At 39.4% G+C, this 69,503-nt stretch overlaps 1 protein-coding gene across 1 annotated transcript; it reads left to right on the forward strand.

Annotated features, from left to right (window-relative positions):
• Nucleotides 1-23,462: 23,462 nt before the first annotated feature.
• LOC110287734 (vomeronasal type-2 receptor 116-like) lies at nt 23,463-54,743 on the forward strand. The gene is made up of 6 exons (XM_085841836.1): nt 23,463-23,699; nt 37,911-38,202; nt 38,529-39,335; nt 41,189-41,416; nt 42,622-42,745; nt 53,618-54,743. Exons 1-6 carry the CDS (start codon nt 23,491-23,493, stop codon nt 54,544-54,546), a joined length of 2,589 nt encoding a protein of 862 aa, XP_085697962.1. The 5' UTR covers nt 23,463-23,490; the 3' UTR covers nt 54,547-54,743.
• Nucleotides 54,744-69,503: the final 14,760 nt, after the last annotated feature.

Genomic DNA, 69,503 nt, shown 5'->3' on the forward strand with positions numbered 1-69,503 from the left:
ATTTTAACCTAAAACAAAAGGATACACCTTCTTCTCAACACCTCACGGGAACTTCTCCAAAATTGACCACATAATTGGTCACAAAACAAGCCTCAACATATACAAAAGTATTGAAAATTTCCCATGCATTCTATCAGATCACCATGGACTAAGGCTGATCTTCAATAATAAAATAAAAAATAGAAAGCCAATATTCACTTGAAAACTGAACAACACTCTTCTCAATGATACCTTGGTCAAGGAAGGAATAAAGAAAGAAATGAAAGACTTTTTAGAGTTTAATGAAATTGAAGCCACAACATACCCAAACTTATGGGACACAATGAAAGCATTTCTAAGAGGAAATCTCATAGCTCTGAGTGCCTCCAAAAAGAAATTAGACAGAGCACACATTAGCAGCTTGACAACACACCTAAAAGCTCTAGAAGAAAAGGAAGCAAATTCACCCAAGAGGAGTAGACGGCAGGAAATAATCAAACTCAGGGGCAAAATCAACCAAGTGGAAACAAGAAGAACTATTTGAAGAATCAACAATCGAGGAGCTGGTTCTTTGCAAAATCAACAAGATAGATAAACACTTAGCCAGACTCACTAGAGGGCACAGGGAAAGCATCCTAATTAACAAAATCAGAAATGAAAAGGGAGACATAACAACAGATCCTGAAGAAATCCAAAACACCATCAGATCCTTCTACAAAAGGCTATACTCAACAAAACTGGAGAACCTGGATGAAATGGACAAGTTTCTAGACAGATACCAGGTACCAAAGTTAAATCAAGATCAGGTTAATGATCTAAACAGTCCTATATCCCCTAAAGAAACAGAAGCAGTCATTAATAGTCTCGAAGCCAAAAAAAGCCCAGGACCAGATGGTTTTAGTGCAGAGTTCTACCAGACCTTCAAAGAAGATCTAAACCCAGTTTTTCACAAAATATTCCACAAAATAGAAGTAGAAGGTATTCTACCCACCTATTCTATCAAGCCATAATAACTCTGATATGTCAACCACAAATCGGCCCAATAAAGATATAGAACTTCAGACCAATTTCCCTTATGAATGTCGATGCAAAAATCCTCAATAATGTTCTCGCTAACCGAATCCAAGAACGCATCAAAAAAATCATCCATCCTGACCAAGTAGTTTACATCCCAGGGATGCAGGGATGATTTAATATACAGAAATCCATCAACATAATCCAGTATATAAACAAACTCAAAGACAAAAACCACATGATCATCTCGTTAGATGCAGAAATAACATTTGACAAAATCCAACACCCATTCATGATAAAAGTCTTGGAAAGATCAGGAATTCAAGGCCCATACCTAAACATGATAAAAGCAATCTACAGGAAGCCAGTAGCCAACATCAAAGTAAATGGTGATAAGCTGGAAGTAATCCCACTAAAATCAGGGACTAGACAAGGCTGCCCACTTTCTCCCTACCTATTCAACATAGTACTTGAAGTCCTAGCCAGAGCAATTCGACAACAAAAGGTAATCAAGGGGATACAAATTGGAAAAGATGAAGTCAAAATATCATTTTTGCAGATGATATGTTAGTATATATAAGTGACCCTAAAAATTCCACCAGAGAACTCCTAAACCTGATAAACAGCTTCAGTGAAGTAGCTGGATATAAAATTAACTCAAACAAGTCACTGGCCTTTCTCTACACAAAGATTAAACAGCCCTCTCGGTGGGACCAGCACCTGGGTAGCTAGGGCTCAGAGTTGGCTGACACCTGCCAGCTACCCACAACACCCGCCACGGGATCTTAAGACTTCTGGTGAGGGGAACACAGCGTCTGCTCCAATCCAGTCGTGCGGGACCTGAGACTGCATTAGTTAGGGAAGCAGAAAACCCAGCCTGAGTAGGGGCACAAGTCCCTTCCAGTCCGACCAGCACCGGGTAGCTAGGGCGCAGAGTCGGCTGACACCTGCCACCTACTCACAACACCAGCCACGGGATCTTAAGACTTCAGGTGATCCGGCCACTCTCCCAGCTAGAGGACAGGTCTCTGCCCGACCCGAGAGCCCTTTGCCTCAGGATCAGCGGAAGCCTTCTTGGTTCCAGGACTCTGCTGAACTTAGTCTGCACAGGTGAGAGTGTGCACCACAAAAGCTGACAACTTCGGGGATAGGCGGGAGCCACAGAGCCTCTGAGGCAGCGCCCTTTTCTGGTTCCAGACATCCGGCCACCCTCCCGATCACAGGACATGTGTCTGCCTGGCCCTGGAGCCCTTTGCCTCAGGATCGGTGGGAGACATCTTGGTTCCAGGACTCCGCCGAACTTAGGAACTTAGTCTGCACAGGTGAGAGTGTGCACCACAGAAGCTGACAGCTTCTGGGACAGGCAGGAGCCACAGAGCCTCTGAGGCAGCACCCTTTCAGGCTCAAGACATCCAGCCACCCTCCTGGCCAGAGGACAGATGTCTGCCCGGCCCAGGAGCCCTTTGCCTCAGGATCGGTGGGAGACATCTTGGTTCCGGGACTTTGCTGAACTTAGTCTGCACAGGTGAGAGTGTGCACCAAAAAAGCTGACAGCTTCTGGGACAGGCGGGAGCCACAGAGCTACTGAGGCAGCACCCTTATCGGGCCCCAGACATCGGCCACCTTCCTGGCCAGAGGACAGGTGTCCACCCAGCCTGGGAGGCTTTTGCCTCTAGATTTGTGGTACCGTCATGGTTCCGGGACTCCAGCGAACATAGTCTGCACAGGTGAGAGTGTACACCACACATGCTGACAGCTTCTGTGACCTACCAAAGCAACACAGCTTCTGGAAAAGGTCCTGTTTTGGGCCTTCATCTTCGGCCAGGAGGAGGTCCAAACACCAGATATCTGTGCACCTTCCCTGTAAGAGGAGAGCTTGCCTGCACAGAGTGCTCTGACCACTGAAACTCAGAGGAGAGATCCTGTCTCCCAGGTCTGCTGATAGAGGCTAACAGAATCACCAGAAGAACAATCTCTAAACAGAGACAACTATAACAAATAACTCTAGAGATTACGAGATGGCGAAAGGTAAACGTAAGAATCTTACTAACAGAAACCAGGACCACTCACCATCATTAGAACCCACCACTCCCACTTCGCCCAGTCCAGGGCACCCCAACATACCGGAAAAGCTAGACCCAGATCTCAAAGCATATCTCATGATGAGGGTAGAGGACATCAAGAGGGACTTTAATAACACACTTAAAGAAATACAGGAGAACACTGCTAAACAGGTAGAAGACATTAAAAAGACAGCACAAAAATCCTTAAAGACTTGCAGGAGAACACTGCTAAACAGGTAGAAGATATTAAAGAGGAAGCACAAAAATCCCTTAAAGAATTGCAGGAAAACCAGACCAAACAGGTGATGGAATTTAATAAAACCATCCAAGACCTAAAAAAGGAAGTAGACACAATAAAGAAAACCCAAAGTGAGGCAACACTGGAGATAGAAACCCTAGGAAAGAAATCCGGAACCATAGAAGCGAGCATCAGCAACAGAATACAAGAGATGGAAGAGAGAATCTCAGGTGCAGAAGACTCCATAGAGAACATCGGCACAACAATCAAAGAAAATACAAAATACAAAAATATCCTAACTCAAAACATCCAGGAAATCCAGGACACAATGAGAAGACCAAACCTACGAATAATAGGAGTACATGAGAATGAAGATTTTCAACTCAAAGAACCGGCAAATATCTTCAACAAAATTATAGAAGAAAACTTCCCAACCCTAAAGAAATAGATGCCCATGAACATACAAGAAGCCTACAGAGCTCAAATAGACTGGACCAGAAAAGAAATTCCTCCCGACACATAATAATGAGAACAGCAAATGCACTAAATAAAGACAGAATACTAAAAGCAGTAAGGGAAAAAGGTCAAGTAACATATAAAGGCAAGCCTATCAGAATTACACCAGATTTTTCACCAGAGACCATGAAAGACAGGAGAGCCTGGAGAGATGTTACACAAACACAAAGGGAACACGAATTCCAGCCCAGGCTACTATACCCAGCCAAACTCTCAATTGCCATAGATGGAGAAGCCAATGTATTCCACGACAAAACCAAATTCACACATTATATTTCCACGAATCCAGCCCTCCAAAGGATAATAACAGAAACAAACCAATGCAAGGACTGAAACCAAGTCCTAGAAAAAGCAAGAAGGTAATCCCTCAGCAAACCTAAAAGAAGACAGCCACAGGAACAGAATGCCAACTCTAACAACAACAAAAAAAGGAAGCGACAATTACTTTTCCTTAATATCTGTTCATATCAATGGAATCAACTCCCCAATAAAAAGACATAGACTAACAGGCTGGCTACAGAAACAGGACCCAACATTTTGGTGCTTACAGGAAACTAATCTCAGAGAAAAAGATAGATACTACCTCAGAATGAAAGGCTGGAAAACAATATTCCAAGCAAATGGTAGGAAGAAACAAGCTGAAGTAGCCATCTTAATATCTAATAAAATCGACTTCTAACCCAAAGTCATCAAAAAAGACAAGGAAGAGCACTTCATACTCATCAAAGGTAAAATCCTCCAAGAGGAACTATCAATTCTGAATATCTATGCTCCAAATACAAGGGCAGCCACATTCATTAAAGATAGTGTAGTAAAGCTCAAAGCACACATTGCACCTCACACAATAATAGTGGGAGACTTCAACACACCACTTTCACCAATGGACAGATCATGGAAACAGAAACTAAACAGGGACACAGTGAAACTAACAGAAGTTATGAAACAAATGAATCTGACAGATATCTACAGAACATTTTATCCTAAAACAAAAGGATATACCTTCTTCTCAGCACCTCACGGTACCTTCTCCAAAAATGACCACATAATTGGTCACAAAACTAGCCTCAACATATACAAAAATATTGAAAGAGTCCCATGCATCCAATCAGATCACCATGGACTAAGGCTAATCTTCAATAAGAAAATAAATAATAGAAAGACAACACACATGTGGAAACTAAACAACACTCTTCTCAATGATACCTTGGTCAAGGAAGGAATAAAGAAAGAAAATAAGGACTTTTTGGATTTTAAGGAAAATGAAGCCACATCATATTGAAACTTATGGGACACAATGAAAGCATTTCTAAGAGGAAAACTCATAGCTCTGAATGCCTCCAAAAAGAAACTAGAGAGAGCACACATTAGCAGCTTGACAACACACCTAAAAGCTCTAGAAGAAAAGGAAGCAAATTCACCCAAGAGGAGTAGACGGCAAGAAATAATCAAACTCAGGGACGAAATCAACCAAGTGGAAACAAGAACTATTTGAAAAATCAACCAATCAAGGAGCTGGTTCTTTGAGAAAATCAACAAGATAGATAAAACCCTTAGCCAGACTCACTAGAGGGCAGAGGAAAAATATTCTAATTAACAAAATCAGAAATGGAAAGGGAGACATGACAACAGATCCTGAAGAAATCCAAAACACCATCAGATCCTTCTACAAAAGGCTATACTCAAAAAACTGGAGAACCTGGATGAAATGGACAAGTTTCTAGACAAATACCAGATACCAAAGTTAAATCAAGATCATGTTAATGATCTAAACAGTCCTATATCCCCTAAAGAAATAGAAGAAGTCATTAATAGTCTCCCAACCAAAAAAGGGCCCAGGACCAGATGGTTTTAGTGCAGAGTTCTACCAGACCTTCAAAGAAGATCTAATCCCAGTTCTTCACAAACTATTCCACAAAATAGAAACAGAAGGTACTCAACCCAACTCATTCTATGAAGCCACAATTACTCTGATACCTAAACCACAAAAAGACCCAACAAAGATAGAGAACTTCAGACCAATTTCCCTTATGAATATCCATGCAAAAATCCTATATAAATTTCTCGCTGACCAAATCCAAGAACACATCAAAACAATCATCCATCCTGACCAAGTGTTTCATCCCAGGGATGCAAGGATGGTTCAATATATGGAAATCCATCAACGTAATCCAGTATATAAACAAACTCAAAGACAAAACCCACGTGATCATCTCGTTAGATGCAGAAAAAGCATTTGACAAAATCCAACACCCATTCATGATAAAAGTCTTGGAAAGATCAGGAATTCAAGGCCCATACCTAAACATGATAAAAGTAATCGACAGCAAACCAATAGCCAACATCGAAATAAACGGTGAGAAGCTGGAAGAAATCCCACTAAAATCAGGGACTAGACAAGGCTGTCCACTCTCTCCCGACCTATTCAACATTGTACTTGAAGTCCTAGCCAGAGCAATTCGACAACAAAAGGAGATCAAGTGGATACAAATTGAAAAAGAAGAAGTCAAAATATCACTTTTTGCAAATGATATGATAGTATATATATGTGACCCTAAAAATTCCACCAGAGAACTCAGCCTGATAAACCACTTCAGTGAAATAGCTGGATATAATATTAACTCAAGCAAGTCAATGGCCTTTCTGTACACAAAGGATAAACAGGCTGAGAAAGAAATTAGGGAAACAACACCCTTCTCAATAGTCACAAACAATATAAAATACATTTGCCTGACTCTAACTAAGGAAGTGAAAGATCTGTATGACAAGAACTTCAAGTCTCTGAAGAAAGAAATTATCAAAGATCTCAGAAGATGGAAATATCTCCCATGCTCATGGATTGGCAGGATCAACATTGTAAAAATGGCTATCTTGCCAAAAGCAATCTACAGATTCAATGCAATCCCCATCAAAATTCCAAATCAATTCTTCAACGAATTAGAAAGGGCAATCTGCAAATTCATCTGGTACAACAAAAAACCTAGGATAGCAAAAACTCTTCTCAAGGACAAAAGAACCTCTGGTGGAATCACCATGCCTGACCTAAAGCAGTACTACAGAGCAATTGTGATAAAAACTGCATATTACTGGTATAATGACAGACAAGTAGACCAATGGGACAGAATTGAAGACCCTGAGATTAACCCACACACCTATGATCACTTGATCTTTGACAAGGGAGCAAACACCATCCAGTGGTAAAAAGACAGCATTTTCAACAAATGGTGCTGGCACAACTGGCGGTTATCATGTAGAAGAATGCGAATTGTTGCATTCCTATCTCCTTGTACTAAGGTCAAATCTAAGTGGATTAAGGAACTCCACATAAAACCAGAGACAGTGAAACTTATTGAGTAGAAAGTAGGGAAAAACCACGAAGATATGGGTACAGGGGAAATTTTCCTGAATAGAACAGTAATGGCTTGTGCTGTAAGATCGAGAATCTACAAATGGGACCTAATAAAATTGCAAAGCTTCTGCAAGGCAAAAGAAACCGTCAATAAGACAAAAAGGCCACCAACAGATTGGGAAAGGATCTTTACCTATCCTAAATCAGATAGGGGACTAATATCCAATATATATAAAGAACTCAAGAAGGTGGACTCCAGAAAATCAAATAACCCCATTAAAAAATGGGGCTCAGAGCTAAACAAAGAATTTTCACCTGAGGAATACCGAATGGCTGAGAAGCACCTGAAAAAATGTTCAACATCCTTAATTATAAGCAAAATGCAAATCAAAACAACCCTGAGATTCCACCTCACACCAGTCAGAATGACTAAGATGAAAAATTCAGGTGACAGCAGATGCTGGCAAGTATGTGGAGAAAGAGGAACACTCCTCCATTGTTGGTGGGATTGCAAACTTGTACAACCACTCTGGAAATCAGTCTGGTGGCTCCTTAGAAAACTGGATATAGTACTACCGGAGGATCCTGCAATACCTCTCCTTTGCATATATCCAGAAGATGTTCCAACTGGTAAAAAGTACACATGCTCCACTATGTTCATAGCAGCCTTATTTATACTATCCAGAAGCTGGAAAGAACCAAGATGCCCCTCAACAGAGGAATGGATACAGAAAATGTGGTACATTTACACAATGGAGTACTACTCAGCTATTAAAAAGAATGAATTTATGAAATTCCTAGGCAAATCGATGGACCTGGAAGGTATCATCCTGAGTGAATTAACCCAATCACAAAGGAACTCACACAATATGTACTCACTCGTAACTGCATATTAGCCTAGAAACTTAGGATACCCAATATATAAGATACAATTTGCTAAACGCATGAAACTCAAGAAGCACGAAGACCAAAGTGTGGACACTATGCCCCTTCTTAGAATTAGGAACAAAAAACCCATGGAAAGAGTTACAGAGACAAAGTTTGGAGCTGTGTCAAAAGGATTGACCATCTAAGAGCCTGCCATATCCAGGGTTCCATCCCATAATCAGCTTCGAAACGCTGACATCATTGCATATACTAGCAAGATTTTGCTGAAAGGACCCAGATATAGCTGTCTCTTGTGAGGCTATGCCGGGGCCTAGCAAACACAGAAGTGGATGCTCACAGTCAGCTATTGGATGGATCACAGGGCCCCCAATGGAAGAGCTAGGGAAAGTACTCAAGGAGCTGAAGGGATCTGCAATCCTATAGGTGGAACAACAGTGTGAACTAACCAATACCCCCTTGCCCTCCCCCCGGAGCTCGTGTCTCTAGCTGCATATGAATCAGAAGATGGCTAGACTTCAATAACAACAAAAACAACAGAAAACCCACATACTCATGGAATCTGAACAACTCTCTATTCAATGATAGTTTGGTCAAGGAAAAAATAAAGGAATTAAAGACTTCCTAATTCAATGAAAAGGGGGCACAGCATACCCAAACTTATGGGAAACAATGAAAGCACAACTAAGAAGAAAATTCATAGCACTGAGTGCCCTTATAAAGAAATTGGGGAGATGCTACTAGCATCTTAAGAGCACAACTAAAAGCTCAAGAACAAAAAGAAGCAAACACACCCAAGAAGAGTAGAGGGAAGGACCTTTCTGGTTTCTGTGTGTTCTGGGAGCTGATCCCGTGCCACAATGCCCTGAGCTGATCCTGTACTAAAGCTCTCCATAGTCAAGAAAGCTGGTCTCCCAAGAGTACCAACACACCTGTAAGCACAGGTAAGACCTCTATTTCTGCTAAAATTCCTAGCCCAAGAGGGAACCTCCCAGAGCCATCAGGAAAAAGAAACCAAGGAACAGCCAGGCACAAGATCTTTCGGTTTCAGTCTGCACTGAACCTGTACCACAGCTCTCCATACTCAAATTCTTCTAAGACATAACCGGTCTCCAATGGGTAGTGATCCATAGGCTTTCAGAAGGAACAAGCCACAGTCAGAGACAGCAACACTAGATAACACCAGAGATAACCAGATGGCAAGAGGCAAGGACAAAAACATTAACAACAGAAACCAAGGTTACTTGGTATCATCAGAACCCAGTTCTCCTACCAAAGTGAGCCCTGAATATTCCAACACACCAGAAAAGCAAGACCCTGATTTAAAATCATATCTCATAGTGATGATAGAGTACTTTAAGGAGGACATAAATAACTCCCTTAAACAAATATAGGAGACACAGGTAAACAGGTAGAAGTCCTTCAAGAGGAAACACAAAAATCCAATACAGAATTAAAGGAAAACACAACCAAACAGGTGTAGGACTTGAAAAAAAATATTAAGGACCTAAAAATAGAAATAGAAGCAATAAAGAAATCAAAAATGGAGACATTCCTGGTGATAGGAAACCTAGGAAAGAGATCAGGAGTTATAGATGCAAGCATCACCAACAGAAAATAAGACATAGAAAAGAGAATCTTAGGTGCAGAAGATACCATAGAAAACATTGACACAACTGTCAAAAAATGCAAAATGCAAAAACAACCTAACCTAGAATATTCAGCAAATCCAGGACACAATGAGAAGACCAAACCTCGGAATAATAGGAATAGAAATGAGTGAAGATTCTGAACATAAAGGGCCAGTAAATATCTTCAACAAAATTATAGATGACAACTTCCCTAAAATAAAGAGGTGCCCATAAACATACTAGAAGCCTACAGAACACAAAATAGATGGACCAGAAGAGAAATATCTCCTGTCACATAATAATCACAACACCAAATGCACAGAACAAAAGAAGATTGTATAAATTCTTCCATTGTGGGATATCTGGGTCATTTCCAGCTTCTGGCAATCACAAATAATGCTGCTATGAACATAGTGAAATATTCACCACCTACAATGACTATGGGGTATAGAACTAAATGCAGAACTCTCAGTAGAGGAATCTTGAATGTTTGAGTGTGGGCCTAGGTAACAGGTTTTCCATGGAGATCTCTGTCCAGGCCTGGTGCTAGGGTTCTGCCGAAGGGAAGCAAGTGCAGGCAGGGAGGCAAAGTCTCTGCTGCTCCTTTCAGGTCACTCCGTAACTCCAAGATGTTCTGAACTGTGTCGGACTGGGCCAACAAGAAGCCGACTATCCAGTGAGGAGTGCGGCAGGACCTCAGGTGGCTCTTCAAGAGAGAAGAACTCTTCTCAAGTGTTACATACAGCTCTTGGAACAAAAGACTCAGATAAAGTAATTCTCGTGCACCTTTAATTCCCTGGATGAATTTATATACAGTTTTGGGAGTGATTCAGGGTTTGACAGCAGATACCTCCCATTGGCTTAGACAGAGAGTTTGGGGACAACCATATTTGCATGTGGGAAGGCTTGGTGCAGATTCTAAGTGACTGATACCTGTGGGGGATTGGGCTATGCACAGACAATCTGGTCTCCAGTTGAGCTGGGGTGGGGTTAGAGTAGCAAGGGGTAGAAGTGTTGGGAGTATAGTCTGCCCAGAGGTTACCCCAGAGTTCTTTGAGCATTTGTACATCTTGTTCTACTAGCCCAGATTCATTGACATACAAGCATCATTTCTCCCCCAGCAAAACACAAGTCCCTCCCTTTTCAGCAGTCAGTAAGTCCAGGACTCTCCAGTTTTGGAGAGCAACTCCTGTTAAGGTTATCTGGCGTTAAAGAGACTCAAGGCTCTCTGTAGTGGACGCCATTGCCTGAACAAGCTTGTCTTGGAAGTCGCTGGCCAGATGTTGTGTTTGGATGAGGGCTGCTCCAGCAGTTCCTGTTGCACCCAGTGAGACAGCAAGACCTAGTCCAATGAGCAGAGGGATGAAGATCTCTCTCTTCATTCTGCTTTCTCTCATCTGCAAGGCAAGTTCTTCAGGTTCATAGAGATAACCTCAGGATGATTATCATTGGGGTGAAGGAGCCTTGAAAAGGGGGGTTAATACAGGCATTTGTAGTGCCTTTGCACCAGAGGAGAGCAGGAGAGTTAACACATACTGATTTGGTGATGGTGATGTCATGGACACATGTAAGATTGGGTTTTGAGGCGTGTCCTACAAGGCAAAGAGGGGTGGGTAGGTCAAAGAGAGGAATGTCCTGTGCTTTCCTCATGGGTAGGGTTCCATGGAGGTCATGGGGGAAATGTTAATGGGAACAACTGCTATTAATGGCAGGAGAGAGGAGCACAGAAAAAGCATTGGGAGGAGTTAGGGTGGGTTGTTAAGGGAAGTAGGTCAGCTGTATATTGGATGTACTATAGTCAGGAGAGGGTAGCTTGAAGCTCCTTCTGAGACTGATTTTCCTGTTGGATAATATTAGCACATGTAAAGGCTGAATTGGAGGCAGGAACAATCTCACGGAAGATGTGCAGGTCAGAAACTGGATATTTGGCATAGCCATTGGGGTAAAGTTTACCCATGACTCTGGTCTGCCAATGTTCATCCCAAGTAATGCTGATGGAAAGTTAAAATGAGTTTTAAGGTTGGTGAGCATTGTGCCACCATGACTGGTGGGTTCCACTCTGCATCTCCAGTATCTGTAACCTCCATATGTGCAGACGTCCTGGAGACATTCACCTGTGTTTTGGTAAGGAAAGCAGAGAAAAGGCCTGAGCATAGTGGAGATGGAATCTGGGTGTAGAGGGATCTCAATTCTGGTTCGACATCCTTTTAGTGGGCAGTCCTGGGTCCCTATAACTTTGTGTGTCCATTGTAGGTTTCCCTACCATAGAATCTCCAATGGTAGGTGTTAGGAAGCCTAAGGAGAGGCTGGGCAGCAGCAGAGTTAGCAAGAAGAACAACAAAAACAGCCAAGAAAATAGACAAAATGGGGGCTTGTGGAGGGTACATGGCCAGGGCAGCAGTCACCAGGTCATGGATGTCCTTCTAGGAGATCTTGTTGTTCTTCTGGGTGTGGCATTTCCTCTGACTCCTCCTTCTCTTCTTCTGCCCTTGATCTGCCAGTGAGAGGCAGGACATCTTCTTGGTCATGGGAGTGGTGTAGGACATTTCTGGAAGGAACCCAGATAGGCTTGAGCTGGTCCTGTGGAAAGACACAAGCAAAACCCCTCCCGGTTGTAAGGAGGGGTTCTGGTCACTTCCAAATTCCATCCAAAGTATCTTGCCATCGTAGTAGGATGGGGGAGGAGTAATTTTGGTGTGTTCCAATGGAGGGAGATAGGAGAATGTTTGGAGTTTTTGTAGATGTTAAATATGTTTAGGGAAGTCAGTCATCAGTAATTGTACATTATGAGGATAGGTGGCTGACTTTTATTTTAGGAGTTGGGCTTTTAGGGTTTGATGTGTTCTTTCTATTACTCCTTGGCCCTGGGGGTCGTGGGGAATTCCCGAATGATGAGCAATTTCCCAGTGTGTGCAGATGGTTCTGAATTGAGACCTACCGAAGGCCAGGTCATTATCAGTTTTTATCTGTTGAGGAATGCCTGTGATGGCAAAGGTGGATAGCATATGATCTACCCACCCCTGCCTTCTTATGTCTCAGAGGAAACACTAAATAAGTCATCTGCTCCTCTGGCCCCTCCCTCTCCCACTCAAAGGCAAGGCTCCATTAAAAAATAAAAAAAAACAAAGGAGCTACCACCTTCACCTCCTCCCATCCAATCAGAGAGAGGTATCTCTTCTCCAAGCCATAAAAACCGAATACCTTCAAAACTCATAAATGAAGCCCTGTCTAACTCCATAGTCCCATGTAGCTGGAAATGACATCCTACCGGGTCCCACCGGGGTTCAAGACCTATGCTCAACTGGAGACCAGTGTGTCTGTGCACAGCCCATTGCCCCACATATGAGAAGCACTTAAAGAAAATTTCAACATCCCCAGTCATCAGAGAAATGCAACTCAAAATAACCCTGAGACTCCACCTCACACAAGTCAGAATAGCTATGATCAAAAACTCAAGTGACAATTCTTCACAGAGTTAGAAAGGGCAATTTGCAAATTCATCTGGAATAACAAAAAAACTAGAATAGCATAAACTATTCTCAACAATAAAAGAACTTCTGGTAGAATCACCATGACTGATCTCAAGCTGAACTACAGAGCAATTGTGATAAAAACTGCATGGTACTGGTAGAGTGACAGGTAAATCAATGGACTAGAATTGAAGACCCAGAAATGAACCCAAACACCTATGTTCATTTGATCTTTCACAAAGTAGCTAAAACCATACACTGGAAAAAAAAAAGGTAGCCCTTTCAACAAATGGTAATGGCCCAAATGGTGGTTAGGATGTAGAAGAATGTAAATTGATCCATTCTTAGCTGCTTGTACAATGCTCAAGTCTAAGTAGATCATGGAGCTCCACATAAAACCAGACACTGAGACTTATACAGGAGAAAGTGAGAAAGAGCTTTGAAGATAGAGGCACAGGGGGAAATTTTCCTGAATAGAACAGTACTGGCCTGTGCTGAAAGATCAAGAATCGCCAAGTGGGATCTGATAAAATTGTGAAGCTTCTGTAAGGCAAAGGACACTGTCAATAAGACAAAACAGCAAGCAACAGATTGGGAAAAGATCTTTACCAATCCTAAATTCAATAGAAGGCTAATATCAAATATACACAAAGATCTCAAGAAGTTAGATTCCAGAGAAATACATAACCCTATTAAAAATGGGGTACATCTGAGAGAGGAGCTTGAAACTGTAAGATAAAGACTCGGCCCTGGCCAAGCTCTGCATAATAAATCCCTGGATAGTAGCTGGTAAACAGCCTTCGCCTAGGACAGAGCATGGTGTAGAAACAAACTATGTGGTGGTCTGTGTACAAGCAACATGGTGGACAGATGCAGTAGCTGCCTAATCTGACATGTATAGACTATGTATAAGGATAATAAATCATCTAGAGAGTAGTCAATAAAAGATATATGTTCTTATTATAAAAAAAAATGGGGTACAGAGTTAAACAAAGAATTCTCAACTAAGGAATAGTGAATGACTGTGAAAAAAACACAAAAAAATGATCCTTGGTCATCAGGGAAATGCAAATGAAAACAACCCTGAGGTTCCACTTCACACAAGTCAGAATGGCTAAGAACAAAAACTCAGGTGACAGCTGATGCTGGTGAAGATGTGGAGATAGAGGAATACCCCCCCATTGCTGGTTTGATTGCAAGATGGTGCAACCAGTCTGGAAATCAGTTTGTCAGTTCCTCAGAAAATTGGACATAGTTCTACTAGAAGATCCAGCAATACCACTCTTGGGCATATACCCAGAAGATTCTCCAACATGTAATAAGGACACAAGCTCCCCTATGTTCATATCAGCCTTATTTATAATAGTCAGAAGCTGGAAAGAACCCAGATGTCCCTCAACAGGTGGATGGATACAGAAAATGTGGTAGATTTACACAGTGGTGTACTACACAGCCATTAAAAAGAATGAAATTATGAAATTCTTAGACTACGTGATGGATCTGGAGGGTATCATCCTGAGTGAAGTAACCCAATCACAAAAGAACATACATGATATATATCCATTGATAAGTGTATATTAGCCTAGGAGCCTGGAATACCCAAGATACAATTCTTAAAACATGTAAAAATCAAGAAGAAGGAATGCCAGTGTGCATACTTCAATCCTTCTTAGAAGGGGGAACAAAACACCCATGGAAGGAGTTACAGAGACAAAGTGTGAAGCAGAGACTGAAGGAATAACCATCCAGAGACTTCCCTACCTGGGTATCGATCCTATATCCAACCACCAAACCCAGACTATACTGTGAATGCCAATGTGATTTTGCTGACTGGAGCCTGATACAGCTATCTCCTTAGAGGATTTGCCAGTTCTTGACAAATACATAAGCTGATGATCACAGCCATTTATTGGATAATGCACAGGGTCCACAACGAAGGAGCTAGAGAAAGTCCCAAGGAGCTGAAGGGGTTTGCAGTCCCCTAGGAGGAACAACAATATGAACTAACCAGTAAGCCCAGAGCTCCCTGAGACTAAACCACTAACCAAAGAAAACACATGGTAGGACTCATGGCTCTAGCTGCATTTGTAACAGAGGTGGCCTATTTGGTCATCCATGTGAGCACAGGCCCTTGGTCCTGTGAATTATCTATGCTCCAGTATAGGGGAATGCCAGGGCCAGGAATTGGGAGTGGGTGGGTTGGTGAGCATCGAGAAGGGGGAAGGGATCGGGGGTTTTCAGAGAGAAAACAATAAAAGGGTTTAACTTTTGAAATGTAAATAAAGAAAATATCTAATAAAAATAAATTAAAAATGAAATTTTTAGGCAAATGGATGGAACTAGAAAGTATCATCGTGAGTGAGGTAACCCAATCACAAAAGAACACACATTGTATGACCTAACTGATAAGTGGATATTAGCCTAGAAGCTCAGAACCCAAGATACAATTCACGAATCACATGAAACTCAAGCAGATGGAAGGTCAAAGTGTGGATACTTCCATCCTTCTTAGAAGTGGTAACAAATTACCCATGGAAGGAGTTACAAAGAGAAAGTATGGAGCAGAAACTAAAGGTATGAACATCCAGAGACTGCCCCACCTTGGGATCCATGCCATATGCGGTCACTACACTTGGACATGGTTGTGAATGTAAACTCGAGCTTGTTGACAGAAGCCTGTTATAGCTGTCTCCTGAGAGTCTCTACCAGTGCCTGACAAATATAGAGTTTGATGCTCACTGTCAACCATTGGACTTCATACAGGGTCCCTAATGGAGGAGCTAGAGAAAGTACCCAAGGAGCTGAAGAGGTTTGCAGCCCCATGCAAGGAACAACAATATCAACTAACCAGTGCCTCTAGAACTCCCAGGAACTAAACCACCAAAAAAGAGTACACATGGTGGGACTCGTGGCTCCAGTTGCATATGTAGTAGGGGATGGAGTTGTTCACCATCTATCAGAGGAGGGGCCCTTGATCCTGTGCAGGCTCTATGCCCCAGTGTAGGGAAATGCTAGGGCCAGGAATTGGGAGTGGGTGGGTTGGTGAGCAGGGGGAGGAGGGAAGGGATAGGTGGGTTTTGGAGGGGAAACCAGGAAAGGGGATAACACTTGAAATGTAAAGTATATCTAATATTAATATAAATATATATATGTATATATATATTTAAAAAAAATAAAAGTTTCTTGCTTCAAACTTAACCAGAACATCCTAATAAGGAAGTTAATTATTGAGCTCCTACTATCTCTGTTCTTGTCTTAAATCATGGGGCCCATGTCTAGAGAAGATACAAAACATATTTCCAACATGTTTTTAAGCAGAACATGGAGCCTGATATGAAAACCTAAGGAAGAATAGAGTTCCAGAACTCTCACTGGCAGTGTAGAAATGTCAGGAAGAACTCAGGATAAGTAGTATGACAGCTGAACTCATTAGCCAGTTTTAAGCATTTGTGATCACAAACTCTTAGACTCAATATATACCTCCTGGTGTCACAGATCTGTATTCATCAGTGTTATGGATGATCATGTGCATGCATTAATAGAACATTATTGATTTTTATCTTTGGGCTTCTTTATATACCCAATCTCTGTGTGTTCCTTTACTGACAATGACTCCTATGTAATTATCAAGAAATATTTTTGCCATGAAGGAGATGTGATGATTGATATGTTTTTCCTTCTTCATATTTTCTATGCATGGAACAAAATACCTAACTTGAAGAATTCATACTATTTCCAGGATATTCACATGCAGTAAAAATTATTATTCATTCTAAGAGTTCAGAATTTTAGTGACTTGGTGAACTTATGGATTAAAACTTCCTTAGATATTTCAAAATCACTCTTTACATTATCAAATTTTTAAAGGCTATTTTCATGTGATTCCTCTTTTGAAGGAAAAGTGATCATTTTGCTGTTATTCATTTTGCTTTACTACATGATTTTAGATCATCATGTTGTTCCACTTTCATGTGTAAAATGTGTCCTGATGGGTATGGAATTTAGGCAGAAGTGGTGGTCTTACCCGTGCTCACAGGTGTGTCAGCACTCATGGGAGACCAGCTCTCTCTGGTCATTATTTGGGTCTGGGGCATTGTGGCACAGGTTCAGCTCGCCCACGCAGATGAAAACCAGAAAGATCCTTTCCCAGGCTGCTCCTGTGTTCCCGTGTCCTGAGGTCTCTAGTCGGGTCCCTCTGATCAGCAGTGGTGGTCTTACTCAAGCTCACAGGCATGTCTGCACTCCTGGGAAACCAGTGTCTCCTGGCAGAATTTGGGTATGGAGTACTTTGGCACAAGATCAGCTTCAGGCACCTGAAAATTTATTTATGTGCTTCTCAGGCATTCGAGATACTTCTGTTGTAAATACTCTGTTTAGTTCTATACAATGTTTTTTGATTGGGTTGTTTGGCTTTTAGGGTGGTTAGCTTCTTGAGTTCTTTATATATTTTGTATATTAGCCCTCTATGAGATGTGGGGTTTATGAAGATTCTTTCAAAATATGTAGGTTGCTGATTTGTCCTATTAACTATGTCCTTTGCCTTGCAGAGTGTTTCCAGTTTCATGAGGTCCCATTTATCAATTCTTGAACTTACAGCTTGAGTGAAAGGAGTTCAGTTTAGGAAATCTCCCACTGTGCCAATAAATTCAAGACTCATTCCCATATTTTTTTCTATTAGATTCCATGCTTTTATGTTGAGATCCTTGATCCAATTGGACTTGAACTTCGTGCAATTTCACATCATTTTTTCAAAGATCATATGGCTATAGAAGTGTGATTTTGTGTGTGGGTCCTCAGTTCTCATTCATTTGTTAGTGAGCTCATTTTTAAGACAGTACCATACAGTTTTTAATACTATAAATCTTGAATTTAACATAGAACATGTAATTGAGATGCCTTCAGCTATATTTTTTTAGATTTTATATTGGCTAATTTATTTATTTTCATTTCAAATATTATTCCCCTTCCCACTCTTCCCTATGCAAAAGCCTGATCCAACCCCTCCTCCCTGCTTCTATGAGGGCGTTCCCCCACTCACACATCAACACCTGCCTCACTACCCTAGAATTACCCTACATTGGGCCATCAAGTCTCCACAGGACCAAGGCCCTCCCCTCCCATTAATGTCAGATAGGAAACCCTCTACTAAATATGCAGCTGGAGCAATGGACCTCCATGTGTACTCTTTGGTTGGAGGTTTAATCACTTGGAGCTTTAAGGGGTGTGGCTGTTGTTCTTCCTATTGTATTGCAAACTCCTTCAGCTTCTTCAGTCCTTCCTCTAACTCTTCCTTTGCATTATGTGAGCTCAGTAGTATGGTTGACTGCAAGCATCCTCACCTGTATTGGTCAGTCTCTGGCAGTGCCTCTCAGACTATTTTGAATTCTGTGTGATTACTTCCAACTATTCTCCTTCTGTCATTTCCTTATGATTTTAAATTTTTGGAAGTGAATTTTTAGTTTAGTTTTTAGTTTTAGTCTTCAAATTTTGTTATTTTCAGTTAAAACATAGTGATATCATTTCTGCATTGGAATTTATACACATTGAGGTAGGGTTTTTTGTGGGGTAAATTTTTTCCCATATCACCTTTGATCTTTCATCAGAAGAATTTACATTGTTCAGAATGGGACAACTCTAAACAGTCTTGGGAAGATTTAAGCAATTTACTATTTTTATTTTCTGGCATTGGCATTATGTGCACATTTAAGTTTGTGAAATTCATGCAAGCCTGTGGTCTTTAAAGACCAGAAATAGGCTTTTGATTCCCTCTAACTAGAGATACCACTAGTTGTCAACTACAATTTCACTGCTGGAAATAGATCCCAAGACTTCTGAAAGAGCAGCTAGTAGCTTTAAGTGCTGAGGCACATCTTCATCAATAGTGTTGAGGCCTTGATTTATTGTGTCTTGTATTTAAGGATACCACCTGAATTCAGATCTTCTTTTTCATCTTAAGCCTCTTCCTTTCAATAGATAGAAAAAAGAATCTTTATAATTAAAATTCCATATACCACAAAGCTCCATTTCCAAGCAAGCAGGTCAGTCTGCTCACTTGAATTTAGTCAAATATTTGAATGCTCCTTAGAAAATAATATGTACTCACAACTGTGATGCACATCACCCTTCAATAGAAGACATGAAAGAAGACCGGAATTTGAGGCAATTACATTAGTGGTCAACCTGGTCACTTGACCAACTGAACTATATTAAAAACGTTATTACTCTCCTTTGCCTCTTCATCCTGTCCCAGCTGACATGTCATTGCTGTTTACACATAGTTGCACAAAATGCCATTATTGTTCGTGATCAATTTGCCTTTCTTTTGTATGATATATACATATCAGTCAATTGAGAGTGGGTTTGGTAATGGCATTTGTCTGAAGACTACAAACACACACACACACACATATGAACACACACACCACAGAACTAGTTTGGAGTTTCTTATCATGTTTTCCATTCATTATTCACATTTTTCTTCACTGATCATTTCTCACCTGAAGTACCAAAATTCCACTCTTCAAAAAGTCATTCTATTTGCCTCACAGCATGGATTTCTGCAACACAGATCCTAAAAAGCTGAAGACATTTTTAGATCCTATTGTAACTAGGATTTTGCATGGAACTTAAGGGACTGTCAAACAGATCATTTAGTCTAAGATTTGAAAATAACAAAACAAGTAATCTGATTTGCTTGACATGTACAGGAAACTACATTTGGGTCTGTTTTTTTGTATACTGTTAGGTTTTAATGGAAGGATAGGAGGGTTTGCAAGATCGCTGCTGGATTGGTCATCCTTGTCTCTCCAATCTCCTTATATTTCCTCTGGTATGCAGCCAAATTTTCTTTGGTACTCTAGGTTCTGTGAATTACCTAATATCCTGTGCGTTGGTCTGTTGTCTGTTGCAAATTCCTTAAGATCACACACTGAGTTTTAACAAAAAGAGAGATTTGAGTTTATGATTCCAGAATTCCAAGGTTGAATGTCCACATGTAGTGTCACAAGTAAAAATAAGATTAAATGCAAATACAAAATTGCTGTAAGTAATCCATTAAATCAATCACTATGAATGTACATTTATATTTGTTATGTGTGCTTTTTTACCCCACCCCCTGTTATGTGTGCTTTTTTATATAAAATTACTATAAGTGTCACAAGATATTTTAATTAAAGTTTCCACATATTATTTTTTTAATCTTTTAGTCTTGACACCTACATTTCTCAAATTATGTTACTACATAGAAGTAAAATGTTATAAAATTATTTTCCATGGGAAGAATATATTTTCTATAAAATACTTTCTCATTCAATAGCTTTTCCCCATATCTACAAGAAACTGTAAGGAAAAAATTATTTCATCCATAGTATATGTGTGTATGTGTATCATTAGTTATGTTTCTATTTCTGTGATAAAAAGTTACAGCCAAGACAATTTATAAAAGAACATAATTAATTCCTCTTACAGTTGTAAAGGGTTAGAGTTCATGATAGTCAAGCAAAAGGCATGGTGGCAAGAAAAGTTGGGATCAATCAGAAGGTAGATACTACTCAGGGATGTTGGAAAGCATTTGAAACCTCAAAGCCTGCCCCTGTGACACATCTCCATCAACAATGGGAAACTTTGTAATTCTTCCCAAACAGTTTTATCAACTAGGGACCAAACAGTCAAATATATAAGCATATGGGACCCATTCTTATTCAAATCAGCATATTATTAAAATTAAAACAAAATAGGTAGACTGTAGATGCATGGATAGATAGATAGATAGATAGATAGATAGATAGATAGATAGATAGACTAATATGAACAGATAGTTAGATGCAGGTGATGCAGATAATGCAGGTGCAGCCAATCTTGGGTGGAGCCTATGATTGCACAGTTATAGTGAGTTCCAGGTGGTGATCACTGCTGCTGTTCCCCAGAATGCACTTTAAGTCACAAGGCTAATAAATGATGCTTTATTGGTTATGATGTCATTTTTTTTTGCTTTGATATGTTTTATAGAGCTAGTAAAGGAACCATCTTTAGCACTTTGATGCTAACCCTAAACGGAAAGAAAGAAAGAAAGAAAGAAAGAGAGAGAGAGAGAGAGAGAGAGAGAGAGAGAGAGAGAGAGGGAGGGAGGGAGGGAGGGAGGGAGGGAGGGAGGGAGGGAGGAAGGAAGGAAGGAAGGAAGGAAGGAAGGGAGAGAGAGAGAGAGAGAGAGAGAGAGAGAGAGAGAGAGAGAGAGAGAGAGAGAGAGAGAAATAAAGAAAGAAAGAAAGAAAGAAAGAAAGAAAGAAAGAAAGAAAGAAAGAAAGAAAGAAAGAAAGAAAGGGAAAAGAAAAAAGAAAAAGAAAAAGAAAAAGAAAAAGAAAAAGAAAAAGAAAAAGAAAAAGAAAAAGAAAAAAGAACCGTCAAAATATTTTCCCTGGTAGTTAGAAGTAGTTCTGGGTATCAAATGTGGATGAACAGCAAAAGAATGCTAGTTCGGCATCTTGCATCTGTCTCTGACTCTGTCATATATGGTGCCTACAGATTCCCTAGACATGCTGGTTGGAATATCTACAAGGTGTGTCATTTTATGCAGTTTTAAATGTGATCCAGAGGAATACAGGTTTAGAGGAAGTATAAATTTAAAATGTTAAATTTACTTTCACAACTCATAAATTAATATATATGAGAGAAAGCAAGGTAAGAAGAAACTATGTTCTTGCTAGAGATGAGGATATGAGTATCAAGGCTGCACCATTGCACCTTAGAAGTTAGGACATGGCCACATTCTTCATAGGTAATCTCATCTGCTTACAAACTCATTCTTCTCTAATGTTTATCCTTTACTACTTGAGAAAACAGTTTTTTATTCTTCTTGGATTATGATGTCTATGTCAGTAATGATGAGATTACATTTAAATAGTCACTCATTTCAGATATTGCAACAAGGGTTTTGTCAGAACATGTCAAGTTAAAAAATATTTTATAGATGTTCAGTCCTGTGACCAGGACAATTCCTCAACCACATGTGTTTAAGTATTATGGTTAACCTCCATTAAAGAATCTTGTTGAAGAATTCATCCTATTATACAGGTTAAGACCTGAGTTACAAAGGGAGGAGAATATTTGAATTTAGTGATACAAAGGCTTGCTCTATTGCCCATGATTGCCTGTTCATTGCCTTCAGTGTTATAATAGACAGGTCCTGTCTACTATTTACTCATTGTATATTGTTAACCTAAAGCAAAGACAATCACAACAAGCCACAGTTTGACCAGTTTACATTTCTTATGGTAGTGCTTTTCATTTTTGCTTCATTTGGGATTTTGTTCACTCTATTCTCCCATTATTGTGTAGACAAGTCAACTTATTGGGGAAGCATACTTTCATTACAATATCAAAATATATACTACATTCACTGTCCTAAACTCCTGGTGGCTAAATATAAAACCCCACTCAAGATCATTTCCCTTAGTATCTTAGGTGAAAGGACACACAGTGGTGCCTTTAAATTTACATTTTATATAGATGAAAAAATGCCTTATTGTTTTCAAAGCATAGTAAGCAGTGGGTGATCATACTGCTCTAGAAGAAGGGAGTGATCACAATGACATCTCTACTCAAAGATTAATCTTGGATTGAAGAAAAGAGTAAGAGTAGAGAAGTTCAAATCAGAAAATAAACAGGAGACTTGATTTTTCTTTTTCATTGAAATTAAGTAGATAATTTGGAAATAAAAAATGCAGCAGGACTATTGGCTTTTCCAAAGTAAGAAAGAAACGGCTTGTGTTGGGTTGAGATATCATATGTTTCTGCAAATAAAAATATACCATAGAAGAAAATTCTGAGACAAGAAAAAGTAAATAGGAGTAGTAAAAACTAAAGCTGTCATTTGATTGTGATAGCATGGCCCACTGATTTATCCTGTGTTTGATGAGCATGGACATTTTCAGGCTTTCTTCCAATTCAATCTATTGCAATCTCTGAGGTAGAATGATTTCATCAGCCAAAATTCTTTACTAAAATTTTAAACTTAGTCAAACAATCCAGTCAGGAAGTTGATACTTTAGCTCCTGCTGTCTTTTGGTGCCTCTGGCTAGAGGAGAAGATCCAAAATATATTTTTCACTTGTTTTTAAGCAGAATACAGGGCCTCAGATGCAGAGCCTTAGGGAAGAGAGTTCCAAAACTCTCATTGACAGTGGAGGAAATGTCCTGAAAAAAACGTGTGGGTAATTAATGTGACAGCTGCACTCACTAACAATCAGAAGCACAAAATGTTCACAAACATGTGAACTAAATATATACCTACTGGGCATCATTGAAGATGTCTCCATCTGTCTTTTGGATGGACAAACATACATCTTAATAGGATGTTCTGGATTTTTACCTTTGGGCTCCTATATATTCCCATTTTTGTGTGTGCCTTTACTGACAATGAATGCTATGTAACATGCAGTGATTATTTTTACCATGAAGGAGATGTGACAATTGGTGCATTTTTCCCTCTTCATATTTATTATTCAGGAAACAAAGTTCCTGATAAATATATGGCATACAATTTCCAAGACTATCGAGTACAGTAAGTACAATTATTTATTCTAAGAATTCAGAATTCTTATGACTTATTAGGTATAGGGAATAAAACTTGCTTTAGTTGTTCAAAATCCTACATTTCCATTCAAAAATCCCTTCAAGTATATTTTCTTCGGTACTTCTTTTCCTCCTGAATAGGAAAAGAAGTAATTTTGATATTATAGATTTTGTTTTCCTGGTTGTTATTCAATATACATGATCTTTTATAATGTGTGGGTCACCAGATAATTTGAATATTTTCAGTGTTATGATTTCAGAGTATGGATATGTTAATCTAAGAATTACCTTGAATTTCTTGACATCTAGATATACTTGAGGGAAGAGAAGATGTAACTGAGTTAAGAGACACCTAGGTGCCTAGAATGTTGCTAGAATGACAAATACTGACTTTTTACACAGCTGACTTCAAAGAGGACACTCACCATTAAAATTTCTGAGCACTATCTCATCTAGACATGACTTTTTCTAATTTTTCTTTTCTTTTTTTTCATTTAATTATTTTGGTTTTGTTGTTTTGTCCTAAAGTTTTTAATTCTCAGACAGATGCAAAATGTTTATCTGCTTCCCATATGTTTCTAGTGCTTTTCCTCCTTTCTGTGTACGTGTTTCCAAAATACATTATCTTGGAGGACAGCCACTTAAGAGCATTTTTAAATTTTCTGTAATCTGCAGTATGAAAAAATAGCAACAGAGAAGTCTGATTTCCTAGGGAACTAATGACAAGAATTAGATTATTTCTAATTATAGAGGAGATAGACTGTGCTTATCTAAAGTATATATCCGGAATCTCTATGGATCAATGGTAAAAGACCATGAAGTAGAAAAATAGACCTTGTAAATGTCTGTGAACATATGAGAAAATAAGTAGGAAGAAAACAGAAAAAAAGGAAGAAAAAAAGACATACTTATGAATGTGAATTGTGTTCAGTGTCACATCACTGTATAATTATTAAATCCTTGGCGTGGTGCTTAGTAAAAAAAAATCAAAGACAGTAGACAAAGAAATATGTTCAGAAGGAAAAACTCATTCATTTTGTAGTCTAAATTTTTATACTCAAAAGGAAAATCAGAGAAGTTCATTACTGGCAAGATGTATTTTCAATATAAAACATTAACAATCTTGTCTTATAAAATTCACAGACATATTTTTCTGCATGCACTTATATTGGTGTTATATTTTCCTTAGTAAGAGAGTAGAAAAATGGAGCTGCTGCAAATTTTCTAAGACATTTCTCTGGTGTCTATAAGTGATCCAAGATGGCTTTGTCAATTTTATCCTTCTGTGTTTTAACAGTGAAAATAGTTCTACACCTAAATATATCTTTATCCGGAGTACATTTCTCCACTCTTGCCTGTGGCCTCATAATTAAGGTCTCTGTTTCCATCAATTGCAGCCCTGTAAACTTTCCTTCCTACACAGTCACAATGGTCATTAAGTATACTCTAAATCTTTTTATGGAGGTCTATCATGTATTGGGGCTGTGTTCATTTTTTTGGAAGTAAAACTGTGGTGTCCATTTTATTGTATTCAGTGATATTTTGTCATCTCAACTTTATTCTTTAACTGGCACTTGGGTTGTGTTTTCTAGCTTCCTTTTTCTCTGGATAATTAATAACCAAGCTTTGACATACAAAGGTAATTTCCAGCATAGCTGCAAACACAAACACAAACAGCACTTCAAGTGTGTACCACTCTTTCTGATTTGAAAGATTTTATCATAGTTTGCTTACGTGTTGATAGACGTCATTGAAAACACTGTGGAAATTTTTCTACCATTTAACTCAAACTATCACTTGCAGAAATAGATAAAGATTACAGAAATATGTTTAGAAAATATATAGACCTTTGCATGTAATTTTACTTTTAATTAACAGATTAAGAAATTATTAAACTGTATGATGTTTCAAATTTATCTGACTCTAATTGAATAAGTAAATAATTCATGAAGTATTCTCTAATTTTCAATGAAAGTTATCTGATGTGGTATACATATAGAAATAATACAAGAAATTTCTCAAAATTCTGAACTTTTCTGCAGATTTTTCTGCATGTTCTGTTAGTATCATTATCTAATAAGAATCTTGTAAATAACCACTCATTCAGATTTTTTTACGTATTCATTAGCTTATACCTTTTTTTTTTAGGTACTTTCTTCATTCACATCTCAAGTGCTATCCCAAAAGTCCCCCACACCCTCCACTCCCCCACCCACCCACTCCCACTTCCCGGCCCTGGCATTCCCCTACACTGAGGGATATAAAGTCTGCATGACCAATGGGCCTCTCTTTTAACTGATGGCCGACCAGGCCATCCTCTGATACATATGCAGCTAGAGACACGAGCTATTAAACTATTATTACCAATTTCTTTTTTATTTTTTATTGGATATTTTCTTTATTTATATTTCAAAAGTTATCCCCTTTATTGATGTATACCCTCTTGTAAAGACCCTGTTCTATCCTCTCTCCCCCTGCTTCTATGAGAGTGTTCCTCAACTCACATACACACTCCAAATTCCCCACTTTTAATTACCCTACACTAGGGCATCTATTGAGTATTTTTAGGACCAAGGACATCTCCTCCCATTGATGCCTTACAAGGCCATCATCTGCTACATATGTAGCTAGAGCCATGTGTATTCTTTGGTTAAAGACTTAATCCCTGAGTGTTCTAGAGGATTGGTTTTTCTTCCTATGGGGATGCAAAGCCCTTAAATTCCTGAGGTCCTTTCTCTAAGTCCTCTATTGGGGACCCCATGCTTAGTCCAGTGGTTGGCTGTGCGCATCTGTCTCTGTATTTGTAAGGATCTGGCAGGGCCTCTCACTAGACTACTATATTAGGCTCCTGTCAGCATGCACTTCCTGTAATCCACAATAGTGTCTGGGTTTGGTAACTGTATATGGGATCAATCCCCTGGTGAGACAGTCTCTGGATGACCTTTTGTTCAGTCTCTGCTCTACACTTTATCTCCATACTTGCTCCTGTGAGTATTTTGTTTTACTTCTAAGAAAGACCAAAGCATCCACACTTTGGTCTTCCTACTTCTTGGGCTTCATATAGTCCGCGAATTGTATCTTGAGTGTTTGGAGCTTTGGGGCTAATATCCACTTATCAGTGAATACATACCATGTGTGTTCTTTTGTGATTCAGTGACCTCACTCAGGATGATATTTTCTAGTTCCATCCATTTGCTTAAGAATTTCACAAATTCTTCATTTTTAATAGCTGAGTAGAACTCAATTGTTGAAATGTACCACATTTCTGTATCCACTCCTATGTTGAAGAATATCTGGGTTATTTCCCATTTCTAGCTATTATAAATAAAGCTGCAATGAACATAGTGGAGCATGTGTCCTTATTACATGTTGAAGCATATTCTTGGTATATGCCCAGGAATGGTATAGCTGGGTGCACAGGTAGTATTAAGACCAAATTACTGAGGAAACTGCAAAACTGATTTCCAGAGTGGTTGAACCTGCTTTCAATCATACCAGCAAAGGAGGAGTGTTTCTCTTTATCCACATCCTTGCCAGCACCTGCTGTCACCTCAGTTTTTAATCTTAGCCATTCCAAATGGTGTGAGGTGGAATCTCAGTGATGTTTTGATTTGCATTGCCCTGATGATTAAGGATTTTGAACATTTCTTTAGGTACTTTTCAGCCATTCGATATTCCTCAGTTGAAAATTCTTTGTTTACTATTTTGATCCATTTTTTAATTTGGTTATTTGAATCTCAGGAGTCTACCTTGTTGTGTTCTTTTTATATATTGGATGTTTGCCCTCTACCTGCTGTAGGATTGGGAAAGATATTTTCTCAATCTGTTGGTTGCTGTTTTGTCATATTGACAGTGTCCTTTGCTTTATAGAAGCTTTGCAATTTTATGAGGTCAGATTTATCATTTCTTGATCTTCAAGCAAAACAATTGGTGTTTTGTTCAGGAAAAGTTCCCCTGTGCCTATGTGTTCAAGGCACTTTGGGCTCTTTCTTCTATACTTTTCAGTGTATCTGGTTTTATTTTCATATTCGCTAAAACAGTTGTAGAATCATATTTCTTGGTGCGGTGTTTAGTTTTATGTCAACTTGACACAACCTATAGTCATTGTAGAGAAGGAAGACTCTATTGAGTAGCTGCCTCAATGAGATCAGGGAATAGGCAGTCTTGTAGGGTATTTTCTTAATCATTCATTGATGTGGGAGTGTCCATTCTATTGTTGGTTGAGTGCCACTTCTGCAGCTGTGTTTTTGGTTTCCATAAGAAAGGAGACTGAACAGTGAACAAACCAAAAAATAGCATTGCTCCATGACCAGTGGATCATCTCCTGTGTGAAGAATCCTGACATACTTGAGTACCTGCCATGACTTCCTCCAATAATGATCAGCAATGAAGAAGTATAAGCTAAATGTGCTGCAATGTTTTGTACCAACTTGAGAAATGCTAAAATCATCTGAAAGTGGGAGCATCAGTTAAGAAAATATCCACTTTTGTTTTAGGATAAAATGTTCTGTAGATATCTGTTCAATCCATTTCTTTCATAATTTTGATTAGTTTCAGTGTGTCCCTGTTTAGTTTCTGTTTCCAAGATCTGTCATTGATGAAAGTGGTGTGGTGAAGTCTCCCACTATTATTGTTTGAGGTTCAATGTGTGCTTTGAGCTTTACTAAAGTTTCTTGAATGAATGTGGCTGCCCTTGCATTTGGAGCATAGATATTCAGAATTGAGAGTTCCTCTTGGAAGGTTTTGCCATTGATGAGTATGAAGTGCCCCTCCTTGTCTTTTTCGATAACTTTGGGTTGGAAGTCGATTTTATTCGATGTTGGAATGGCTTCTCCAGTTTGTTTCTTAGGACCATCTGCTTGGAAATTTGTTTTACAGCCTTTCACTCTGAGGTACGTTCTGTCTTTTTCACTGAGATGGGTTTGCTGTAAGCAGCAAAATGTTGGGTCCAGTTTGTGTAGAGAGTCTGTTAGTCTATGTCTTTTTATTGGAGAATTGATATTAAGAGATATTAAGGGCTCTTCCGGTCAGAAAAGCACCGGGTAGCTAGGGCGCAGGGTCGGCTGACACTCGCCGGTCAGAAAAGCACCGGGTAGCTAGGGCGCAGGGTCGGCTGACACTCGCCAGCTACCCACAACACCCGCCACAGGATCTTAAGACTTCTGGTGAGTGGAACACAGCTTCTGCTCCAATCCAATTGAGCGCGGGACCTGAGACTACATTAGTTAGGGAAGAAGAAACCGGCCTGAGTAGGGCCACAGGCCTCATCCGGCCGGACCAGCACAGGGTAGCTAGAGCACAGGGTTGGCTGACACCCGCCAGCTACCCACGACCCCCGCCACAGGATTTTGAGACTGCTGGTGAGTGGAACACAGCTTCTGATCCAATCCAATCACGCGGGACCTGAGACTGCTTTGGTTGGGGAGGCAGAAATCCGGCCTACATAGGGCCACAAGCCTCTTCCAGTCAGAAAAGCACGTGGGTAGCTAGGCCGCAGGGTCGGCTGACACTCGCCAGCTACCCACAACACCCACCACAGGATCTTAAGACTTCCAGTGAGTGGAACACAGCTTCTGCTCCCAACCAATTGCACGCTGGACCTGAGACTGCATTAGTTAGGGAAACAGAAACCGGCCTGAGTAGGGCCACAAGCCTCATCCGGCCGGACCAGCACCTAGGTAGCTAGAGCACAGGGTCGGCTGACACCCGCCAGCTACCCACGACCCCCACCACAGGATTTTGAGACTGCTGGTGAGTGGAACACAGCTTCTGCTCCAGTCCAATCACGCAGGACCTGAGACTGCTTTGGTTGGGGAGGCAGAAATCCGGCCTACGTAGGGCCACAAGCCTCTTCCGGTCAGAAAAGCACCGGGGTAGCTAGGGCGCAGGGTCGGCTCACACTTGCCAGCTACCCACAACACCCACCACAGAATCTTAAGAATTCTGGTGAGTGGAACACAGTTTCTGCTCCAAACCAATTGCGTGCGGGACCTTAGACTGCATTGGTTAAGGAAGCAGAAAACCGGCCTGAGTAGGACCACAGGCCTCTTCCGGCTGGACCAGCACCGGGGTACCGCCAGCTACCCACGACCCCCGCCACAGGATTTTGAGACTGCTGGTGAGTGGAACACAGCTTCTGCTCCAATTTTTAAACAGTGACAACGACAACAACTAACCCCAGAGATTACCAGATGGCGAAAGGTAAACGTAATAATCTTACTAACAGAAACCAAGACCACTCACTATCATCAGAACCCAGCACTCCCACTTTGCCCAGTCCAGGGCACCCCAACACACCGGAAAAGCTAGACACGGATCTAAAAGCATATCTCCTGATGATGGTAGAGGACTTCAAGAAGGACTTTAATAACACACTTAAAGAAATACAAAGGAACACTGGTAAACAGGTAGAAGACAGTAAAGAGGAAGCACAAAAATCCCTTAAAGAATTGCAGGAGAACACTGCTAAAGAGTTACAAATCCTTAAAGAAAAACAGGATAACATAATCAAACAGGTAGAAGTCCTTAATGAAAAACAGGAAAACACATCCAAACAGATGATGGAAATGAACAAAACCATACTTGACCTAAAAAGGGATGTAGACACAATAAAGAAAACCCAAAATGAGGCAACACTGGAGATAGAAACCCTAGGAAAGAAATCTGGAACCATAGATACCAGCATCAGCAACAGAATACAAGAGATGGAAGAGAGAATCTCAGGTGCAGAAGATTCCATAGAGAACATCGGCACAACAATCAAGGAAAATGTAAAATGCAAAAAGATCCTAACTCAAAACATCCAAGAAATACAGGACACAATGAGAAGACCAAACCTACGGATAATAGGAGTGGATGAGAATGAAGATTTTCAACTCAAAGGACCAGCAAACATCTTCAACAAAATTATAGAAGAAAACTTCCCAAATCTAAAGAAAGAGATGCCCATGAACATACAAGAAGCCTACAGAACCCCAAATAGACTGGACCAGAAAAGAAATACCTCCCGACACATAATAATCAGAACAACAAATGCTCTAAATAAAGATAGAATACTAAAAGCAGTAAGAGAAAAAGGCCAAGTAACATATAAAGGCAAGCCTATCAGAATTACACCAGATTTTTCACCAGAGACTATGAAAGCCAGAAGATCCTGGACGGATGTTATACAGACACTAAAAGAACACAAATTCCAGCCCAGGCCACTATACGCAGCCAAACTCTCAATTAACATAGATGGAGAAACCAAAGTATTCCACGACAAAACCAAATTCACACATTATCTCTCCACGAATCCAGCCCTTCAAAGGATAATAACAGAAAAAAAAACAATACAAGGACAGGAACCATGCCCTAGAAACAACAAGAAGGTAATCCCTCAACAAACCTAAAAGAAGACAGCCACAAGAACAGAATGTCAACTTTAACAACAAAAATAACAGGAAACAACAATTACTTTTCCTTAATATCTCTTAATATCAATGGACTCAACTCCCCGATAAAAAGACATAGACTAACAAACTGGCTACACAAACAAGACCCAACATTTTGCTGCTTACAGGAAACTCATCTCAGAGAAAAAGATAGACACTACCTCAGAATGAAAGGCTGGAAAACAATTTTGCAAGCAAATGGTACGAAGAAACAAGCTGGAGTAGCCATTCTAATATCTGATAAGATTGACTTCCAATCCAAAGTCATTAAAAAAGACAGGGAGGGACACTTCATACTCATCAAAGGTAAAATCCTCCAAGAGGAACTATCAATCCTGAATATCTATGCTCCAAATACAAAGGCAGCCACATTCATTAAAGAAACTTTAGTAAATCTCAAAGCACACATTGCACGTCATACAATAATAGTGGGAGACTTCAACACACCACTTTCACCAATGGACAGATCATGGAAACAGAAACTAAACAGGGACACAGAGAAACTAAGAGAAATTATGAATCAAATGGATCTGGCAGATATCTACAGTACATTCTATCCTAAAACAAAAGGATATACCTTCTTCTCAGCACCTCATGGTACCTTCTCCAAAATTGACCACATAATTGGTCACAAAACAGGCCTCAACAGATACAAAAATATTGAAATTGTCCCATGCATCCTATCAGATCACCATGCACTAAGGCTGATCTTCAATAACAAAATAAATAATAGAAAGCCAACCTTCACGTGGAAACTGAACAACACTCTTCTCAATGATACCTTGGTCAAGGAAGGAATAAAGAAATTAAGGACTTTTTAGAGTTCAATGAAAATGAAGCCACAACATACCCAAACTTATGGGACTCAATGAAAGCATTTCTAAGAGGAAAACTCATGGCTCTGAGTGCCTCCAAAAGGAAACTAGAGAGAGCACACATTAGCAGCTTGACAACATACCTAAAAGCACTAGAACAAAAGGAAGCAAATTCACCCAAGAGGAGTAGACGGCAGGAAATAATCAAACTCAGGGGCGAAATCAACCAAGTGGAAACAAGAAGAACTATTCAAAGAATCAACCAATCAAGGAGCTGGTTCTTTGAGAAAATCAACAAGATAGATAAACCCTTAGCCAGACTCACTAGAGGGCACAGGGAAAGCATCCTAATTAACAAAATCAGAAATGAAAAAGGAGACATAACAACAGATCCTGAAGACATCCAAAACACCATCAGATCCTTCTACCAAGGCTATACTCAACAAAACTGGAGAACCTGGATGAAATGGAGAAGTTCCTAGACAGATACCAGGTACCAAAGTTGAATCAAGATCAGGTTAATGATCTAAACAGCCCTATATCCCCCAAAGAAATAGAAGCAGTCATTAAGTGTCTCCCAACTAAAAAAAAGCCCAGGACCAGATGGGTTTAGTGCAGAGTTCTATCAGAGCTTCAAAGAAGATCTAATCCCAGTTCTTCACAAACTATTCCACAAAATAGAAACAGAAGGTACTCTACCCAACTCATTCTATGAAGCCACAATTACTCTGATACCTAAACCACAAAAAGACCCAACAAAGATAGAAAACTTCAGACCAATATCCCTTATGAATATTGATGCAAAAATCCTCAATAAAGTTCTTGCTAACCGAATCCAAGAACACATCAAAACAATCATCCATCCTGACCAAGTAGGTTTCATCCCAGGGATGCAGGGATGGTTCAATATATGGAAATCCATCAACTTAATCCAGTATATAAATAAACTCAAAGACAAAAACCACATGGTCATCTCGTTAGATGCGGAAAAAGCATTTGACAAGATCCAACACCCATTCATGATAAAAGTCTTGGAAAGATCAGGAATTCAAGGCCCATACCTAAACATGATAAAAGCAATCTACAGCAAACCAGTAGCCAACATCAAAGTAAATGGTGAGAAGCTTGAAGCAATCCCTCTAAAATCAGGTACTAGACAAGGCTGTCCACTTTCTCCATACCTATTCAACATAGTACTTGAAGTCCTAGCCAGAGCAATTCGACAACAAAAGGAGATCAAAGGGATACAAATTGGAAAAGATGAAGTCAAAATATCACTTTTTGCAGATGATATGATAGTATATATAAGTGACCCTAAAAATTCCACCAGAGAACTCCTAAGCCTGATAAACAGCTTCGGCGAAGTAGCTGGATATAAAATTAACTCAAACAAATCAATGGCCTTTCTCTACACAAAGAATAAACAGGCTGAGAAAGAAATTAGGGAAACAACACCCTTCTCAATAGTCACAAATAATATAAAATATCTTGGCGTGACTCTAACTAAGGAAGTGAAAGATCTGTATAATAAAAACTTCAAGTCTCTGAAGAAAGAAATTATAGAAGATCTCAGAAGATGGAAAGATCTCCCATGCTCATGGATTGGCAGGATCAACATTGTAAAAATGGCTATCTTGCCAAAAGCAATCTACAGATTCAATGCAATCCCCATCAAAATTCCAAATCAATTCTTCAACGAATTAGAAAGTGCAATCTGCAAATTCATCTGGAATAACCAAAAACCTAGGATAGCAAAAACTCTTCTCAAGGATAAAAGAACCTCTGGTGGAATCACCATGCCGGACCTAAAGCTTTACTACAGAGCAATTGTGATAAAAAACTGCATGGTACTGATATAGTGACAGACAAATAGACCAATGGAATAGAATTGAACACCCAGAAATGAACCCACACACCTACGGTCACTTGATCTTCGACAAGGGAGCTAAAAACATCCAGTGGAAGAAAGACAGCATTTTCAACAAATGGTGCTCGCACAACTCGTTGTTAACATGTAGAAGATCGATCGATCCATTCCTATCTCCTTGTACTAAGGTCAAGTCTAAGTGGATCAAGGAACTTCACATAAAACCAGAGACACTGAAACTTATAGAGGAGAAAGTGGGGAAAAGCCTTGAAGATATGGGCACAGGGGAAAAATTCCTGAATAGAACAGTAATGGCTTGTGCTGTAAGATCGAGAATTGACAAGTGGGACCTCATGAAACTGCAAAGCTTCTGCAAGGCTAAAGACACCATCAATAAGACAAAAAAACCACCAACAGATTGGGAAAGGATCTTCACCTATCCTAAATCAGATAAGGGACTAATATCCAATATATATAAAGAACTCAAGAAGGTGGACTCCAGAAAGTCAAATAACCCCATTAAAAAATGGGGCTCAGAACTGAACAAAGAATTCTCACCTGAGAAATACCGAATGGCAGAGAAGCACCTGAAAAAATGTTCAACATCCTTAATCATCAGGGAAATGCAAATCAAAACAACCCTGAGATTCCACCTCACACCAGTCAGAATGGCTAAGATCAAAAATTCAGGTGACAGCAGATGCTGGCGAAGATGTGGAGAAAGAGGAACACTCCTCCATTGTTGGTGGGATTGCAAGCTTGTACAACCACTCTGGAAATCAGTCTGGCGGTTCCTCAGAAAATTGGACATAATACTACCGGAGGATCCAGCAATACCTCTCCTGGGCATATATCCAGAAGATGTCCCAACTGGTAAAAAGGACACATGCTCCACTCTGTTCATAGCAGCCCTATTTATAATAGCCAGAAGCTGGAAAGAACCCAGATGTCCCTCAACAGAGGAATGGATACAGAAATTATGGTACATTTACACAATGGAGTACTACTCAGCTATTAAAAAGAATGAATTTATGAAATTCCTAGCCAAATGGATGGACCTGGAGGGCATCATCTTGAGTGAAGTAACACAATCACAAAAGAACTCACACAATATGTATTCACTGATAAGTGGATATTAGCCCAAAACTTAAGATACTCAAGATATAAGATACAATTTGCTAAACGCATGAAACTCAAGAAGAATGAAGACCAAAGTGTGGACACTGTGCCCCTTCTTAGAATTGGGAACAAAACACCCAGGGAAGGAGTTACAGAGACAAAGTTCGTAGCTGTGATGAAAGGATGGACCATTTAGAGACTGCCGTATCCAGGGATCCATCCCATAATCAGCTTCTAAACGCTGACACCATTGCATACACTAGCAAGATTTTGCTGAAAGGACCCAAATATAGCTGTCTCTTGTGAGACGATGCCGGGGCCTAGCAAACACAGGAGTGGATGTTTTCAGTCAGCTATTGGATGTATCACAGGGCTCCCAATGGAGAAGCTAGAGAAAGTACACAAGGAGCTAAAGGGATCTGCAACCCTATTGTTGGAACAACATGATGTACTAACCAGAACCCCGGAGCTCTTGTCTCTAGCTGCATATGTATCTAAAGATGGCCTAGTCGGCCATCAATGGAAAGAGAGGCCCATTGGACTTGCAAACTTTATATGCCCCAATATAGGGGAATTCCAGGGCCAAAAGAATGGGAATGGGTGGGTAGGGAAGTGGGGGGCGCTATGGGGGACTTTTGGGATAGCATTGGAAATGTAATTGAGGAAAATATGTAATAAAAATATTAAAAATCAAAAAAAAAAAGGAAATGGAAGCACCAATCAAAAAAAAAAAAGAAAAGAAAAGGAAAGATATAATTGAACATGCAAAGGCATTAGCTAATACAACCATATCTAGTAAATAAAACTGACTATAAAAAGAAAAAAAAGAGATATTAAGGAAAAGTAATTGTTGCTTCCTATTATTTTTGTTGTTAGAGTTGGCATTCTGTTCTTGTGGCTGTCTTCTTTTAGGTTTCTTGAAGGATTACTGTCTTGCTTTTTCTAGGGCGTAGTTTCCATCATTGTATTGTTTTTTTGTTTGTTTGTTTGTTTGTTTCTGTTATTATCCTTTGAAGGGCTGGATTGTGTGAATTTGGTTTTGCTGTGGAATACTTTGGTTTCTCCATCTATGGTAATTGAGAGTTTGTCTGGGTATAGTAGCCTGGGCTGGCACTTGTGTTCTCTTAGTGTATGAATAAGATCTGTCCAGAATCTTCTGGCTTTCATAGTCTCTGGTGAAAAGTCTGGTGTAATTCTGATAGGCTTGCCTTTATATGTTACTTGACCTTTTAGCTTTACTGCTTTTAATATTCTATCTTTATTTAGTGCATTTGTTGTTTTGATTATTATGTGTTGGGAGGAATTTCTTTTCTGGTCCAGTCTATTTGGAGTTCTGTAGGCTTCTTGTATGTTCATGGGCATCTCTTTCTTTAGGTTTGGGAAGTTTTCTTCTATAATTTTGTTGAAGATATTTGCTGGCCCTTTAAGTTGAAAATCTTCATTCTCATCTACTCCTATTATCCGTAGGTTTGGTCTTCTCATTGTGTCCTGGATTTCCTGGATGTTTTCAGTTAAGGTCTTTTTGCATTTTGCATTTTCTTTGATTGTTGTTCTGATGTTCTCTATGGAATCTTCTGCACCTGAGATTCTCTCTTCCATCTCTTGCATTCTGTTGCTGATGCTCGCATCTGTGATTCCAGATTCCTTTCCTAGGGTTTCTATCTCCAGCGTTTCCTCACTTTGGGTTTCTTTATTGTGTCTACTTCCCTTTTTAGGTCTAATATGGTTTTGTTCATTTCCATCACCTGTTTGGATGTGTTTTCCTGTTTTTCTTTAAGGACTTGTAACTCTTTAGCAGTGTTCTCCTGTATTTCTTTAAGTAAGATATTAAAGTCCTTCTTGATGTCCTCTACCATCATCATGAGATATGCTTTTAAATACGGATCTAGCTTTTCGGGTGTGTTGGGTGCCCAGCACTGGCTGAGGTGGGTGTGCTCAGTTCTCAGGACGGTGAATGGTCTTGGTTTCTGTATGTAAGATTCTTACTTTTGCCTTTCACCATCTGGTAATCACTGAAGATAGTTGTTATAGTTGTCCCTGGTTAGAGCTTGTTCCTCTGGTGATTCTGTTAGCCTCTATCAGCAGACCTGGGAGACAGGCTGTCTCCTGAGTTTCAGTGGCCAGAACACTCTGTGAAGGCAAGCTCTCCTCATGCAGGGAAGGTGCACAGATACCTGCGGTTAGACCTCCCTCCTGGCAGAAGATGAAGGCCTGAGACAGGACCTGTCCCAGAAGTTCTGTGGCTTTGGCCTGTCCCAGAAGCTATTAGCTTCTGTAGTCAAATCTCTCATCTGTGCAGACTAGTCTCAGAGGGATCCGGGAACCAAGATGGCTCCCCCAGATGCTCCGAAAATGCCCTCCAGGGTGGGAAAGACACCTCTCCTCTGGCAGGGAAGGTGCCTGGATGTCTGGAGCCTGAAACGGGGTCTGGCTCAGAAGCAGTGTGGCTTCCACCTGTCCCAGAAGATGTTAGCATCTGTAATCCACACTCTGACCTGTGCAAATTAGTCTTAGAGGGGTCTGGGAACTAAGATGGCTCCCCCAGGTGCTCCAACCTTGTGCTAATTTTTAAGGTGGCTATTGTCACAAAGAAGTGGGTGATTGGATCAACATATATTGTCCTTTCAAAGTTATAGAGACTAAAAGGGCAAGATCTAAACCACAAGAATTCTGAAGTTTTTCAGAACCTTATTCCTTATTCACAGACAGCTATTTTTCTACATATGAAAGATAAATAAAGCAATATGGTGATAAACTAGAATCCCAGAGATAATAATTAGTGAGTATAGGATACTTCTAATCTCATCTGCTTAAAACCCATATTCTAATTCCAGAAACTCATGAGAAGATATTATAATAATGATTTCATAGAAACATTGGCATTTACATTACAAAATCACTGCACTAAATAGAAAAGTTGTATGATCTATGACTTCCTCCTGTGTAATTTTATGAAATCTGTGCAGGTATAAGTTTAAGAACTACCAGTTTGTTCTGGCCCTATTGTTTGCTATTGAAGAAATCAACAGAAACCCTGATCTTCTACCCAATACAACTATTGGATATGATATCTATAATATTCCATTTACTGAAAAGAATATTCTTCGTAGTATTTTTCTATGGCGCACAAGGATAATTCATCCCCTTCCTAATTGTTACTGTGGACACAAGAGAAAGTCACCTGTTGTACTTACAGGACCATCATGGTCTGCATCTGCCCACATTGGAACATTTTTACAACTCTATAAAATACCTCAGGTGAGGAATGGGATGTGGAAACTAGGAGATAAGTATCCTTTTTGACATTATAAGTGTCTGTAAATTTTAAATAGTGGCAATGTAGTTAACCACCTATCAAAGGAAAGTATGAATATACTTTATATTAAATTCATATTTACATTACTAAGAATGAAAGTAGGGGTGGGTAAGACCAGCTATGTAATTGCAATTGGAGGCCTGTCAGCAATTTTTTGGAAATAATGTAGTGGATTTAAAGACAAGTCCATCACCATCTTGACTGTTACTACCTGTTGATTTAAGACTAAGACTGTGTCTGATGCCAATGTATTTTGTTATCTCTTCAGATCACCATTGGCCCATTTGATTCTATCTTGAATGAACAAGGTCAGTTTAATTCTCTCTATCAGATGTCCCCCAAGGACACATCTCTGTCACTTGCTATTGTTTTTTTGTTGCTTCAATTCAGATGGTCCTGGGTTGGTCTGATCATCCCAGATGATCACAGAGGGACTCAGATACTATCAGACTTAAGAGGAAATATGGAAAGCCATGGTATCTGCATAGCCTTTTTGATAATTATCTCTAGTGCATGGAATGCATTTTCCAATGAACTATGGAAAAATATGTATAAGATTGAGGAATCATCAGCAAATGTCATAGTTATTTATGGAGACATTATTTCTGTACAAGGTTTAATGCGACATATTGCACAACTGTTAGTAACATGGAAAGTCTGGGTCTTGAGCTCTTCATGGGATGTTGATACCCACTCTGATTATTTTATGGTAGAGTCATTTCATGGGAGTCTTATTTTTTCACACCACCATGAAGAGATGGTTGAGTTTATGAATTTTGTACAAACAGTTAATCCCTACAAATACCCAGAGGACAACTATCTTCCTAAGTTTTGGTTTTTGTTTTTCAAGTGCTCGTTTTCTGAATTTAATTGTCAACTTTTGGAGAACTGCCAACCCAACGCTTCTTTGGATTTACTTCCAAGACACCATTTTGACCCAGCCATGAATGAAGAAGGCTACAATATATACAATGCTGTGTATGCTGTTGCCTATAGTATCCATGAGATGAATCTTCAACAAATACAGACCCAACCATATGCCAAAGGTGAAGAAATGGTATTCTCCCAGTGGCAGGTAATATATATTCCTGTATTATATAATGTCAACAATGTGGCATTTTTATTATTTCTTTAGGCATTCAAATTGAGCATCACATATTTTAGACTAAGCTGTCAATAAGCAATAGAGGGAATATTGTTTCTCTGTCTGGAGGTAAATGCTAAATCCCGAGTAAGTGTTCTTTATGAATAGAGTGCCAGGAACAAGAACAAACTTAAGTTAATATTGAATTATGTAAAACATTATCTAACAAATTTCTTCATAATAACTTCAGTGTGAAAAGTTGATATTTCCCATATTTATTTCTTAGGGAAGAGGACAGAGCAGTAAATCTTTTTGTGTTAAAATGCTCCTGAGCATTTACAACAGAATATTATAAAGTGAAAGATCAGTTTAAAGTAAACTTCAGACTTTTAGGCCCTCTTTTTAAGGACAGAAGTTCTATTCCACAAGTGAATAGGTTGGGTAAGCTTAATAAAGAAATGTGAATTTGTTCAATCCATGTAAATTGGTGTTTAGGTGACTTAGCTGTATTTAGTTCAATGATTTATCTTGTATAGAATGAGATCTTTGAAATTTAATGCACATAAATTCAAGTATCTTTTATCTATTCAGCATCTTTGATTGCTCCTTTAACGATGAATCTTATCACCTGGGCTTATAAGAGTTGAGGGCCAAGATCAACACTACAAGTTGTTAGGGTTCCTCAGGAGAACATAACATTTCAGTGAGAGAGGAGTCCCATGTATCATTTTCAGGGGAATCACAAAGCTCTGACTAACTAGCAGTCTGGTATGTTCTTCATTTATACAGGTTCCACAGAAGATAGACAGCCTAATAATTATCGAAGAAATACAGATTACATCATTTTGTCTCCAACCAATTTTTTTTTATTTTTCATTACATCTTTGGGGATAGAAGTTCAATCAAAATTAGAAAGTACAAATAGAAGAGATATTATTTTTACTATCTACCCTAGAATTACATTTCAAAGATTTTAAGGAATGTCTCCAGCAAAGCAAACATAATTATTATATGACAGCCTGCATTTAAGTGTTTAAGTATTTAAGTATTTGAAGTTTTAAAGTCCTCCACACAAAGAAAATATCTGAACTGGATGTTACATGAATAGTAATTACTAATATGTAATGTTTTATTTATATAATTTCATTGTGTCTCCTGTCAAATAGTAAAAGTGTATTATAGTCAATCTCTCTTATTTAGTGAGTTCCATCTGTCCACGTGTGTATGTTATATGATTCCCTATTCTAAAGCTACATTTTCAGAGAGCTCTAAGTGTATTGTAATAAAATGGTCTTGAGAAAGTTACAGTTTTTCTGGCCAGTAAGAGTTCGTCTAATATTTCTGAGTTTAACCTGTTCCATCTATAATATTTAGGTGTGCTTTGCGGCATTTACCCAAGAAGATCCCCAGAGTCATAGCCTTATTTGTAATTTTTATAGGCTTGTGCTTATTCATGCTTATCATGAGCTCTAGGACATAAGGAACACTTCCAAATAGTGCCAAATACAATTATTGCCTTAAAAAACAGAAGGAATATTAAGTTTGTGACTTTCCTAACAATTTAGACATAATTTTCTCAAGAAACAACATATAATAAATCATAATGCAAAAAATTTCCAAGAATACAAAAGGGAGAGACCGAAACCAAAAGAGAAACTGAAGGACAGTGATTCAGGCATTTGGTTTACCTTTGTTGGAACTGTGACCAAATGGCTGTCCTGGCTTCATGACTTTCACTATTTCCACTGGAAATGGCTGTTTCAAATGAGATTCTTTGTAATACTTTTAAAAAATCTTTTATTACATCCTATGTTTTACAACATATGTTTTTGTATTTATTTTAGCTTCACCCTTTCCTAAAGAACACGATAATGAGAAGTCATGTGAGAAGACACACAGCAACTCATAGAGGAGGAAACTTAGATGCACAGTATGACATTCTTAATTTTTGGAATTTTCCAAGTGGTCTTGGATTAAAGGTGAAAGTAGGAACCTATTCTCTAAGTGCTCAGCAGGGTCCACAATTCTCTTTATGTGAACAGATGATACAGTGGCCTACAGGGTTTACAAAGGTGAGTTGTGACTTCCCTCAATCCTTTGACCTTTCATAAAAACTAAGATAAATCTCAGGATGTCATGACCATTGAACTCTCAGTACCAACAACCATTGAACTACCAATAAGGATCTTCACATAAAAACAGATAACAGAGACTATTACTAATTCCTTGACTCTGATCAATGGATATGTTTATTTTAACTTAAACATATCCATGTCTATTCAAAATTAGACAGTCTAATATTTACTGCCTCAGAATAATAATAGGTTCATTTTGTCACCAAGATGTAGAAATTATAGGAAGGTAAGGCAGCATTTTACTTTCCCAGCCTCTAAAAAGGGTTAATGGTATGACAATGTGTGTCTGTGTGTCTGTGTGTGTGTGTTTAATATTTGAATTGCTACTTCATGTAAATTATCAAAAAAAGCAACTGAGGAGAAGATAGGTTGTTCTTGCTGATTCTGTTAGCACTCATTATATTGGGGCAAAGGATGTTTTAAAAGCCAGAGGAGGTGATGACAACGTTTTCATAGACTAGAGTTAGAGTGAAGTTGGAGATGAAAATGTGGTTGCTCACTCGTATCATATTTACATTCTGTGAGTGACAGAACCAACTTTTCTTGGTTGTTCTTATCTCTGGTAGGTGCAAGTATAAAACTATTCATGGAGATGCCTAAGATTTACTTCCATAATGAATCAAAGACCTGTAAAATTGTCAGTCAACATTAACAACCACTTTCAATATAAGAGTTCCCACTAGTAGCCAGTAAGCATAGAGACCAATTAAATCTAAATGCATGTCATAACTTTCTTGATCACTACTTTAAACACATATACTTATCAAGGTCTTCAGGTTCAAACAAGACTTAGATATGTGGGTTGTGTAGCCTAAAACCTGATAAAAATAGCAATAACAAAACTTGTTAGATTCAATTGCAGGTGTAAGCATTAGAAAATTATACTCAACTCAATTATACTCAGAAAGGCTATATTTACTCAAATTATTCAGAGAAGCATAGAAATTTCATAGTAACTTTGTTTTGTTTTGTTTTGTTTATCGAGACAGGGTTTCTCTATATAGCTCTGGCTGTCCTGGAACTCACTTTTTAGACCAGGCTGGCCTCGAACTGAAAAATATGCCTGTCTCTGCCTCCTAAGTGCTGGCATTAAAAGCATGTGCCACCACACCCGGCTTGTTAATAGCTTTCATTTCTCTTAGATTCCTCAGTCTGTGTGCAGTGAAAGCTGTAGGCCTGGATTCAGGAAAGCTGCCCAGGAAGGCAAGGCTGTCTGCTGCTTTGATTGTATTCCCTGTGCCAACAATGAGATTTCCAATGAGACAGGTAAATACGTGCTTACAGAGAATGTTCTAGCTTGTCCTCGTGAGTCAGATATGCCTAAGCCAATGGGAAAATACTGGAGATAAGTAAAAGATTATCTCTTATTCTCTGTTTAGAAATTTAAGCATTGATCATACACTCTAGATAGTGAAATCATCCTTGAATTACATTGCAGATCTATTGCACATATATTTCCTGCAACTCACCTTTCCCACAAATTAATGGTTTCTTTCATTTCACCATGGACACAGTGAAATTAGCACCATTCCTTTACTTTTTTAAACAATACTCACTCACGTGTAGGATTCACTTAACACTAGGATTCCTCACATCCTCTATTTATATTTATTTCCAGTACAGGGTATGTTGCCGTTTTGTTGTTGTTGTTGTTGTTGTTGTTGTTCTTTTACACAGTAGATGACTAAGAAGTTAGGGTTTTTTCTCCAGTACATATATTTAATCTCTGTAATTGTTAGGTTTCTTTTATTTTACTTATTTCAAGTTAGGTATTCATGTAAAGTGTTTGCCTACCTTTTATTGAACATAGATTCTTTTCTCACACAATATAATCTGAATATATTTCCCCTCCCTCCATTTCTCCAGATTCCTTTCCATCTCCTCTCTCGTCCCGATCTACTCCTTTATCTGTCTCTCATTAGAATTGAACATGTTTCTATGATATAAAAAGAAAATGGAATAAAAATAACTTATATTTTTAAAATTTTGAAGCAATAGAGGAAAAGACAGTAGAAAAATTAAAATTCCAAAGAGCACTCAAGAATCAGAGACTCACTTGCATAGTGATCCCATTAAGCCCTAAACTGAAATTTCTAGTATATATGCAGAGAACCTAGTGCAGACCTGTGTAGACACTGTGATTCCCACTGCAATCTCTGGGTGTTCATTGTAAGCAGTGCATATTTGTTATACAAAGTGTTGTTCTTCTGGTGTCCTCTGTTTCATCTGACTCCCGTGCACTTTTCCTACAACTTCTATGGAGTGTTCTGATTTTTTTTCTTTTTTTTTTTTTAAAGATTTATTTATTTATTTATTTATTTATTTATTTATTTATTTAATTTTAACAATGCTTTTATTAGATATTTTCTTCATTTACATTTCAAATGCTATCCCAAATGTCCCCTATACCCTCCCCTGGCACTGCTCCACAACCCCCGGTCTCCCTCTTCCTGACCCTGGCATTCCCCTTTACTGGGGCATATAATCATTGAAAGACCAAGGGCCTCTTCTCCCAATGATGGAAGACTAAGCCATCTTCTGCTACATATTCAACTAGAGACACAAGCTCAGGGGGTACCTATTAGGTCATATTGCTGTTCCTCCTATAGGGTAACAGACCCCTTCAGCTCCTTTGGTACTTTATTTAGCTCCTCCATTGAGGCCCCTATGTTCCATCCAATAGATGACTGTGAACATCCACTTCTGTATTTTCCAGGCACTGGCATAGCCTCACAAGCGACAGCTATATCAGGATCCTGTCAGCAAAATCTTGCTCGAATATGAAATAGTGTCTGGTTTTGTTGGCTAATTATGATATGGATTCCTGGTTGGGGCAGTCTCTGGATGATCCTTCCTTCCATATAAGCTCCAAACTTTGTCTCTGTAACTTCTTCCATGGGTTTTTGTTCTAAAGAGGGAGGAAGTATCCACATGTTGGTCTTCCTTATTCTTGAGTTTCATGTGTTTTGCAATTGTATCTTGGGTATTCTAAGTTTCTGGTCTTGTCTTAGTCAGGGTTTCTATTCCTGCACAAACATCATGAACAAGAAGCAGTTCAGGAGGAAAGGGTTTATTCAGCTTGCATTTCCACATTGCTGTTCATCACTAAAGGAAGTCGGGACTGGAACTCAAACAGGTCAGAAAGCAGGAGCTGATGCAGAGGTCATAGAGGGATGTTCTTTACTGGCTTGCTTACCCTGGCTTAATCAGTCTGCACTCTTATAGAACCCAAGACTACCATCCCAGAGATGGTCCCACCCACAAGGGGCCTTTCCCCCTTGATCACTAATTGAGAAAATGACTTACAGCTGGATCTCATGGAGGAAACTCCCCAACTGAAGCTCCTTTCTCTGTGATAACTCCAGCCTGTGTCAAGTTGACACCCAAAACCAGACAGTACAATTGACCCCTTGTCAATTTGACACATAAACACATCACTAGTAAGCCTCAACCATTAGTTCTTATTCATCCCCAAGATCTTAAATAACTTTAAAAGTCCCAGTCTTTACATATTAAAAGTTCAATCCTTTAAAAATATCCAATATCTTTTAAAATCCAAAGTCTTTTTACAATTAAAAGTCTCTTAACTGTGGGATCCACTAAAATATTTTCTTCCTTCAAGAGGGAAAAATATCAGGGCACAGTCACAATCAAAATCAAAAATTAAACTCCAATTGTCCAGTGTCTGGGATCCAACTCACGATCTTCTGGGATCCTCTAAGGGCTTGGGTCACTAATCCAGCCATGCCCTTTATAACACACACATTGTCTTTTATGCTCCAGCTGCCTGTAGTACACTGCTGCTGCTGTTCTTGGTGGTAATCTCATGGTCCTGGTATCTCTAAAACACTGCTGTCTTTCACTATAACTTGGCTTCAACAATAGCCTCCCATAGGCACTCTTCATGGTGCCAAGCCTCAACCCCTTTGCATGACCCCTTCAGTTTTGTGTCATCAATTGCAACTGAGGCTGCACCTTCACCAATGGCCTTCCATGGCCTCTCACAGTACTGAACCTCAGCTGCTCTGCGTGATTCTTTCATGCCTTCAAAACCAGTACCACTGGGTAACTCTTACACATTACCAAGTTGAGCCACAGAACAAGGTACAACCTTGGCTATCTCTGGAACACAACCTCTGTGCTCTCAGAAAACACTTTCCAGAAGATGTCACCTCAATGATTCTGGTCTCTTCTTGATCACCGCTAATTTCTTAGCTCCAGCTAACGAGCATCAATAGTCCCCGTAATGCAGTTTTTGCTTTAGTAGTTCTGGTATCTTGTTAATCACAGCTGATTCTTCTGCCCCAACTAACCAGAACCACAGAATTTTCACAATCAAAATAGCAATGGCCCTGAACAGAGTCTTTAACCTTCCCTCTGTAATTTCACAAACCAGGCCTCCATCTTCTACACTGTTCTCAACATTATATTCCAAGCTCCTACACAACATCCAACAGAGTTCTTAACACCAAATAGATCTTCTAGCCCAAAGTTCCAAAGATCTCCCACAGTCCTACACAAAACATGGTCAGGTTGTCACAGGAATACCCCACTATGCTGGTACCAATTTTTCTTAGTCAGGGTTTCTATTCCTGCACAAACATCATGAACAAGAAGCAAGTTGGGGGGGGGGTTATTGAGCTTACACTTCCAAACTGCTGTTGATCATGAAAGGAAGTCAGGACTGGAACTTAAGCAGGGCAGAGAGCTGGAGCTGATGCAGAGGCCATGGAAGGATGTTCTTTACTGTATTGCTTACCCTGGCTTGCTCAGCCTGCTCTCTAATAGAACCCAAAACTACCAGCCCAGAGACGGTCCCACCCACAAGGGGCCTTTGCCCCTTGATCACTAATCGAGAAAATGCCTTACAGCTGGATCTAGTGGAGGCATCTCTCCAACTGAAGCTCCTTTCTCTGTGATAACTCCAGCCTGTGGCAAGTTGACACACAAAACCAGCCAGTACAGGGCTGATGTCCAGTTATCAGTGAATGCATATAAGGTGAGCTCTTTTGTTATTGGGTTACCTCACTCAGGATGATATACTCCTGATCCATCCATTTGCCTAAGGATTTCATAAATTCATTGTTTTTAATAGCTGAGGTGTACCCCATTGTGTAAATGTACTATATTTCCTGTGTCCATTCTTCTGTTGAGGGACATCTGAGTTTGTTCCAGCTTCTGGCTATTATAAAAGGTTTCTATGAACATAGTGGATTATGTGTTCTTATTGCCAGTTGAAACATCTTCTGGGTATATACCCAGGAGAACTATTGCTGGATCCTCCAATAGTACTATGTCCAATTTTCTGAGGAACCACCAGACTGATTTCCAGAATGGTTGTACAAGCTTGCAATTCCTACAGCAATGGAGGAGTGTTCCTCTTTCACCACATACTCACTGGCATCTACTGTCACCTGAATTTTTGATCCTAGCCATTCTGACTGGTGAGATGTGGAATCTCAGGGTTGTTTTGATTTGCATTTCCCTGATGATTGAGGATGTTGAACATTTTTTCAGGTGTTTCTCAGTCCTTTGTTATTTGCTCAGTTGAGAATTCTTTGTTTAGGTCTGTGCCCCATTTTTAATAAGGTTATTTGATTTTTCTGGAGTCCAGCTTCCTGAGTTCCTTCTATGTATTGAATATTATTCCCCTATCAGATTTCAGATTGAAAAAAATCCTTTCCCAAACTGTTGGTGGCCTTTTTGTCTTATTGATGGTGTCTTTTGCCTTACAAAATTGCTTTGCAATTTTATGAGGTCCCATTTGTTGATTCTTAATCTTAAAGCACAAGCTATTACTCATCTCTTCAGGAATTTTTGCTCTGTGCCCAAATCTTCAAGTATTTTTCCCACTTTCTCCTCTATAAGTTTTAGTGTCCGGTTTTATGTAGAGCTCCTTCATCCACTTAGACTTGAGCTTTGTACAAGGAGATAAGAATGGATCAATTCGCATTCTTCTACATGATAACCACCAGTTGTGCCAGCACCATTTGTTGAAAATGCTGTCTTTTTTCCACTGGATAGTATAGCTCCCTTGTCAAAGATCAAGTGACCATAGGAATTTGTGTTCATTTCTGGGTCTTCAGATCTATTCCATTGATCTACCTGTCTGTCGCTGTAACATTACCATGCAGTTTTTATCACAACTGCTCTGTTGTACAGGTTGAGGTCCAGCATGGTGATTCTCCTAGAGGTTCTTTTATTTTTGAGTATAGCTTTTGATATCCTAGGTTTTTTGTTATTCCAGATGAATTTGCAAATTGCCCTTTCTAACTCAGTAAAGAATTGAGTTGGAATATTGTGGGGATTACATTAAATCTGTAGATTGCTTTGGCAAGATAGCCATTTTTACTATATTAATACTGCCAATCCATGACCATGGGAGATCTTTCCACCTGCTGAGACCTTCATTTTTTTCTTTCTTCAGAGACTTGAAGATCTTATCATACATATCGTTCACTTCCTTAATTAGAATCACACAAAAGTATTTTATATTTTTTGTGACTATTGTGAAAGATGTTGTTTCCCTAATTTCTCTCTCAGCCTGTTTATCCTTTGTGTAGAGAAAGTCCACTGATTTGTATGAGTTAATTTTATATCCAGCTACTGCACTGAGGCTGTTTATCTGATTTAGGAGTTCTGTGGTGGAATTTTTTGGTTCACTTATATATACTATCATATCATCTGCAAATAGTGGTATTTTGACTTTTTCCTTTCCAATTTGTATCTCCTTGACCTCCTTTTGTTGTCTAATTGCTCTGGCCAGGACTGCAAGTTCTATATTAAATAGGGAGGGAGAAAGTAGACAGCCTTGTCTAGTCCCTGATTTTAGTGGGATTGCTTCAAGTTTCTCTCCGTTTAGTTTGAGGTCGGCTACTAGTTTGCTGTATATTGCTTCTATTATGTTTAGGTATGGGCCTTGAATTCCTGAATTTCCATGATTTTTATCATGAATCGGTGTTGGATTTTGTCAAATGTTTTCTCAGCCTCTAATGAGATAATCATGTGGTTTTGGTCTTTGGGTTCCTTTGTATAGAGGATTACGTTGATGGATTTCTATATATTGAACCGTCCCTGCATGCCTTGGATGAAGCCTACTTACCATGATGGATGATCTTTTTGATGTGTTCTTGGATTCGGTGTGCAATGATTTTATTGACTATTTTTGCATTGACATTCATAAGGGAAATTGGTCTGAAGATCTCTTTCTTTGTTTGGTCTTTATGAGGTTTAGGTATCAGAGTAATTGTGGCTTCATGGAATGAATTGGGTAGAGTACCTTCTGTTTATATTTTATGGAATAGTTTGAGGAGAATTAGAATTGGGTCTTCTTTGAAGCTCTGATAGAACTCTGCACTAAACCCATATGCTCCTGGGCTTTTTTGGGTTGTAAGACTATTAATGATTACTTCTATTTCTTTAGGGGATATGGGACTGTTTAACTCATTAATCTGATTCTGATTTATCTTTGGTACCTGGTATCTGTCTAGAAAATTGTCCACTTTATCCAGGTTTTCCAGTTTTGTTGAGTATAGCCTTTTGTAGTGAAAGATCCTGACAGAACGTAAAAGGTCACAGAAGCCCTAAAATTGGCGAGATAGATGTCACTGTTAGCAGAACTAGCTTCACTGATTTAGAAAAATAGAGGTGCACAATGCTCTGGCCACTACTTGAACCTGTGTGTCTGCCAATGTTTTGACCATTCCTTGAACCCATGTGTGTGCCCACTGATGAAGCCAGGTGTTTGTGATATTAGTTGCTGAGAAAGAGTCAGAAAATCTCCCCAGCAACCACAGCCCAGCCAATCCTGAGTTGCTACACCTGCACCAGACTCTTTCCTTGTACCCCTCCCATACCCATTTCTTGAGAATAGACATTGTTTAGATCTGTAAATCCCCTACTCCCCCCCCCCTTCTCCTTTCTCCCCTGAGGGCCTATTAAAACTGGGACCTCTTTCCCCTTGGGGTCGACTCCTCTACCCCTGCGTGGGATATGAGTCGTTCCCAGAGCTCTGGCTTTCCCCGAATAAAGCCTCATGTGGTTTACATCAAGCTTGGTCTATGGTGAGTTCTTGGGTGTCCGCTATTGTCCTGAGGCCTGAGCAAAGGGCTCCTCTCGGAGTCTTTCAGTAGTAGGATCCAATGATATTTTGGATTTCCTCGGGTTCTGTTGTTATTTCTCCCTTTTCATTTCTGATTTTGTTAATTAGGATACTGTTCCTATGCAGTCTAGTTAGTATGGATAAGGGTTTATCTATCTCATTGACTTTCTCAAAGAACCAGATCCTGGTTTGATTGATTCTTTGTATAGTTCATTTTGTTTCTACTTGGTTGATTTCAGCCCTTGGTTACATTATTTCCTGCTGTCCAATCCTCTTGGGTGAATTTCCTTCCTTTTGTTCTAGAGCTTTTAGGTGTGCTATCAAGCTGCTAGTGTATACTCTGTCTAGTTTCTTTTTGGCAGCACTCAAAGCTATGAGTTTTCCTCTTAGGACTGCTTTCATTGTGTCTCATAAGTTTGGGTTTCTTGTAGCTTCGTTTTCATTAAACTCTAAAAAGTCTTTAATCTCTTTCTTTATTTCTTCCTTGACCAGGTATCATTGGGTAGAGCATTATTCACCTTCCATATGAATGCTGGCTTTCTATTACTTATGTTGTTATTGAAGATCAGCCTTAGTCCATGGTGATCTGATTGGATGCATGGTGTAATTTCAATATTTCTGTATCTGTTGAGGCCTGTTTTGTGACCAATCATATGGTCAACTTTGGAGAAGGTACCATGAAGTGCTAAGAAAGAATGTGTATCCTTTTGGTTTAGGATAAAATATTCTGTAGATATCATATGTTACATCCATTTCTTTCATAGCTTCTGTTAGTTCCAATGTGTCTCTGTTTAGTTTCTGTTTCCAGGATGTGTCCAATGAGGAAAGTGGGGTGTTGAAGTCCCCCACTATTATTTTGTAAGGTGCAATGGGTGCTTTGAGCTTTACTAAAGTTTCCTTAATGAATGTGGATGCCCTCACATTTGGAGCATAGATATTCAGAATTGAGAGTTCATCTTGGAAGATTTTTACCTTTGATAAGTATGAAGTGCCCCTCCTTGTCATTTTTGATAGCTTTGGGTGGGAAGTCGATTTTATTTGATATCAGAATGTCTACTCTAGATTGTTTCTTAGGACTGTTTTTTGTTTGTTTGGTTGGTTGGGTTGGGTTGGTTTGGTTTGGTTTGGTTTGGTTTGGTTTGGTTTGGTTTGGTTTGGTTTCTTGAGACAGGGTTTTTCCTTGTAGCCCTGACACTCACTCTGTAGACCAGGCTGTTGAACTCAGAAATCCGCCTGCCTCTGCCTCCCAAATCCTGGTATTAAAGGCGTGCATACTCTGAGGTAGTGTCTGTCTTTGTCCCTGAGGTGTGTTTCCTGTATGGAGCAAAAAGTTGGGTCCTGTTTACATAGCCAGACTGTTAGTCTATTTCTTTTTATTGAGGAATTGAGTCCATTGAAATTAAGAGATATTAAGGAAAAGTAATTATTGCTTCCTGTTATTTTTGTTGTTAGAGTTGGGGTTTTGTTCTTGTACCTGTCTTCATTTAGGTTTGTTGAAGGATTCCTTTCTAGCTTTTTCTAGGGCATAATTTCTGTCCTTTTGTTGGAGTTTTCCCTTTATTATCCTTTGAAGGGCTGGATTTGTGGAAAGATATTGTGTGAATTTGGTTTTGTCATGGAATACCTTGTTTTCTCCATCTATGGTAATTGAGAGTTTTGCTGGGTATGGTAGCCTGGACTGGCATTTGTGCTCTCTTACTGTCTATATAACATCTGTCCAGGATTTACTGGCTTTCATAATCTCTGGTAAGAAGTCTGGCATAATTCTAATAGGTCTGCCTTTATATGTTACTTGACGTTTTTCCTTTACTACTGTTAGTATTCTATTTTTATTTAGTACATTTGTTGTTCTGATTATTATGTGTCAGTAGGAATTTCTTTTCTGGTCCAGTCTATTTGGAGTCCTGTAGACTTCTTTTATGTTCATGAGCATCTCTTTCTTTAGGTTTGTGAAGTTTTCTTCTATAATTTTGTTGAAGATATTTACTGGCCTTTTAGGTTGAAAGTCTTCATTCTCATCTATACCTATTATCTGTAGGTTTTGTCTTCTCATTGTGTCCTGGATTTCCTGGATGTTTTAAGTTAGGATCTTTGTGCATTTTGATTTTCTTTGATTGTTATGTCCATGTTTTCTATGGAATCTTCTGCACCTGAGATTCTCTCTTCCATCTCATGTATTCTGTTTCTGATGCTCATATCTATGATTCCTGATTTCTTTCCTAGGATTTTGAACTCCAGAGTTGTCTTCCTTTAGGTTTTTTATTGATTCTACTTCCATTTTTTTTTTATCTTGGATGGTTTTGTTCAATTGCATCTCCTGTTTGGTTTGGTTTTTCTGTAATTCTTTAAGGAATTTTTGTGTTTCCTCTTTAAGGACTTCTGCCTGTTTAGCAGTGTTTTCCTGTAAATCTTTAAGGACTTCTAACTCTTTTGCAGTGTTCCTCTCTATTTCTTTAAGTGAGTCATTAATGCCCTTCTGTAATCTTCTACCATCATCATGATATATGATTTTAAATCCGAGTCTTGTTTTTCGGTGTGTTGGGATATCCAGGACTCGCTGTGGTGGGTGTACTGGGTTCTGATTCTGTCCAATGTTCTTGCTTTCTGTTAGTAAGATTCTTACATTTGCCTTTCACCATCTGGTAATCTCTGGTGTTAATGTTCTAGCTGTCTCTGGCTTGAGCTTGATCTTCATGTGATTCTGTTAGCCTCTGTCAGCACTTCTGGGAGTCCAACTCTCACCTGAGTCCCACTCTCTGCAGGCAAGCTCTCCTCTTGCAGGGCTTTTGACCAGAAGTCTGGAGCTCTGATCCACCTTCTGAGTCCTGGGTTCAGAGCCCTCCCTGTAGGCTGTCTCTCCTTTGGCAAGGAATGTGGCCTGGGGTCTGGGTCTCAGCTCTAACTCCTGGCTGAGGATTAAGGTCCAAAAAGACCCTGTCCAAGAAGCTCTGTTGCTTCTGCCACTCACGTGCTCTCCAGTGATCAGGAGGCCCTGGGTTGTTAGTGGTCCTGCTGTGTGGAAAGTCCTCTGGGGACCTTGGCACCCTCTGCTGGGTTCAGGTGGAAGATGGCAGGGCTGGCCCCAATCAGAACCAAATCCAGCCACTGTCCAGGCAGGGTTCCTATCCCCATGTTCCTTCTGACACAAGACCCTCTGGGATTCTTTGGAGCTGATATTGCATTCCACTCACTTTAGTCTAAGGTCTTGGTTACTATTCCCAGCCAAACTTTCAATTACCTTAGATGGAGAAACCAAAGTATTCCACGAAGAAACAAAATTCACACATTATCTTTCCATGAATTCAGCCCTTCAAAGGATAATAACAGAAAAAAACAATACAAGGACGGAAACCACGTCCTAGAAAAAGCAAGAACGTTCTCCTTTAAAAATGCAGGTTTTTTAATTCGAGGTAAAACTCACAAATGTGTAGCAGAAAATTACTCAGAACCTATTTTTAATACCTAATGATAGTTCTCTCCCTATGTTACAAAAAAATGTCATAGCTAAATTTACCAACATAATACTAATGAATGATTTAAGCTTTAAGAATGTAATGGCATTTATTATAATGAAATCATACAGACTGTTAATCAAACTGCAGTACCAAAGAGATTTTTTGAAAAATAAATATATATTGGTAAAGTCAAAGACCAATTAAGAATTTCAAATAAATACTGACAATATTGTAGAAAGTATATGTACAAAATTAGACATTATTCATAAGGTGATATCAGAATCAAATGGCACTTATATTATATTGTTCTGAAATGATATGGCTCATAAAATATATGCAACACAATCATAAAATTATGCAAAGCATAAAAAACAAAGAAAGGCAAAAGGCTTTTGTAATTTTTGTCACCATAGGCAAAAAGCACTATAGATTTGAAATTAGAGTACTTATAAAAAAAATGTCTTTCTGAAGCAATAAAGGAAGTTGCCAAAGAAGCAATACAAAGAGCTGTAGATAATTAAAATAATAAAGTCAAAAGGTATACCTGAGGATTAATTCACAGTCACTTTCATTTCTGAACAGATATGGATCAATGTGTGAAGTGTCCAGAAAGTCACTATGCAAACCCAGAGAAGAGTCACTGCCTCCAAAAATCTGTGAGCTTTTTGGCCTATGATGAGCCTTTGGGAATGGCACTCACCATCACAGCACTGTGCTTCTCTCTACTCATAGCTATGGTTCTTGTAGTTTTTGTGAAGCACAGAGACACACCCATTGTCAAGGCCAATAACAGGACTCTCAGCTACATCCTGCTATTGACACTCTTCATCTGTTTACTCAGTTCCTTGCTCTTCATTGGCCAGCCCAACACAACAACCTGCATCTTGCAGCAGACAGCATTTGGAATTTTGTTCACTGTGGCTCTCTCCACAGTGTTGGCCAAAGCTACTACAGTGGTTATTGCATTCAAGGCCACTGTTCCAGCTAGAATGGTGAGATGGTTAATGGTATCAAGAGCCCCTAATTTCATCGTTCCCATCTGCACACTGATCCAACTTATTATCTGTGGAATCTGGCTGGTTACCTCTCCACCCTTCATTGATCAAGATACTCAGGCTGAACATGGTCACATCATCATTGTGTGCAACATGGGTTCTACATTTGCCTTCCACACTGTCCTGGGGTACCTCTGCTCCTTAGGACTTGGGAGCTACACCATGGCCTTCTTGTCCAGGAATTTGCCTGACACATTCAATGAAGCCAAGTTCCTGTCATTCAGCATGCAGGTATTCTTCTGTGTTTGGATCACTTTCCTCCCTGTCTACCATAGCACTAAGGGGAAGGTCATGGTGGCTATGGAAGTGTTCTCCATATTAGCTTCCAGTGTAGCACTCTTTGGATTGATTTTTGCCCCCAAGTGCTATATCATTTTGTTAAGGCCTGAAAAAAACTCCTGTCATAGTGTCAGGCACAAAAAACATTCAAGAAGGACCATCAATTTATTTACTTAAAAATTAAAACTTATCTATGATTGTAAATTAAATATTATGGTTTACACCAGTGTCACAGCATTCTAAAAGTCATATTCTGGTATAATATCATGTGATTATGTACGCTCATAGTTCTTTATGTAATTGTGTTAAACTCTCTTTGTAATAAAATGATTAGTTTTATTTTATGTTTTCGATACATTAAATGGTTTTTATAACATTGTTTTAGTAGAGTCTCCTATTGGCCTCTTGTCCCATAATTATACTAGCGTGGCATAACCTGATGGGTATAAAGTACTTTTTCTATATACAATGTGCTGCTGTTGAAGATGTGTAACAATGTTCAGCCATTTTGTCCTTTCATTAAAAAAAAAAATCATGTGATTGATTTATTTGATTTTGGACTCTAGGATAATCTATTATATTCTACAATGTAAAGTGAACAATATTAGAGCAAACTGTCTCTAAAGATTCAATTTAAGAGGTTCTTATTTCTAGTGATCAGAAAAAAACATGCAATGGTTTCAAATGACATCAGAAGTTCCTTCTCTTTTAATATATAATTATTTTATTACATTAGAGAAAATGAAGCATCTTACTCTGGACAACTACAAAAGGTGACTGAATTGGAACTTGCATTTGTGTAGAAACTTAGAGCTTGTGAAAAGGATGTGAGTGACTCTTATGGGTACAGTGCACTTTTATCATGAATAGCGGTTGGATTTTGTCAAACGATTTCTCAGCATCTAATGACATGATCATGTGATTTTTGTCTTTGAATTTGTTTATATAGTGGATGACATTGATAGATTTCCATATATTAAACCATCCCTGCATGCCTGGGATACAGCCTACTGGATCATGCTGGATGATCGTTTTGATGTGTTTTGGATTGGGTTTGTGAGAATTTTATTGAGTATTTTTGCATCAATATTCATAAGGGAAATTGGTCTGGAGTTCTCTTTTTTGTTGGGTCTTTATGTGGTTTAGGTATCAGAGTACTGTCGCTTCATAGAATGAAATGGGTAGAGTACCTTCTGTTTCTATTTTGAAGAACAGTTTGAGGACAATTGGAATTAGGTCTTCTTTAAAGGTCTGATAGAACTGCACTAAAACCAGGGCTTTCTTTGGTTGTGAGACTATTGCTATTTCTTTAGGGGATATGGAATAGTTTAGATCATTAATCAAAACCTGATTTAACTTTTATACGTGGTATCTGTATAGAAATTATCTATTATATACAGGTTTCTAGTTGTGTTGAGTATAGGATTTTGTAGTAGGTTCTGATGATTTTTTGGATTTCCTCAGATACTGTTATATCTCCCTTCTCATTACTGATTTTGTTAATTAGAATACTGTCCCCATGCCCTCCAGTTAGTCTGGCAAAGTGGTTACCTATTTTGTTGATTTTCTTAAAAGGTTTTGTTCATTCTTTGTATAGTTCTTTTTGTTTCCACTTAGTTGATTTCAATTCTGAGTTTGATTATTTCCAGCTGTCTACTCCTCTTGGGTGAATTTGCTTCCTTTTGTTCTAGAGCTTTTAGGTGTGCTGTCAAGCTGCTAGTGTATGCTCTTTCCAGTTTCTTTTTGGAGGCACTCAGAGCTATGAGTTTTCCTCATAGAACTGCTTTCATTGTTTCCCATAAGTTAGGATATGTTGTGGCTTCATTTTCATTAAACTCTAAAACGTCTTTAATTTCTTTCTTTACTTCTGACTTGATCAAGTTATCATTCAATAGAGTGTTGTCCTGCTTCCATGTGTGGGGGGTGGCTTTCTATTATTTATGTTGTTACTGATGGTCAGCAATAGTCAGTCGTGATTTGATAGGATGTATGGGATTATTTCAATAGTTTTCTATCTGTTGAGGACTGTTTTGTGACTGATTATATGGTCAGTTTTGGAGAAGGTACCATGAGGTGCTGAGAAAAAGATATATCCTTTTGTTTTAGGATGAAATGTTCTATAGAAATCTGTTAAAAACCATTCATTTCATCATTTCTGTTAGGTTCACTGTGTCTCTGTTTAGTTGCTGTTTCCACGATCTGTCCATTGTTGATTGTGGGGTGTTGAAATCTCCCACTATTATTGTGTGCCTTGCAATATGTGCTTTAAGCTTTGGTAACGTTTCTTTAATGAATGTGGATGCCCTTGCATTTGGAGCATAGACGTTCAGAATTGACAGTTCATCTTTGTAGATTTTTCCTTTGATGTGTATGAAGTGTCCCTCCTTATCTTTTTTGATAACTTTTGGTTGAAAGTTGATTTTATTTGATATTACAATGAGTATTATACATTGTTTTGGGGACCATTTTCTTGGAAAATTGTTTTCCAGCCTTTTAATCTAAGGCAGTGTCTCTCTTTATCCCTAAGGTGAGTTTCCTGTATGCAGCAAAATGTTGGGTTCTCTTTAATTGCTCAGAATGTTAGTCTGTCTTTTTATTAGGAATTGACTGATGGTAAGAGAAAAGGGGTAGGAACACAGGCCTCATCCGGCTGGATCAGCGCCGGGGTAGCGGGAGCGCAGGGTTGCCTGACACCCGCCACCTACCCACGACCCCCGCCGCAGGATTTTGGGACTGCTGGTGAGTGGAACACAGCTTCTGCTCCAATCCAATTGCGTGGGACCTGAGACTGCATTAGTTAGGGAAGCAGAAACCGGCCTGAGTAGGGCCACAGGCCTCATCCGGCCGGATCAGCGCCGGGGTAGCAGGAGCGCAGGGTTGCCTGACACCCGCCAGCTACCCACGACCCCCGCCGCAGGATTTTGGGACTGCTGGTGAGTGGAACACAGCTTCTGCTCCAGTCCAATCACGCGGGACCTGAGACTGCTCTGGTTGGGGAGAGAGAAATCCGGCCTACATAGGGCCACAACCCTCTTCCGGTCAGAAAAGCACCGGGGCAGCTGGGGCGCAGGGTCTGCTGACACTCGCCAGCTACCCACAACACCCGCCACAGGATCTTAAGACTTCTGGAGAGTGGAGCACAGCTTCTGCTCCAATCCAATTGCGCGGGACCTGAGACTGCATTAGTTAGGGAAGCAGAAACCTGCCTGAGTAGGGCCACAGGCCTCATCCGGCCGGATCAGCGCCGAGGTAGCGGGAGCGCAGGGTTGCCTGACACCCGCCAGCTACCCACGACCCCCGCCGCAGGATTTTGGGACTGCTGGTGAGTGGAACACAGCTTCTGTTCCAGTCCAATCACGCGGGACCTGAGACTGCTCTGGTTGGGGAGAGAGAAATCCGGCCTACATAGGGCCACAACCCTCTTCCGGTCAGAAAAGCACCGGGGCAGCTGGGGCGCAGGGTCGGCTGACACTCACCAGCTACCCACAACACCCACCACAGGATCTTAAGACTTCTCGAGAGTGGAACACAGCTTCTGCTCCAATCCAATTGCACGCGGGACCAGAGACTGCATTAGTAAGGGAAGCAGAAAAACGGCCTGTGTAGGACCACAGGCCTCTTCCGGCTGGACCAGCACCGGGGTACCGTCAGCTACCCACGACCCCCGCCGCAGGATTTAGAGACTGCTGGTGAGTGGAACACAGCTTCTGCTCCAATCTTTAAACAGTGACAACGATAACAACTAACCCCAGAGATTACCAGATGGCGAAAGGTAAACGTAATAATCTTACTAACAGAAACCAAGACCACTCACCATCATCAGAACCCAGCACCCCCACTTCGCCCAGTCCAGGGCACCCCAACACACCGGAAAAGCTCCTGATGATGATAGAGAACTTCAAGAAGGACTTTAATAACACACTTAAAGAAATGCAGGAGAACACTGCTAAACAGGCAGAAGACAATAAAGAGAAAGCACAAAAATCCCTTAAAGAATTGCAGGAGAACACTGCTAAAGAGTTACAAATCCTTAATGAAAAACACGATAACATAATCAAACAGGTAGAAGTCCTTACAGAAAAACAGGAAAACACATCCAAACAGATGATGGAAATGAACAAAACCATACTAGACCTAAAAAGGGAAGTAGACACAATAAAGAAAACCCAAAATGAGGCAACACTGGAGATAGAAACCCTAGGAAAGAAATCTGGAACCATAGATACGAGCATCAGCAACAGAATACAAGAGATGGAAGAGAGAATCTCAGGTGCAGAAGATTCCATAGAGAACATCGGCACAACAATCAAGGAAAATGTAAAATGCAAAAAGATCCTAACTCAAAACATCCAAGAAATACAGGACACAATGAGAAGACCAAACCTACGGATAATAGGAGTGGATGAGAATGAAGATTTTCAACTCAAAGGACCAGCAAACATCTTCAACAAAATTATAGAAGAAAACTTCCCAAATCTAAAGAAAGAGATGCCCATGAACATACAAGAAGCCTACAGAACTCCAAATAGACTGGACCAGAAAAGAAATACCTCCCGACACATAATAATCAGAACAACAAATGCTCTAAATAAAGATAGAATACTAAAAGCAGTAAGAGAAAAAGGCCAAGTAACATATAAAGGCAAGCCTATCAGAATTACACCAGATTTTTCACCAGAGACTATGAAAGCCAGAAGATCCTGGACGGATATTATACAGACACTAAAAGAACACAAATTCCAGCCCAGGCTACTATACCCAGCCAAACTCTCAATTAACATAGATGGAGAAACCAAAGTATTCCACGACAAAACCAAATTCACACATTATCTCTCCACGAATCCAGCCCTTCAAAGGATAATAACAGAAAAAAACCAATACAAGGACAGGAACCACGCCCTAGAAACAAGAAGAAGGTAATCCCTCAACAAACCTAAAAGAAGACAGCCACAAGAACAAAATGCCAACTAAACAACAAAAATAACAGGAAACAACAATTACTTTTCCTTAATATCTCTTAATATCAATGGACTCAACTCCCCGATAAAAAGACATAGACTAACAAACTGGCTACACAAACAAGACCCAACATTTTGCTGCTTACAGGAAACTCATCTCAGAGAAAAGGATAGACACTACCTCAGAATGAAAGGCTGGAAAAAAATTTTCCAAGCAAATGGCATGAAGAAACAAGCTGGAGTAGCCATTCTAATATCTGATAAGATTGACTTCCAACCCAAAGTCATTAAAAAAGACAGGGAGGGACACTTCATACTCATCAAAGGTAAAATCCTCCAAGAGGAACTATCAATCCTGAATATCTATGCTCCAAATACAAAGGCAGCCACATTCATTAAAGAAACTTTAGTAAAGCTCAAAGCACACATTGCACCTCATACAATAATAGTGGGAGACTTCAACACACCACTTTCACCAATGGACAGATCATGGAAACAGAAACTAAACAGGGACACAGTGAAACTAAGAGAAATTATGAATCAAATGGATCTGGCAGATATCTACAGAACATTCTATCCTAAAACAAAAGGATATACCTTCTTCTCAGCACCTCATGGTACCTTCTCCAAAATTGACCACATAATTGGTCACAAAGCAGGCCTCAACAGATATAAAAATATTGAAATTGTCCCATGCATCCTATCAGATCACCATGGACTAAGGCTGATCTTCAATAACAAAATAAATAATAGAAAGCCAACCTTCACGTGGAAACTGAACAACACTCTTCTCAATGATACCTTGGTCAAGGAAGGAATAAAGAAAGAAATTAAGGACTTTTTAGAGTTCAATGAAAATGAAGCCACAACATACCCAAACTTATGGGACGCAATGAAAGCATTTCTAAGAGGAAAACTCATAGCTCTGAGTGCCTCCAAAAGGAAACTAGAGAGAGCACACATTAGCAGCTTGACAACACACCTAAAAGCACTAGAACAAAAGGAAGCAAATTCACCCAAGAGGAGTAGACGGCAGGAAATAATCAAACTCAGGGGTGAAATCAACCAAGTGGAAACAAGAAAAACTACTCAAAGAATCAACCAATCAAGGAGCTGGTTCTTTGAGAAAATCAACAAGATAGATAAACCCTTAGCCAGACTCACTAGAGGGCACAGGGACAGCATCCTAATTAACAAAATCAGAAATGAAAAAGGATACATAACAACAGATCCTGAAGACATCCAAAACACCATCAGATCCTTCTACCAAAGGCTATACTCAACAAAACTGGAGAATCTGGATGAAATGGAGAAGTTCCTAGACAGATACCAGGTACCAAAGTTGAATCAAGATCAGGTTAATGATCTAAACAGCCCTATATCCCCCAAAGAAATAGAAGCAGTCATTAATAGTCTCCCAACTAAAAAAAGCCCAGGACCAGATGGGTTTAGTGCAGAGTTCTATCAGACCTTCAAAGAAGATCTAATCCCAGTTCTTCACAAACTATTCCACAAAATAGAAACAGAAGGTACTCTACCCAACTCATTCTATGAAGCCACAATTACTCTGATACCTAAACCACAAAAAGACCCAACAAAGATAGAAAACTTCAGACCAATATCCCTTATGAATATTGATGCAAAAATCCTCAATAAAGTTCTTGCTAACCGAATCCAAGAACACATCAAAACAATCATCCATCCTGACCAAGTAGGTTTCATCCCAGGGATGCAGGGATGGTTCAATATACGGAAATCCATCAACGTAATCCAGTATATAAACAAACTCAAAGACAAAAACCACATGGTCATCTCCTTAGATGCAGAAAAAGCATTTGACAAGATCCAACACCCATTCATGATAAAAGTCTTGGAAAGATCAGGAATTCAAGGCCCATACCTAAACATGATAAAAGCAATCTACAGCAAACCAGTAGCCAACATCAAAGTAAATGGTGAGAAGCTTGAAGCAATCCCTCTAAAATCAGGGACTAGACAAGGCTGTCCACTTTCTCCATACCTATTCAACATTGTACTTGAAGTCCTAGCCAGAGCAATTCGACAACAAAAGGAGATCAAAGGGATACAAATTGGAAAAGATGAAGTCAAAATATCACTTTTTGCAGATGATATGATAGTATATATAAGTGACCCTAAAAATTCCACCAGAGAACTCCTAAGCCTGATAAACAGCTTCGGTGAAGTAGCTGGATATAAAATTAACTCAAACAAATCAATGGCCTTTCTCTACACAAAGAATAAACAGGCTGAGAAAGAAATTAGGGAAACAACACCCTTCTCAATAGTCACAAATAATATAAAATATCTTGGCGTGACTCTAACTAAGGAAGTGAAAGATCTGTATAATAAAAACTTCAAGTCTCTGAAGAAAGAAATTATAGAAGATCTCAGAAGATGGAAAGATCTCCCATGCTCATGGATTGGCAGGATCAACATTGTAAAAATGGCTATCTTGCCAAAAGCAATCTACAGATTCAATGCAATCCCCATCAAAATTCCAAATCAATTCTTCAACGAATTAGAAAGTGCAATCTGCAAATTCATCTGGAATAACCAAAAACCTAGGATAGCAAAAACTCTTCTCAAGGATAAAAGAACCTCTGGTGGAATCACCATGCCGGACCTAAAGCTCTACTACAGAGCAATTGTGATAAAAACTGCATGGTACTGGTATAGTGACAGACAAATAGACCAATGGAATAGAATTGAAGACCCAGAAATGAACCCACACACCTATGGTCACTTGATCTTCGACAAGGGAGCTAAAAACATCCAGTGGAAGAAAGACAGCATTTTCAACAAATGGTGCTGGCACAACTGGTTGTTAACATGTAGAAGAATGCGAATCGATCCATTCGTATCTCCTTGTACTAAGGTCAAGTCTAAGTGGATCAAGGAACTTCACATAAAACCAGAGACACTGAAACTTATAGAGGAGAAAGTGGGGAAAAGCCTTGAAGATATGGGCACAGGGGAAAAATTCCTGAATAGAACAGTAATGGCTTGTGCTGTAAGATCGAGAATTGACAAGTGGGACCTCATGAAACTACAAAGCTTCTGCAAGGCTAAAGACACCATCAATAAGACAAAAAAACCACCAACAGATTGGGAAAGGATCTTCACCTATCCTAAATCAGATAAGGGACTAATATCCAATATATATAAAGAACTCAAGAAGGAGGACTCCAGAAAGTCAAATAACCCCATTAAAAAATGGGGCTCAGAACTGAACAAAGAATTCTCACCTGAGGAATACCGAATGGCAGAGAAGCACCTGAAAAAATGTTCAACATCCTTAATCATCAGGGAAATGCAAATCAAAACAACCCTGAGATTCCACCTCACACCAGTCAGAATGGCTAAGATCAAAAATTCAGGTGACAGCAGATGCTGGCGAGGATGTGGAGAAAGAGGAACACTCCTCCATTGTTGGTGGGATTGCAAGCTTGTACAACCACTCTGGAAATCAGTCTGGCGGTTCTTCAGAAAATTGGACATAGTACTACCGGAGGATCCAGCAATACCTCTCCTGGGCATATATCCAGAAGATGTCCCAACCGGTAAAAAGGACACATGCTCCACTATGTTCATAGCAGCCCTATTTATAATAGCCAGAAGCTGGAAAGAACCCAGATGTCCCTCAACAGAGGAATGGATACAGAAATTATGGTACATTTACACAATGGAGTACTACTCAGCTATTAAAAAGAATGAATTTATGAAATTCCTAGCCAAATGGATGGACCTGGAGGGCATCATCTTGAGTGAAGTAACACAATCACAAAAGAACTCACACAATATGTATTCATTGATAAGTGGATATTAGCCCAAAACTTAGGATACCCAAGATATAAGATACAATTTGATAAACGCATGAAACTCAAGAAGAATGAAGACCAAAGTGTGGACACTGTGCACCTTCTTAGAATTGGGAACAAAACACCCAGAGAAGGAGTTACAGAGACAAAGTTCGTAGCTGTGATGAAAGGATGGACCATTTAGAGACTGCTGTATCCAGGGATCCGTCCCATAATCAGCTTCTAAAAGCTGACACCATTGCATACACTAGCAAGATTTTGCTGAAAGGACCCAAATATAGCTGTCTCTTGTGAAACGATGCCGGGGCCTAGCAAACACAGGAGTGGATGTTCACAGTCAGCTATTGGATGTATCACAGGGCTCCCAATGGAGAAGCTAGAGAAAGTACCCAAGGAGCTAAAGGGATCTGCAACCCTATTGTTGGAACAACATGATGTACTAACCAGAACCCTGGAGCTCTTGTCTCTAGCTGCATATGTATCGAAAGATGGCCTAGTCGGCCATCAATGGAAAGAGAGGCCCATTGGACTTGCAAACTTTATATGCCCCAATATAGGGGAATGCCAGGGCCAAAAGAATGGGAATGGGTGGGTAGGGAAGTGGGGGGCTCTATGGGGGACTTTTGGGATAGTATTGGAAATGTAATTGAGGAAAATATGTAATAAAAATATAAAAAAAAAAGAGAAAAGAAATTTTTGCTTCCTGTTATTTTTGTTGTTAGAATTGGAATTCTAATCATGTGGCTATCTTCTTTATGGTTTGTTGAAAGATTACTTTCTTGCTTTTTCTAGGTTGTAGTTTCCCTAACTTGTCTTGGAGTTTTCCCTTTATTAGTCTTTGAAGACCTAATTTCATGGGGAGATATTGTGTAGATTTGTTTGTTTTTAAGGAATCCTTTGTTTTCTCTATCTAAGGTTATTGAATGTTTTGTTGGGTATAGTAACCTCGGCTGGCATTTGTGTTCACTTAGGGTCTGAATGACATCTGTCCATGATCTTCTGGCTTTCAGTGTCTCTGGTAAGAAGTCTGGAGTGGTCCTCTTTCTCCACAACCTTGCCAGCATCTGCTGTCACATGAGTTTTGATCTTAGCCATTCTCACTGGTATGAGGTGGTACCTCAGAGTTGCTTTGATTTGATTTGCATTTCCCTGATTATTAAGGATGTTAAACTTTTTTTTAGGGGCTTCTCAGCCATTCAGTATTCCTCAGCTGAGAATTCATTTTTTAGCTCTGTATCCCATATTAAATAGGGTTATTTGGTTTTCTCTAACAAGATTTCTGACTTGGTTAAAAAAACCCATGAATTTTTTGATAGAAGCTTTTGTCACTTTGGTCAAAAAACCTATGAGATATCCAGATAGTGTTTACAAATATTTTATAGCAAGATAAAGCTGTCTCAAGCAGACAGCCATCTTGGAGGGAGCTGTCATGAGAAAAACTACAGAGAGAAGAGCTATATATAGCCGATTGTCTAGTGAGCAATGTCAAGCAGAAGATCATGTATCATCTTGGAATTTATGATTTGACTTCATGTCATCCCTTTTGGTACTCTCAGATACCCCTTCTCTCAGCAACCCCTCTTCAAGCCAAGGCTGGCTTTTGTCAAACACTGAGGCAATACCAAGAATAATTAAGTGCTACTCCAAAAGCATTCACTCCACAAAATCTGAAAATCTACACAAAATGGATAACTTTCTAGAGAGACACCACTTGCCAAAATTAAATCAAGGTCCGGGAACTCATTTAGTCATTCCTATAACCGCTAAGAAAATATGAGCAGTGATTAAAAGTGTACCAAACAAAAATGCCCAGGACAAGATGGTTTTAGCACAGCATTCGACCAAACTTTCAAGAAAGAGCTAATACCAATACTCCTCAAATGATTCCATTGAATAGAAACAGAAGAAACATTTCCACACTCATTCTAGGAGGCCACAGTCGCATCAATACCTAAATCACACAAAGACTTAACAAGGAAAGGGAAATTCTATCTAATTTCTCTAATCTACTTTGATGTCAAAATACTTATTAAAATATTCACAAACTGGATACAAGATGGCAACAAAAACACCATCCATCGTCATCATATAGGATTCATCTCAGGAATGCAGGGAAGGTTCAATATATAAGGAATTTTCAAGGTATTCTACCATATACATAAACTGGAAAAAAAGCCACTTTATTATCTCACTAGATGCTGTAAAATTCTTTATCAAAATCCAAAACCCCTTCATGTCAGAAGCCTTGGAAAAATCCAGGATACAAGGTGAGTAGCTAACCATAGTAAACACAATATACAGTAAGCCTCCAGCCAAGATTAAATTAGTGGAAACTATTATTTTTTAATTTATTTAAAATTCCATAGAAATTAGATATAAAACAGGGCTTCACACTGTCTACATATCTGTTCAATATAGTACATGAAGTTCCTGCTAGAGTAATAAGAAAACTAAAGGAAATCAGGGGAGATACAAATTAGAATGGAAGAAGTTAAAGTATGACAATTCACAGATGGTATGATAAAATACATATGTGACCCCAGAAATTCTACCAAAGAAATTCTACAGCTGAAAAAACACCTTTACAAAACTGGTTAAACAAAATAAAGTCAAAAAAATTAAAAACCCTTTTTTAAACAAACAGTACCTAGGCTAAGAAAATATTAGGGAAACAACACCCTTTACAATAGCCACAAAGAATATAAAATATCTTGCTGTAATTATAGGTGAGCAAGTGAAAGACCAGTATGACAAGAACATTAAGCCTTTGTTGAAGAAAGGAATTAATGAATATTTAGAAATTGGGATGATTTCCCCTGATTGTGGATCAGGAGGGTTAACATAGTAAATACAGACGTTTTGCTAAAAGCAATCTGTAGATTCAATGCAATTCCCACCAAAATTTCACAATAATTTTTAGAGACCTTGATAAACCGGTTCTTAAACTCATGTGAAAAAAAGACCCAGGGTGTGTAAAGCAATCCTGTACAGGAAAAGAACTTTTAAAAGTATCACCATCCCTGATTCCAAGCTATACTACAGAGCAATAATAGTAAAAACTGCATGGTGTTAGCATAAAAACCTACACATGATCAGTGGAATAGAATCAAACACTCAATACTAAACCTTTATATCTAAGGACACTGATATTTGACAAAGAAGTCAAAACTACACAATGTTAGAAAAGAAGCAACTTCAACAAATGGTGATAGTTTCACTGGATGTCTGCATGTAGGAGAAGACTAATAAAGCCTGGAGAATGGGAAAAGGTCTTCACCAACAGTACATTCAACAAAGGTCTAATATCCAAAATTTACAAAGAAATCAAGAAATTAGGTACCAACAAGTAAAATAAGCCAATTTAGAAATGGGATAGGGAGGACCCAGACTTGCCCTTCCATGCTTGGCAGAGGGCTCAGCTTGAACCTGGTGTGGGCATGGCAGCTTCAATGCAAGTCAATCAGTGCACCCGCTCCGGGGTTGGGAGGACCAGTGGCAAGTGGCCTGGGGCTGCACATGCTGGGATAGATGAGGGCAGAGCTCCAGCATCAGGAGCTGCTCTATAACCCCTGGGTTGCCAGCAAGGTGGCCAGGCTGCCTGCCTCCAGGCTGCTGGGCCACTCTCTGTCCCTGCTTGGGACTCAAAACGGTTTAGCACTCCGGTCCCATTCCAAAAGAACAGCATGTCCTCTCTAAATTGTTCCTGTTCTATAGAACCTTACATTCTGATAGAAGAAAACTTCCCAAACCAAAAGAAAGAGATGCCCATGAACATACAAGAAGCCTACAAAACTCTAAATAGACTGAACCAGAAAAGAAATTCCTCACAACACATAATAATCAGAACAACAAATGCACTAAATAAAGATAGAATATTAAAAGCAGTAAGGGGAAAAACATCAAGTAACATATAAAGGCACATCTATCAGAATTACACCAGACTTTTCACCAGAGACTATGAAACCCAGAAGATCCTGGACAGATGTTATACAGACACTAAGAGAACACAAATGCCAGCCCAGGCTACTATACCCAGCCAAACTTCCAATTACCATAAATGAAGATCAAAGTATTTCACGACAAATTCGAATTCACACATTATCTTTCCATGAATCCAGCCCTTCAAAGGATGATAACAGAAAAAAAAATACAAGGACAGAAACCACTTCCTAGAAAAAGCAAGAAAGTACTCCTTCAACAAAGCTAAAAGAAGACAGCCAAAATAACAGAATGCCAGCTCGAACAACAAAAATAATAGGAATCAACAACTACTTTTCCTTAATATCTCTTAATATCAACGGACTCAATTCCCAAATGAAAAGACATAGACTAACAGACTGGCTACACAAACAGTACCCAACATTTTGCTGCTTACAGAAAACCCACCTGAGGGAAAAAAGACAGACACTACCTCGGAATGAAAGGCTGGAAAACAATTTTCCAAGCAAATGGTCTGAAGAAACAAGCTGGAGTAGCCATTCAAATATCTAATAAAATCGACTTCCAACCCAAAGTTATCAAAAAAGGCAAGGAGGGGAACTTCATACTCATCAAAGGTAAAATCTTCCAAAAGGAACTCTCAATTCTGAATAATCTATGCTCCAAATGCAAGGGCAGCCACATTCATTAAAAGAAACTTTAGTCCTGGGCTTTTTTTGGTTGGGAGACTATTAATGACTGCTTCTATTTCCTTAGGGGATATAGGACTGTTTAGATCATTAACCTGACCTTGATTTAACTTTGGTACCTGGTATCTGTCTAGATACTTGTCCATTTCGTCCAGGTTCTCCAGTTTTGTTGAGTATAGCCTTTTGTAGAAGGATCTGATGGCTTCTTTTGGAATTCTTTAGGATCTGTTGTTATCGCTCCCTTTTCATTTCTGATTTTGTTAATTAGGAGGCTGTCCCTGTGCCCTCTAGTGAATCATCAGGGAAATGCAAATCAAAACAACCCTGAGATTCCATCTCACACCAGTCAGAATGGCTAAGATCAAAAATTCAGGTGACAGCAGATGCTGGCAAGGATGTGGAGAAAGAGGAACATTCCTCCACTATTGGGGGGATTGCAAGCTTGTACAACCACTCTGGAAAACAGTCTGGCGGGTCCTCTGAAAATTGGACATAGTACTACCAGAGGATCCCACAATACCTCTCCTGGGCATATATCCAGAAGATGGTCCAATGGATAAGAAGGACACATGCTCCACTATGTTCATAGCAGCCTTATTTATAATAGCCAGAAGCTGGAAAGAACCCAGATGCCCCTCAACAGAAGAATGGATACAGAAAATATGGTACATTTACACAATGGGGAACTTCAGCTATTAAAAAGAATGAATTTATGAAATTCCTAGGCAAACGGATGCACCTGGAGGGCATCATCCTGAGTGAGGTAACCCAATCACAAAAGAACTCACACAATATGTACTCACTGAGAAGTGGATATTAGCCCAAAACTTAGGATACCCAAGATATAAGATACAATTTGCTAAACGCATGAAATTCAAGGAGAATGAAGACCAAAGTGTGGACACTTTGCCCCTTCTTAGAATTGGGAACAAAACACCCATGGAAGGAGTTACAGAGACAAAGTTTGGAGCTGAGGCAAAATGATGGACCATCTAGAGACTGCCATATCCGGGGATCCATCCCATAATCAGCTTCCAAACGATGACACCATTGCATACACTAGCAAGATTTTGCTGAAAGGACCCAGAATGGCTGTCTCTTGTGAGACTATGCTGGGGCCTGGCAAACACAGAAGTGGATGCTCACAGTCAGCTATTGGATGGATCACAGGGCCCCCAATGGAGGAACTAGGGAAAATACTCAAGGAGCTGAAGGGATCTGCAATCCTATAGGTGGAACAACAGTATGAACTAACCAATATTCCCCCTCCCCCGGAGCTCATGCCTCTAGCTGCATATGAATCAGAAGATGGCCTAGTCAGCCATCAGTGGAAAGAGAGGCCAATTGGTCATGCAAACTTTATATGCCTCAGTACAAGGGAATGTCAGGGACAAGAAGTGGGAATGGGTGGGTGGGGGAGTTGGTTGGGGAGCATGTGGGGGAGTTTTTGGAGAGCACTGGAAATGTTAATGAAATAAATACCCAATTTAAAAAAATACTATTAAAAAAAAGAAAAAAAGAAACTTTAGTAAAGCTCAAAACACACATTGCACCTCACACTATATTAGTGGGAGACTTCAACACACTACTCTCATCAATGGACAGATTGTGGAAACAGAACTTAACAAGGACACAGTGAAACTAACAGAAGTTATGAAACAAATGGAGTTATCAGATATCTACAGAACATATTATCCTAACACAAAAGG

The sequence above is a fragment of the Mus caroli genome, unplaced genomic scaffold (genome assembly GCF_978045245.1).
Source record: "Mus caroli unplaced genomic scaffold, Mus_caroli_1 scaffold_8, whole genome shotgun sequence".
Lineage (NCBI taxonomy): Eukaryota > Metazoa > Chordata > Mammalia > Rodentia > Muridae > Mus > Mus caroli.

Bases quoted from the DNA above. Each gene is read 5' to 3' on its own strand.
- LOC110287734 (XM_085841836.1), top strand. From the start codon at position 23,491: ATGTTCTGGATTTTTACCTTTGGGCTCCTATATATTCCCATTTTTGTG. The intron at 23,700-37,910 runs GTAAGTACAATT...AAATCTGTGCAG, and splicing joins TTCCAAGACTATCGAGTACA to GTATAAGTTTAAGAACTACC. The intron at 42,746-53,617 runs GTAAATACGTGC...ATTTCTGAACAG, and splicing joins TGAGATTTCCAATGAGACAG to ATATGGATCAATGTGTGAAG.